The sequence below is a fragment of the Homalodisca vitripennis genome, chromosome 3 (assembly GCF_021130785.1).
Source record: "Homalodisca vitripennis isolate AUS2020 chromosome 3, UT_GWSS_2.1, whole genome shotgun sequence".
Classification (NCBI taxonomy): domain Eukaryota; kingdom Metazoa; phylum Arthropoda; class Insecta; order Hemiptera; family Cicadellidae; genus Homalodisca; species Homalodisca vitripennis.
This window is the reverse complement of record NC_060209.1, coordinates 94,577,609-94,649,697: the sequence shown is the minus strand read 5'-3', so window position 1 is coordinate 94,649,697 and position 72,089 is coordinate 94,577,609.

Here is a 72,089-nt window from a genome sequence, read left to right as displayed (position 1 = left end):
TATGACACGTGGTTTTGTGTACTCTAGTCATGTTTCATTGAAAAGGAATATAACTGTCGGTATTGATTAGCTCATCACGATTCAGCTGTATTCATAACATCATTGGAAGAGCAAAGTAAAGCCAGAATCCACAATTTTTATCTAGACAATATGCATGCTAAATATAAGGGTAATGTATATATCTAATTACATATCTCTTTGTCTTTACATTTTTTGAAATTATGCTAAATAATGGCCACACCTCAAAATCAATAACGGACTTAAAATATTGCTCACTTTGGATTTCTGTTTCGTGTATTACTTTAGCTGCTATTTACGCTGTATGAAGCACACGTTTGAACCGTTATGTTTTTCTGTTCCTGTCATGAATAAATAATTTGTGATGTCAATTAGAAGACGTGGAAAGTAATAAAATATCTGAGAGTGCGATGGACGACACGTCTGCCGATAAGTCAGATGGCGCCAAACCTTCATGCATATTGATTACATTACATGCATATAAATGAATATGTATGCATATATTTACTTATATAATATATGGTGATGCATAAATTATCTATATGACTGCGCAATGGTCACATCAGTGTATTATATATTTGATGAAATATACACCAGATAATCTTACTAGGGGTTTACACTTAAGAGTTATTACAAATGTATGTAACTTTATTTCACAATTCAGAAATTTTTAACAACTAAAACTATACCAAAAATATAAGGAATACGAACTAACATCTAGATATTTATAAAGGTTTGGTAACTATAATTTAAATTTAAATTTGCGGATTCGACAGTATATAAGGCTGACACTTAGGCTAATTATTATTTATGTTAATGTACGATAGTTTTCGGCATGGGAATGATATTGCTCGTATATTACACCTCGTCTAACACATTTTGTTTAGGAATAATACATATATTGATTTAGTTCTAAAAAGTTTCTTGAAGATGTTCTATATATTGTAACTAATAGGAAAATTTCGGATTATAATTAGAATTTAAACTGTATTGGATTCTTTTTTATGTAATTTATTTCTCTTCATAGTCTATTCAACAGGGAAACACGCACTGTAGTCAAGAAATGTTTAAGCTAGAAATACATTACTTAGCTAGAATTACTTATCCTCAAGATTGTTGTATTATATAAACATAGTAAAAAATGCTTAGATTATGTCTTATGATATTTTTGGTAAAACTTGTTGAGCCAATTTATTTAAAAATTGGGTTTTTATGTATATTGCTTTTGGTACACATGACATATATAACTGTAGATCGGGCAATATTTTATACTGCCAAATAATTGCGTGATTACCTAGACATCGAAATGAAATTATAAAATCAAGCCATTGTCTAGACACATGATTTCTAAGAGATAATTATTTAAGTTTATACAATCAATGAACCATTTACAATCAATTTAAAATAACATTTTCGTCTACTAAGCTTGATCATTATTTCCATTCATGGTTTAAAAACAATGTCATCAGGGTGATTGCAATAAAAATACTTCTGTGAAATATATATTGGTTAGGGTGTAAAGGCTCTAACTAGAATCAATTATGTGTAACACAGGCTAATATATTCAACTTCCTTGATATAACTGTTGAATTTTGTTTTCGGTTTATTCGTTACTTTGTATATTTGAACATATTTTTCAGTTCGTGAATTATTTGTAAATATTCACTTCAATAACTTAAAATACATAATCCTAGGCTAGATAGATATTAGGTTCTTAAAACTCTTTTCTACCTCTGAGATACAAAAAATATGGATTTCAGGAGAATTACATGTTACTCAAACTGAAGTGTTAAAGAACTCTTTCACTGGACTTAAGTTGTTGCTGCTTTTCGATGTTTATATGTTACCATCCCCGGAACCTAAGATAAGAGCAGACCCCTTATATTTTCGAATATTTGTAGTCTGGTTGAGAAAGTCTTACTCCAAAGTCAATACAAAAATAATAATTTTAAACCAAACAATATAATCATATATTCAAAGAATATAAACTTTCTCATTGCTAACAATATTACTACGATGGTTTTGAGTACACATTAGTTTGAATTCATTTTTATTCAAGTTGGTAATCAGTACAGATATTATTGATTAAATACATTTTTAACTCTTAGTTGTTACATAAATGGTTATTATATAATTTTAAGAAACATACACCAGTACTATTTTATCTCTATCATAAAAAATATTTATTACCGTACAAATTGACGATTTGAATGTGGACTACAAAATAATGGATCAATTAATTCGAGTTTAGCTATTATTTATATTGTGGGATATATAAATAAATATCCCAGAATATGTATAAAAATATAAGTGAGAAATATAATTGTTTAACAAAGAAGCTAAGTAGTTTGTATCGCCCAATTCTAAGTGGAGTATTGCCAAGTGTTAGGCTTTTAAAGGCACTGTTTATGACAAATGGTTTTCTTTTATTCTCGTTTCTGAGGACGACAAATACAGAGATGTGTGTGAGAGCCCAGCTGTTGGTATTGGCACCGATATTGATGGTGAATGGCCTTACTCTGTATCGCAGATGCTTTATTTTTTACCTACACACATATTTGAAATTAAAAAATAACACATATTTAGAAACAAAAACTTTCTTTAATACTGAGCCCACAAAAACAAATAATTTTATTGTATATTTTGTTACAGAATCAAACTAACTGTTACAAATAAAATTCACTTTACAGTTGAATAGGTGAATAAGCGTTTAAGATAAAATACCAGGGTATATACTAGTATACTAATACGTTTAGCTAAATCACCAACTGTGTTATTAAACAGAATAGTCCAGACCACATCCCTTAACATTTGCGTTACTCACCACCATATTACTGTGACGCTTAAAAAAATACATAAGCCTTCTTATACTCTAAGTAATTGGCATATCGCTGCACAAAGTAAGGCACCAACACACTTATATATCTCACGGAATTTACGAGCACATAAAATCCCTTATTAGGAAGAGTATTCAATAAGGAACAATTACAAATAACTCTGTTTTCTTGTTGATAAATGTAAATTTCATTTTAATAATTTCTTGCAAATAATTTATTAGACATCATCAATTAAATGTTAAACAATATCTTATTTATACGGTTTGTTTTATTTACTTACTGTTTTAATGACTTGGATCATCCAAGATAAACTTTTGTCTCAAAAGTTTCTTTTATTAAATTAAAATTGCCTGTACACCTGTATGCTGTTTCATATTTTCTTAAGTTTTATTTTACTTTCAGATTGTAATATATTTTTTAAGGATTTCTAATTTATTTTCATCATTGAGCTTCGACAATATTCTGAACGATAAATTTTAAGAAAGGGCAGTTCACAACCTGACTTATTTTGATGGGTTGACCTATGGCAGTTGATATTTCTACCACTACTGTCACAAAATTATTGAAAGAGTTTTGTAATAAATTATCCTGAATTTATTATGATTATTGCCTTTGCCTCCTGCTGTTTTTGATATACTCAAGTGCTCCAAGTTTAGCTTTTTTCATCATAATGTATTTGTCTCATGAAACTCTAATTTTATTATTATTATATTATTATTTTATTATCTATTATTTATATATTTATAGGGTTTCCACAAAAAATATATAGAAAGCACGAGAATATACAAACCAACAAAGTAGGTCTTATTACTTTCATATGAGTCATTTTATGCTCAAACCATTTGTTTTCCAGTTATCACACAAACAGTAATAAATAAAAACATAATACTACTTTCATACTTTTGTCAGTGGCTTGTCGTACTTCCTTGTGAATAATGTTGTAGCCAAGGTTGTACGTTAGCATAAATTGGCCCATTGACTAATTTAAGTAATGCGAAGCGAAAAGATTGTACTTACGAGGGTCGTTAAATAAATCCTCAGACGATCCTAGAGATAGCACTTGTAGGATACACAATAAATTGTATGTAAGCAGCATTATTAACCAGACAGATGTAAAAATTGCTATAAAACATTTGTATTTGAAATGATTCACTCCAAAAAGATCTGAGTTGGATGTGGTTTATGGTATTTATGCTCTTGTGTTATTAACCGTTTACAATTAGGTAAATGAGTTTAAACATGGCCGTTCATTTACAAATGATGAACATCGATCGGGACGACCAGTGGACGTGTCTACTCACGAAACAATTTTTCGGGACAGACAATTTTATAGAACAATTTTTTATGAGAAAAGCATTTTAAATGAGCGACAAATTAAAGTACGTGAAATAGACAGATAGATATATCACACGTTGCATTCACTTCAATTTTGCATATTTTGCAAATTTGTTAGTCAAAAACATTTCGAGATGGATGCTCGTTTGCTAACCGAGGATAATAGGAACAATAATGTGTTCGATGGCCAAAATGGCTGAATTAATGTTCAAAATGTTGCAAAATCCAACATATTCACCATATTTGGTGCCCAGTGACTTTACCTGTTTCCGAATTTGAAAAACATGGCTTGCAGACAATGCCTAACTTAAAACAAGAAGGTTATTGAGCAAATTAATGCTTCTTTTGAAGAACTTCCGAAATATATTTTTGGACAGCTTAAAACATTTGGAAAAATTTATAAAGCTTAAAGGAAATTATGTTAAAAAAAAACAACATTTGCCAAACAACCTAGTTTCTCTATCTTTTGGTAAGGATTTATTGAACAACCCTTGTAGATGCATTTCATAGCTAAGTATGATCTTAGTTATTAAAAATTACAATTAACTAAGTAAAATATTAGTATAAAGGATAGCTAAATAGAAGACAATTTCGTAACTACATAACAGTAGCAATTACTATCTTAAAGAATATTTACGTAAAAATATTATCTCAAAATGACGGATTGAGTTACATTTAGTTGATTTTCACTCGCTTTTCGAGTAAAAGAGTAAAAGTTTAATAAATTTATTTATTTATCTTAAAAAACTGATTTATATTTTTAATTGTATAAAGTAATAAATAAATAAATCCAACTGCAAGATCATTTTGAAGTTCCTTGGAATAAGATATATTTGTGTTGGAACGTAACTTAAAGTTGAAAATATGACCGAATCCTGGAACTGAGATGTATCTAAGATATGTGAAAATTGTGTACAATTTAAGGAAATCTTGTAATATTTGACTGCACAATACTATATACAGGGGTGTTATAGTACGAACAGCTACTGAAAAGGATTACCTGATTTTAAGGCAGTTTTTAAATAAATTTCCTCGTTCACATTGGAATCGAGCAAAATTACTGGTCTGAATCTTTTAACGGTAAATCAAGCAGATTGCAGGGATATTCAGCAACCTCAATCGTAACATGTGATATGTACATCCGAGTACTGTGATGGGAAAAGCCTTCTGTTCTCGCATCTGTCAACCAACGGTTAGGTGGTTAGTATTGTGTTGTTAATAAACAAGCAAGTACATTTGTCTCGGCTTTTGTTTTTGAAACAAACAATGAAGTGTTTGCATAATTTTTCCAATGAGTTTCTCATAATATGCTCAAGTATAACTCTATTACTCTAGCCTATTATTGTTTGACTGATTGAAATAGTTTGGAAATAATACTTTGCCGGATAGCTGGAAAATGTTTTATCATTAATCCTCGTTGGGATTTTAGATTTTATAATTGTAGATGTTACTTAGTTCTATTTTAGTATTCAGAAAACCTGCCGTTTTTTGACGTTTTCAACGTTTATCTTGAAAGTCGAAAATTCATTTATAGAGGATATTTTCTGTATTGAATTGTTATGATTGATCAAATTTCTATATTCTGACTATATTTAATTCGTATAATTTTTGTCACATTTTATCTAGAACTCTTTCATATACCTGGGTTCTTAAAAAATGAAGAATGTATAGAAATGCTGTAGTGCAAAGAAAATTTGCTTTATAAATACGGCCATGAGAACATCCGGTCTGCAAGAAAATAAAATAATATTTGGAGAATATATTAAAAGTAAATTAAAAGTGGAAAAAGGTAAACTGAATGCAGGAAGATTGCAATATTATAATTACTATGAAATAAATAAACGTGCTTTAAGAACAGACACAGGGAAATATTCACTTCTGCATAAAAGATTTTATTTCTCTTAATATATAATAATATGTTAAAACAAACATACAACCTATTACCATTCTACATTATTGAAATAATAAGCAAGTAAGTAAATTTTGCTAAAATATGTTATTAATGTATAATATACAGAGCACGCTGTTATGTCATACAACACCGTCATGTAGGATTTTATCACTACAAAGTCCTCACTTTTTGAATGCTATCAAAAGTAAATAAGTAGCTAAAGTTGAGAAGATATTAAACAACAATGTTGTATATATTGGCTGATAAAAATTTGTTTATCTCAATTGCTGAGGACACATCTGTCCTGTACACTGCTGCATGTGATGCAGATATCCTCCAGAATAACTTTAAATTTGAGAGTTTAACTTTAAGTTTTACCCAACCCAAAATTACAAATAACACTTGCTTCTGTATATTACTAGAAAGCTTAGCATTTGTTTCTGTATTTTATCTTCAAAGTCCTTACATAATATATGAAACTTACATAACATTAACTCAGTAGTTATTTAGAATAAATTACCACGGCAGGTGTGCTTGTAATGGCCGCAATTCAATAGTGGGACAGTTGAAACGAATGACTTTAAAAACCTCATTTAAAACTCATTAATTTACTCAAAAAAACATTAAAATTATTGACATTACTTTTTCAAATTTGGTTTTGAAAGATCGTATTTTGCATACCACGATATAAAGAAGAGTGCAAAACGCTTGTTGATGGTGCAAGTACCGGTATTGTGCTACCGCAAAAATTTGTCAATTCCTGATTAAAAAACCATAACTTAGATGAATATATATTTATCTCTAAAACATGTTATTAAATCCACATTACAGGGTTATCTTTATATTAGAATAATGAATGGTAAACTTCTTAGTTTTAGTTTCAGCCCTGTTTTAAAATGTTTTTATTCAAGCGTAAAGAATGTTCAAAATCAATTGACAGGTATTTGGTTCTCCTATTAGTTATTGTGGTTATTGAAACACATATATGACATATTTGGTCATGTACAAAATATTAAATCGTAAAATGTAAGGACTATATGGTGTGGAGGTAATACGCTTAAGACTCTTTTGTCGTGGAATGATGAAACGTCGGCTTTACTAGCAGATGAAATATTTGATTTATAGGTTGTTACTTAGAGGTTTCACAATCAAGATCGAATTATGCATTCTTATTTTCCTACTCAAACGTTGGGTTAGATTATTCCTAACAAAAAGTAATTGAATTACAATATAGTTTAATAACAAAATTACATGTTAATTATCAATTGCAAAATAGTTTTATGTCTTAAAATTCCGTTTAGGATCGATATACCCTAATTTTCAGTACCAATATGTCCCATCGCTTATATCGATAGCACAGTGCACAGTCTTGAGTCGGCTAGTGGCATAATTTTTAAATGTCCATTATCTAAATTTTCTACAGTACTTCAGGTATTTAAATAAAATCACCAATCGTCATTGTTGGTTAATATAAACGTCACTAGATCTAGTTAACATTTTTGGTTTTAATTTTTTAAGTAGTGGTTTTTAGTACTCGGTTTATAACTGTCATGTATCTAAAAACAGGTTTTGTTTCTATATTTTTTTCAGAAAATATTATGAATAAAATAAATCTTTGCCAGATATTACCTATGAATTAGTTTTCAACTGTTTTGGGTACTAACAAAAGAATAAAGTATTTAAATTCAAATGATGTACATTAGATCTACCAAAAGACTTAAGATAAGTTTCGTTTTATTACTATCAACACAATTATTCCAATATTATGTCTATTTTAATTTATAATATTTATTTCCATAAATCTCAAATGAAGAAAAATACTGGTTTAAAAATCAAGAAACTTTAACAAAAATGAGAAGGTAAGAAAGTATAATACACAATACATAAGCAAAATTAACTCACAACAAAATCATAAGCACAACACTAAGTTTTCGTTATAACCCAGTAGCCTCAAGGGCCGCTCGTATCTGGTGTAGGGACATTCATACAGACATTTAATATAAGAGCATGGTCGTGAAGGTGGGAAACGTAGGCAATTTGCAAATGCAAATGACAGTTTTTATTTTTATCTTTAGGGCTTTGTAGTTCTACCTTCACCTGGTAAAATAATACATCTTTACTTTATTTTACAAATTAAATACATGTTAAAATTAGTTTGACAGGTATTTGTCCTTCCAATCATACATTAGTTTACTTTCTCAAACAAATATGTATCAGAAACTGTAAAATAAAACAATAATGTCATCTTTAAAAAATAAGGGATCACTGGTGTACTTATAATAGTAATAAGCTCGCCCTACAAGTGAGAGACCCGAGTTTGAGTTTTAGGGAAACAAGTAATTTTTACAATTCAATGTTTTTTTAAAATTAAATGAAACTATCGTCTTTTATACAAATGTAATAAACGGTAAAATTTGTTTGACATGTATTTGGCCTTCCGATTTATATACTAGTTTAGTTTCTCAAACACATATGTGACAGATGGTCATGTACAATATAATTGAATCGTAAAAAGTATGCGTTCTTTAGATTGGTGCTTAAATGCTCCCTCGGCAAGTGAGACATCCGGTTTAGAGTCGTGACGACGCAAGTACTTTTTGTGATTTAATGTTTATTCAAAATTATATTATGCTTCTGTCGCTTACGCATATTTAATAAATGCAAAATTTCATTTGACAGGTATTTGTCTTCCGATAGTATGATAGTTTGCTTATTCAAACACACACGTGACAGAAACGGTAAAGTAAAAAACAATTGAATCGTGAAAAGTAAAGGCTATGTGGTGCAGTGGTAAATATGGTGTACCGACAAGTAAAAGACCCGGATTCGATTTCCGGCGGAGAAAGTACTTTTGCGATTCAGTGTTTATTGAATATTATATAAATAATAATAATAAATTATGTTTCAAGAATAGCTTATTATTTTTCAGATTTTAAACTGCTGTACTGTAAGGCTCGTAATGCTATCAATTTGGCAGTACGATTAGCGATAAAGATGTATTTTTCAGAGAACCTAAACATAAACAACTCTAAGAAGTTTTGGGCTACGTTGCGAGCTACTGGCATTCTGAGCGTAAATGAAGAAAAACCCTATCTATTTTCATCATAAGAGCTGAATGACTATTTTTCCACCATGGGCTATGGAGGAACATAAGCATGGATAAACTTAATTTTTATAACACAAATATGCACGCAAGTATTAATTCTCCTTTCGCCTTTAAGTCTGTATCTGAGCAAAAGGTAATAGAGCTTATGAATAGCCTTACAAGTACTCCTTTTGGTATAGATGGAATATCTATTGCTATGGTGAAAGGCATAAACCCTTTTTGTGTTGCAGCAATCACGCATCTAATCAATGTGTCTCTGAATACTGGAAGGTTTCCTTCCCTATGGAAGAAGAGTGTAGTGATTCCTCTTCCAAAGACTAACAATCTTACTTCGATTTGTCAGTTTCGATCAATATCTATCCTTCCGGTAATTTCTAAAATACTAGAGAGGGTTGGGTCGGAACAGATGGTCAGCTACTTGGAATCTAACGAGTTACTGCCTGAAGCACAATCTGGTTTTAGACGGGGATTCAGCACCTGCTCCGCGCTTGTTAATTTTCCTGATGATCTGCTTTCTGCAAAGGATAAGGGATTTCAGAACTTGGTTACTGCTTTGGACTTTTCACAAGCATTCGACTCGGTTAACTTCGAGTTGTTGTTAGCAAAGCTTAGATTTTGTCATTTTGATGACAATGCAGTAAATTGGTTCTCGTCTTATTTATTGGGGAGAACTCAGCGAACAAAGGTTAGTGATCGGCTGCCTCCCGTACTACCCAGATCTTTTGGTGTCCCTCAGGGTAGTTGTCTGTGGCCAATACTCTTTCTTGTATACACTGAAGATTTAAAATATCAGTTGGAGTTCTGTTCTCTTCACGCTTATGCAGATGATTCACAAATGTTGGTGTCTTACAACAAATTAGGGATGGCTGAGGCTGTGCGAAACATAAATTCGGACCTGGAGAGGGTGAAGTCATGGTCGGACGATCATGAGCTTCTGCTTAACTCGGAAAATTGTTCTGTTTTGCAGGTCAACGGGTCATCTTTGAATTGTCAATCACGTGTTGATTACATTAGTCAGTTCATCACTTTAGATCGCAAACCTTTGGTTATGCACAGTGTTCTAAAACTCCTTGGTGTCACTTTGGATTCCAATCTTGATTTTACGAGTCATGTAAAATCTATATGTGATAACGTCGTGATCAAGTTAAAGAAGTTATATAGATGTATAACAATACTGCCAGTGTCTGCTAAGTTGGAAATTGTTCACTCAACAAATTTTCCTACTATATAGGCTACTATGCTCTTTTATCTTTCGCTCGTTGCCTTACTCGTGAAAATGTAATAGTTTTCACTAGATTGCAAAACAGAGCCCTGAGATTTGTCTATGGTCTCAAAACATTTTATCACATTAGTGAATTTAGGTTAAGTTTAAGGTGTTATCAAATAAAGATTGATGTGACTTGCAAACTGTTCACCTTATTTACAAAGTTATTCAGACTGGCAAGTCCGAATATCTCAGGAAAAAGCTTATTTTCAGTCATGAAATAAATACCGCAGTACTCGACAGGTCGGTCTACTTCATTTGCCCAAGGTCCGTATAGAAATCGGAAATAAAGCTTTTAGGTACTTTGGACCAGAAATATACAATACCTTGCCCCCTGTTTTGAAGAGCCATAGTTACCGTTCGTTTAATAACTATGTTAAAAAGATTTTCATGTAATTTTATAAAGTTTTAGATTTCAATGATTATTTATTTGTATGCTATGACAAGAGTTGTCCTGTAAATCATAGTCCGTAACTTCGAAGAACGATTTCTGAATAAAGACGTTATTTATTTGTATTTATTTATTTAACTTTTTAATAACTTAAAAAAACCCTTATATTTGTATTATTATATCTATTCAGTATAATCTATATTGAGACAATTGTTGAGAGCAGCATGTGATTAAACCTATTTAATGCTTAAAAACCAACCTTATAATGACTTTTATTTTAATTATAGCTTAAAACGTGTCTTTGCTTCAACCATTTTTAATATATAAAAATGTTACAATGATACGATATATTATTTTGACTTCAGGGCCTATATTTTAACATGTGTTCTATTACTACCAATATATCAATCACTCAAAATTGTACATTAACAATTTGATCTAGAAAACTATTGTATTAGATTATTCTACAATGCACTTACTAACGTGATATAAAAGATTATTAAACAGTTTAACCCTCAGCCCTAAAGATTTATCATGGCTAGTAATATGCCTCAAATATTTTAAGCATTTCTTGACCAAATTGAAATTGACTTTATTTATTTGTTGTTTATTATTATTTAGTTGTTATTTTCCAAAACATTTCTGCATCAAGCAATATCTGCAATCAACAGAAATATTTTATTGCATACATTAGAGTAGGATAATAATATAGAGTAAAAATAAACATTTTACCAAAGGAAATCCTTATTGGAGCTTGAACTATTTCTAACGAAGGGTGAAGTAAATGATATTGACTTTACAGATAACTACTAGCATACCTGATCACGTTGAAAAGGTATCGTCTGTACATATACATGAGTATTGTGTGTAAATGGTCAGATTTCTTAGGCATATTTAATGTTAGTAATGGCTGTTAACTGAATTCATCTTCTTCACAATCCATTTCATCTTGTTACAGTGGGTATTAAATTTGACTTTCAAACATTCCAAAGAAAAATACTTGCAACTATTTCCATCTTACTGCTCAGACTCCAAGCTATTTCTACAAACAATTTCATCAGGAATCTTCTCCTCAATATGTAATGTCCGTTGGCAATCTTCAGATTACAGAAGGGTATATGGTCAAAACTATTTTCTTTTAAAATACTGCTGACATTATATTTATAAAATGTTTACTATTTTACATTACTTTAAAACCTTAAGATAATGAAAATAAAGTATTGCAGATATAATAAATGCCTGATAGTATAAAGCAGAGACAAAATACCCAAAAACTGATGGTTAGGAGTATATTTACTCTAACTCATTTAGAGCGGGATAGAAATCTCTAATGAGTACTTTTGACACCAAAGATATTGGGGTCAAGTATATCCTGGATCAATAGTCCAGTTGCGTTAATTATAAATTATGTTTTTTCAATACTTCAGGTATTCAGTTTATTGCCATTGGCCATTAAATAATACTATTCACTAATTAATACAGAAGTTGACATAATTTGAAACAAGGTCCCATAGCAAACTTTACGCATAGAAAGTATCACCGAAGCTGAGAAAATCCACAAATCGAATATACAGTAGCATATCAAGTACGAAGTAAAACAGCTTAAACTGTTCAACCGGAAATAACGAACTGTAGTGACTGTTAACGCAAGTTCGACACTGAAGCTTAGGCTACGTTTTCGTTGAAACTCAAGCTCACCTTGGAATTTCTTCTGATAATATAAAAGCCAATATTTTGATTTTGTAAATTTAATTTTAGATGTATTATTGGCAAATATTTCTGAAAATGTTTATGGGTTTGAAATAATTAATAATAGACCATTTTCCCGTTCTACAACTCAGCTATCAATATTAATTGTCTGGAACTCATCTTAAAGATATTGTAAACGAATTGCATAGACATATTTTACATACGAATTTTCTGTTAGTTTTGTTCCCAGTCACTGCAATTTTCTGTATGAGGAATTAATTATGGAGCTGTATTTTGTAAGAATCTTTCCCATTATATCTAATAGTAGGTAAATCCACTCGTCAGTTGAACGCATATGTTTTAGGTTCAGCTCTACTTCACATTCCACCTAGTGCAGCGTCTAAAGTCTAACGTTGTTACAGAAGAAACGACTCCTAGAATCTGGAATCAAAATCTAACTGAAGAGATCCAATACAGTCGGCGACAAAGGAATTCCAAACGAACTCTTTAAATCTTTTCGACATCACACACCTAGACTACAAACAAATTTTTTTTCCAAATGAACCGTATTTCTCATTGCCTCTTAGGTGCTAAATTGAGTGCACTACAATGTTTCCGACAAAATCACAAATAACGATGGAACAAGCTAGTTTTCTGGAGCAAAAACCACCCACGACAGCTTGACTGACTTGATAGTTTTGAAAGTGTTATGAGACGAGATTTTCAGACAGGGTGAAAATGTTTTGTAATGTATGTAAATTTCAACTCGTATATAGCAATATTTTATTTCAAATATGCCATATAATTTCTTGCACCTTTATGAAACTAATTTACATTTTATTAATTAGCATTTAAATTCTGTTTTTCAAATTGTAACTATTGTGTTGAACCAACCATGGATTATCCACAAACCTTAGAGTCCAACTTCTTTGCTCATCTTTGAATAATAATTACTTAAGTAAATAAAGTAATTCTGAACATAAAACAGCCCATCCGTTTCGCATGTAATAAACAGATGGGATAGGATTGATTCAAAGGGTGATGAATCAAAGTGCTGATAAGCTTCAGCTTTGCTTGGTTGTTTACTGATAACACTTGGTGGGTAGGATTGGATCGGTAATGTAATCGAGGTGAACAGCTATGTATAGCTCCATTTAGGTCTCAATTCTACTGATGTTGAATAGATTTTTATTTCAGATCATTGTGTACTTTGAAATAACATAATCAACAAATAAAACTAATTGTTAGTTAAACATAAAAAGTACTATAAATATTACAAGTTCATATTTTAACAGGAATATTTCAATACGATAAAGTAATAACATGTTTACTACATTTTTCATCCTGGTTGTGAGCTTGTTCCACATTTAAAGGAAAACCTGTAAAAAATTTCTTCAGTCTGGATACACAGTATTTAATTATTTAATTTAAGTCTCGCTATCCTCACTATATCTCGGAAAGAAACTGACCAAGAGACCTCAAATTACACATGAAGCTTTATTTCTTTATAAGTAACATTGAGTTGTATTATGGTACATATCACTCCATGGCTGCTGAGCATTAAAAAATACTTGTATCTTGATTTTATAAATAAATAAGATAACAACGAGAGTGTCATAGGGTTGCCATAGGTAAAAGAAAGCTTGATCATTTTGATAGTTCATTAGGCTTTTAGGTATATGACTTATTTATTCACAAAAAAATCTCTAAATCATTACATATAGCACAACGGAGGCTATATATCAATAACATTCACGAATGGTTTCTTCATGGCCCATTAATTTCGAAATACACTTCCATTTTTATTTCCGATTTCTTGAACTATATTATTTCTGTAATTTATAAAAGATATAGAAATGTATTATGTCCAACACGTTTATGATTACATTTTTAAATACTGTACTACAATATATAATTCTTTAATGTAGTAGATTCAACGATTGGGCAGATTTAAAATATAACTATTTATTATTTTATTTAACCAAAAACTATTCATTAATTTCAATGTTGAAATATAAAACTAGGAAGCGTATTTTACACAACAGTGCATACTTATATAATCAGGTATTCCAAATGATATTTCCTCCCGAAACACATTAAAATGTACATACATTTGAAACTTTGCAGCTCGTTTCTCAAAATTCTCGTTGGCAACAGCTGTGGTGGGAATTTATTGGAAGTAACCATACCGTATTTACATAAGTAAATAAAATTTTGTTTTTATGATTGATTAAACAGGCATCCGGATTACCATACTAAATCTGTATTTTACCCATAGATCTTCTGAATAATTTATGATTGTACATATAAATAACCATTAATTTATTCATTGCGTCAATAATAGGTTCTATTTTTTCACATTTTATGTGTGTCGTGTATATTTATGGCTATTGATGTTTATTTTACCATTAGTTTTTTTTGTACATAGTTTATTTAACCTTAATTTCCCGATAGAGGAAATGTGTGAATATTCGTATATACAGGTCTGAGATATCAAAAATGTGTTTGATAACAGTTTTGAAATTTATAGTAAAATGTAGATAGTAACTTTGATTTTGATATCTGCATTACACCATTGAAGAAGCACTGCATTTTTGATATTTGCTCAAGCATACGATTAATTCTTTTTTTTAGTAAAGCTTTTAATTTTATTATCTGATTATTTCATTACTCTGTGTTCACTTATGGTTGCTAAACGACTGGCAGATCGCTGCTATACATAAGGCAGCAATAGACTCGATAACTTGAAACCGAACCGAAAGGTGTGTTTCTGATAGACTGTCAGGCTGCGATGATTGCACTCTGAAACAGCAAGTACTCCGACGGCAGGAAATAAAACGCTGCCAATGAGAATTTTCAACTTATTACATAAGTGGCTGGACCTTACACCTTTAGTGGATTCCAAGTAATGCTGGCGTGGAATGGAACGATAAGGCCGATTTTTCGCGAAAAACCACCACGCGCGCAGTCTTACACTTCTGCCAAGACCTCGATCAGTCAAACGGTAAATACCTGAACAAGGAGACGTGACAGGCAAGCCATCACAGGAAAGAACTGGACAAATTGATATATTCGCCCGTACCCCGGGAGCCCATCTGCACCGCATCGGGGTAAATGCAGGCGCGGCTCGTACGCTAACTCCACGGACGAAGAGGACGGCTACAGAGAGATCGCCCGCATCTACCGGTCAGTGCGCCAACAAATGCCTAGCCTGCCAAGGGTGGCTTTGACTAAGAAGAACAGATTTAATCATTTCAATCTACATTATAACACAAAAATATTTTTATTTAAAATGCCTTATTTTTCCCGAAACATTTTATGATATTTGAATAATTTTACTATTTTTTATAATTTTACTATTCAAGCAGAAACGAATCAATTATATTTATAATTGATTCAGACATTCTGTTGTAAATGCTGAATCTAACTGGACTTTTATATAGTAAATAAATAATGGGGGAATATAAGTCCTAACTGAAAGCTGTGTTTGTAATTGACACGACTAATTTTTATGAACGTATTTAGTAAAAGATAAGTTTGATTTAATAGCAAACTGATGTTAACTACTACGTTCACACCTATAGCTATGTAATATAATGGTGCATAAATAGAATGGGAAGTCGTTCCATCGGCACGTAATATAACTCCAAGTATGATAATGACATCCAATATGCTGTCTTTCGTACGTGAGAGACTTCAAAGATCTCCTGTTCATTCCTAAAATATACTCAGAAAAAGGTTTCTGTAAGGCTAAAAATTATATGTTTAATATAATGTACAACATACTATGATAATTTTCCTCATTTGTGATAGTAAACGCTATTTTATTAGCTGAATTAGTGTAGACTATTACTCGTGGGGCTGGTCATAATTATCTTCCTGTCTGTCTATCTGTATGTTTGTCCAAACAATATATTGATGCTTAACTCACCAGAGACTGTAAAGTTTAGATGAAGTATTATACAAAAATTACTATCTCTGAGTTCGATAATGGTGAAAGTTACCTCATGAGTTTTAACTGAGTTCGGCAAAAATTTTTACATTGCTGTTATGAGTGACAATGATGGCAACGAGAAAATAATACAATAAAATCATTCGAAAACAATCCGAGTGAAATCATGTGAGATACATGTAGCTTATTCACGGAGCAAAAAGATAAAAATAATAAGGTGAAAGTCCAAGTTGAACGTTAGTCCCAAGATCTGATTATAGTGCCCTGTTGCGTTATAGTAAATTTATACCTCACCAGAACTTTTTTATTAACTCAAGAATATGATACCTAACTTAATTAAAACAATATGCGAGTATCATTTGCCAAGATATCAATGTTAAAATATTATGGAAAGTTAACAATTTTCATGAAAATCCACGTAGACCACAATGAGTTCTATGATGGAGCAACCATGTTAAACCATGAGGTTGTCAGAGCGTCCTTGAACTCTATTACTTGTAGGCTGACACAATTTCGTTTTAGTCCATCGGAGAATGTAAATATCTATTTATTAAATACCCTTCTTTCTATCTAAGAGTAGAACTTGTTGAGGGTGAAAAAGTTACAACTTGACATTTTGTATCCATTCTTAACGAAACTTTTTACGCGACACGTGGTGTAGCGTCCTCCTATCTTGTTTTTATAATATGAAGATGTGATATTCTTTGGCTTGTAACTACTGAATGATATACAAATAAACGTTCTCAAAGTAATATTACTAACACGAGTTACTTTATAATGTTACCTTAGAATTGTTTAACTTATAATTCTAATTTTGTACCTAGCCGATTGAAAATATTACACTGTATGCATTTGCTTCAAATATTTCAAAAAGTATTTCCAGTTTATTATGGTTACTACAATAATTTTATTATTATTATGAATAGTGAAACTCATAGACACGCGCACTATCTGCTGTTTTATAAAGCAAATTGTTAATAGTGTTATTTAACTAGTCACATCACATTTAAACTATCAGAGAACAAGAGATAACATCTGTTGTAAAGTGATTTACCATTCTAAATGTATGAGAACCGAACCATAATTATACTCACGCCACTGAGCTTGGCCAGTAGGGATGCTTGTCTCGTAAAGAAACGATCGTTGTCACTAATAATCTACTTGATCTACCATTTATCTGTACTTTCACTTGATTTAAATTTTTGCGCGTTCTGAACAGATCTTTTAATCTTTTATAAATGATTTGAATTATATTGTTATCCTGTGGTTTACCCTTTGATGAGTCTCGTTGAATTGTTTCTCACGAATTTAGACGACATATTAAACCATCAGTGTGAAAACTTTAAATCCTCCCTCACCCCTTCCCCCTTAGGCCCTGTCTTATTCTACGTTCTTAATACAAAAATTATATTAGTAAGTGACTTCTTTGCATGCTCCATACAATTTCTCCTATGTTACTACAAGAGTTATAAAATAAATTTTCTTCAAAAGAAACTATAATTTCAACTAAAATTTAGTTCCTGAAAAATATTAATACTCTCGTTTTGGGACTGTCCATTTGTACTTATCTTTTTTTCTATTTTTAAATAGTCTTTTTACGTCTACATTCTATTTCCTAAAATAGAGTGCTCGTGCAAATAAGTATCTAATTTGACTTTATTTGCACTATGTGTATAAAGGTATATATGGTCCACAATGGTGTGTATATAACGGTGGCCATAATTGAGGGTTCTGTTTGACTTGGATAGAGAGCAGATATGCTGCAAACAGCTTTATGCATATTATTGAGGATTCCAGAGTTATGTTCAATAGCCATTCTATAATAACTTTGTATGTTGTCTATAACACGGTCGGTAAGTCCACACTTGTCTTTCATAGAATATCGGAAAGTGGTTTTTCGCCGTATTTACCATTCGATTAAAAAAAAGTTTCCACCCTTTTTCCTACACATCAGATACATTCCAGTTAATTGACTTCGATACTTCCATATGATATACAGTCACAAACAAAATAATAAGGATTTTAAATACAGATATGTGCAATACTATATTACAAACTCATGGCACACAACAAATTTAAAATGACATGACACTTATATAATATACAGTCTATTAAATAAAAAGAACTATGTTTTAATAAGTTGCGGCTTTTTGTTTACATCTAGAGCTTTTACAATATTTTATTTGAATAACTTATATTTCCAAACTGTTAAATAAAAACGTAATGTTAAAAAAATACTCTTAATTATTATATATAACCGAAAAACTGTAAGTAGTTATGAATATTACTTTGGTAGTAACAATACTTCTTATATCTATATTTTCTGCAAAACTCTGTTGACCATAGCGTAACAAAATATCCTGAAAAGACAAGTTAAAGTTTTAGTAAAAATAAACTTTTAACTACACTTTTAAGCAAATATTAAGCATGCAGTGTTTCATCAGTACTGTAATGTAGACATTAAAGAAAAAGTTAATATACATTTTTATTACCTTTCACTATAAACTTAAAAACTGTTATAAATCTATTTTAGTTGTCTTTTGATAGAAGTAGGCTTCTTAGGCTTGTTTATATTTTCTTGATCTGAAATCAAGGCGAAGTCAACTATAAACAAAATTTACTAATACCAGAGAAAATTACAATACCAATAAATATACACTTTAAGGCTGATACTCTAGTTTGTACCACCAACATTAATTCATCGTATACGGAAGTATAACTAATTCAAACAGAAGGTATACACGAAATTGTGTTGAAACTTTGAATACTGTAAGGTGGATTACAAAGCAATACACCACATACTAAATGCAGTTTTAACGATACTACATCGTTCAAGGACATTGCGTCCACTTTATTGTATTATATCACTATGAAAGTTCAGAACTTTAACTTTGTGGTTGCTTCACATTGATCTAAAATAGGTCCAGTTTTAATGAAATCTTTAGAACTATTCAATCAAATGCAGAGGAGTGGCGGTCGAAGCCGCGGATGAGTTCTATTATTTTGTTTGTAGAGGTTTTAATTAAAAATTGGGATAGTTAAACGAGATATTATACACACTAGAGTTGCAGTTAAATGAATTTCTTGAGAGACTAAGCCTATCTAAGATAATTACAGTTTAGGTTAGGCAGACGGCCATTAAAATCTTGATATTTGTAAGCAGGCGTATAGCGCGCACACGCAGGCGCCTACAGCAAAAAGTCTTTCACCTTAGAATGCAAACCAACTCTAACGAAAAAATGTATTCACATAGTTTTATACTCATTTATTACCTGTATCGCAAGCAAAAACATTTTTTAAACAATCCTCAATAAGTTTTAGTTGAGTAACTTTCAGTTTTTACATAGATTTATAAAAAAATACTGAATTATGAAAATATTTAATTCTAAGATGTACGGATTTACCGCATTCCGCATAACCACGTCGCTTACATATTTGAAGTTTTTACATATTTCCAGAATAAAATATAGGTAAATAAACATACAATGTCCTATGATTTATTTATTGCTGTAACTACCTTGATCGGTTTAACATTACCATCTGGGGATAGGGACGAATTTACACTTTGATGTAATGAAGGTAAGCTTCAATATTGCCTCAGCATGTTCCGTCCAATACACAAGTCTCATAAAGACTCCACATGTTCATAAAACTCGTTGATTATACTATAAATCTCAGTACGCAAACTTCAGTATACTGTCCTCCAAGCAACTTGTACGAGACAAAACGAATTCAATGACAATGTTTCGACCTGTCTTACGTCACTGTAAACACAATAAACCCGCGGCTCTTGTCTTCCACTTCAAACTTCGAACTCCGATAATAAAGGCTCGCAACGATCTCTCGAAATCCATCCAGCACTCCCATTCCTCTTTAAACTTTAGTAATAAGAAAAGTAATAGGCGGGTTTTACATGTATATTAAACACATGTATATGTATGAACGACACATATATGAATATCATTCACAAGCACAATTGAAAATTGTTTATCAATCCTCAATTACAGATATGTATGAATATACGCCATATAAAATTATTTTTATAGACAATATTGACTATACACTTTTTAAAATAACATATCATGTACTAAATTTACGCAGTAGTATTAAAAGTATCAATTTTAAACAAACACCAGTTTGGGTATTTTGAGAAATTAATGATTTCGAGGCATTATTCAATCAATTTATGAAGCTAACCTTGACGAACGTTTTGTGAAAGCTTTTAAGAACTTGAAATATGGTAATTACTGTGCTTATATGGGATATTACTATTTTACACATTGCAAATAATACATAAACAAATACAGTTTTGTTCTTAACAGCTATACGCTTACTTTTAACACTCGAAGCTTCAGCGAATTTTTATGAGTGAGTTTCTGCAAGACCAATTGTAATTAGCTTGACTATCAAGAAAAACTTTGAAACAAATATATATATATATATTTATTCTCACACACTTTTTAGTAAAACCCAAAAAACATCCCAAGTTATAAAGTGTATATGTTCACAGTATCTACAGACAATTATTTACACCTGAAGATCTTTAAGCTATTTTTCTTATGCTTGAGATATCACGTTTGATTGTTGGATTTGATTTACTACTCAATTTTAATTACCAAGAGAGTAGGTGAGTTTATGCATGTTATATTTCAACAGTTTATTTCAGAGGAAAATGAATATGAAATCAAATGAAAAAATGAAATAAAAATTCTTTATATATACAGGCAAAGTAAGGGCCCTTTCTTACACTTAACCTGTGACAAAGAAAACTAAAAAAAATATAAAATAATGAGAATGGATTTAATTATTTGAAAGTTTTGCTGCCTTTACATGCAAATTACATTCTTTCAAACAGATTTATTTTCACATAATTTGAAATAATCTCTTTTGTGTCATAGAAATGCCTATTGTAATACTACTTAACTAGCAAATATTGTTGATAGAAGTTTGAACCATAATAAACAAAAATCACAGATGAAATGATTAGTGCATGGTTTAACTAATTACCCAGACAGTGGATTATAGTCGGGTGTATTGGAAATCCATAAAACGTACATCTAGGCTTATAGTTTTACAGTTTTTTATTTTTAAATTACGAATATTAAATATTAGTTGAAAATATATACGGCTTGTTAAAAATATTTCTAAAATTTAAATTTAAATTTGGCTGAGCGTTAACTTTGTTTATAACTCAAGGGGCTGAAAATGGAATTTATGTCTGTCTATCTGAATGTCGATTTCTTATAAACGAATTGAATTGTATCGATACCTATGATTGATTTGAAATTATGTACGTAGCTTCGTTTCTATATAAGGGATACTGAGTTTGATGAAATTGTATGGCATGCCAGATGATTTTACTAAGGTTTAACAAAATTTTACAATAATCTTACAGGTAACCATTATGGAAACGAGAAAATAGCAGAATAAATATATCTGTAAAAAACAGAGTACACCCATAAGAAATTTTAACAGGTGACCTATTATATTAACACATGTACCCTAACTATCCCTACGCTTGAAAATCATTGTATGGTGACCCTATGTGTAGTCTTTTATTTTTAAACTGAGAAGAAACTCAATGTAATTTTTAAAAAAATTGAATTTATCACATGGAAAAATATGTTTAGAGACAAATTTTAATCTTAGACACGAAATTTTCCATGCAAATTTATTTCTACCTAGACAATAATGGGTCTAATAATGGTGCATGTTCAACCATGGACTTTCGGTGAGCTTGGTTGAAGCCAGTCACTATGGAGGCTCACTCAAAATCTCTTTTGTTGGCCGAGGGATGTAAACATGTTTTTTCCGTTGTATTGCTTTTCATTCTATCTCGCAATATGTGTATGAGCTAGGGACTTGTAAGGTTTGCATCGAACCTATGCAAATTCTGTTACGCAACACGTTGTATGGCGTATTCCTACATTGTATTATCTGTTCTGATGGCTTGCTTACTATTTTTGTGTAAACACAAAAATAAGAATAATATAACATAATTTAGAATTTATACTGTTAATCCGCTACTGTACAAAGGTTTAATGCACTGAGGATAGAGCAGAACACCAGATGAGATATTTCAACACGTCAGGTGAGAGGCCAGATACAACCCACGCTCAGTTGTACACTACGTGCCGGGACTGTGAACACCGGGTATTGTGGGGTAACTAATGGTGCTGATTTATGCTTTTCATCCGTGAACCCTGTTAATTCTCTTTAACTAAACCACTACACATCTTTTCATAAACCTTTACATCATCCAAGTTTTTGTATACTTTGTTTTTTTTTAATTGGTTAGTTTCATATATTTTACAAGCTTAAATGATTTAAAGCTAGTTTTTATTTTTACAGTTTGGTATATTATAAATTAATAAACTTTGCTTAGTTTTCTTCTTCGCAGCAACCTATAATAAATACTGTGTGTGTGTGTGTGTGTGTGTGTGTGTGTGTGTGTGTGTGTGTGTTTTCACGTGAGATCTTGAAATTTAACAAAGTTACAAAGTTACAGAATATAGTTTTTTGCATTTTCATGTATATTTATTTGTTTGTATAATCTGTTATTATTTCGATATTAAAAATAAACTGCAGATTCGCGATAACTACATGATTTTCATAATTAATGATGTTTTAAGACGTATTAAGATTTTATTGAAACCAAATCTATTAAAAATTGCTGAACAGTTTTGAGATCCTTATTGTTGTATTGGTGATGGCGATAGGATATCCCCTAATGCCACTCTTTGCCAAAATATTTATACAAGAATTCCAGGAAAAAACCCGGATTCTCTCTTTTGAAACCAAGTAAAACTTTAAAAGCTGCCTAGGGCTGAATAATTTAACACTTTTCTTGCTGTACATGTATAATGAGTGTATGGCAATATTAGGAATGGTTAAAAAAGCTATTAAAAATGACTGAACAGTTAGTTAATTTGTCAATAGCTATGAAATATGATAATTTTAGGAAACCTTGTTGTTATTGTGTATTGGTGATAACAACGGGATCTCCCCTAATACCCGTGTTTTTTTCCTATACCTTTATAGAAGAATTGAAAAAATCCGATGGTGTAACAACGTTATAGTTGCTATCATTTAAATAAATGAATATTAATATAATATACTATTTAATTAAATATTTAAATGTTTTAGGGGTAGCTTATTATATAAGTTTGAAGTATTTAATATATTTGTACTATTTATATTAAATTACTACGTATCGAGTATAAATGGGTGTAATAACATTTGTGCAAGACCTGTACGTACTCGTACAAAATATTGTTTTATTACCTTGTGTCATTTAAAAATAAAATTAATCAATAGTTAATATTTAAACATATTTAATAAGTTCGTTTTATAATAAGTTGTATGTAATGAGTAGAAAATGTTTCTTCTATTTCTCAAAAAATTATAAAATACCATGCTGTATATACTTTATAAAGCAAATTCGGACAAAGTCGGAGATTCTTTAGAGATAACTGATTAACTAACCACAGGATCATGTTGCAAACTGTGATAATGAACGAGTAGAGGTAAAGAAGAACAAGCCTTTAATCGAAAACCTGTATCTAGCGGGTAACACAGGTATCTGTCTTTACGGCAGATATATTAAACAAATTTATAGAAATCAATGGCTCATCTCTTATCATGTACAATGGTAAAGTAAAGTAAATTTATCAAGTTCGGCAAAATGTTATATAACCATGAACATCCGATTATAACACCATCGTCTAGGTGGCTAACGGGCGATTGTCCTTCCGAGACACTGCTTGTGTTTTGTTACATAAAAAAGTTTAGTTAGATAGTCCTTTTTAATATTTAATCGTATATATATATATATATATATATATATATATATATATACAATTAAATAAACAATACAAATAGACACAAATACATTTAATATTTAATTGTATTGTATTTTAGAATGAAATAGATATATATATATATATATAATATATATATATATATACATAATATTTTATTCTGTATATATATACACGAGTATAATACAAAATTTAGCAATTAAATTCTCATTTAGAATGGTTTGATAAAACGCTGTACATAAAAATTTTTATATATGTTTTAGAGGCTGCCTGAAAAACTATTAAAAAATTAGGCATAAATTTTGCTTAAAATTACTAAATAACATTACGAAAATTGTCAATATTTATGTTCCTTGTAAAAGATAAAAATTTTGTCCAAATTTGAATGATTGCCATTTTGAAACGTTTTACTTTTCAAGAGTGGGTAAAAGATTCACCCAAATATATTAAGAAATACGATAGTTATCTTATTCAAAATTATTCACATTGTTGTAACCTAATAAAAATGTGTGCGCCCACTTTATAATAATAAAAATGTCTTGATTACTAAAACATACCAAAGAATACAACTTTAAAAAAAACGTTGTTATTTATTCTTTAAATAAAATGTAATGGAATATTGCGTGTCCTTGACCAAATCTGCTTTAAAAAATAATTGATATCCTTCAAGTGCATACATTTTTATAAAAGCAATTTTGGGTGTTGTTTCGGAATACAAATACCCCTATCATTAATGGTGCTGGCTGAGTTTGCAAGTTACCCATGTCTCCGAACGACAGTTACAGGCTTTGCACGTGTATGTGCACTTCTGGTTGAGTAAGTTATATTTACGACAATTTTGAGTTAGCGTCGTTACCAAGGGGAAATATGTCAAAAATTGCTTACTTACAGGTATGATCATTGTAATTTACTGCGTTCTTAATATTTTTTTGTATATAGTTGATTTTGCCTTGTTTTCAGTTATAGTGAAAGTTACTTCGTAAATTTGTTATATATGCTCTACGTTACCAACCAAGTACTTTAAACTTAACATTTGCTAAAATGCACAGTTAAAAGTGTATTTTAATAAACACTTAACTTTATTATTTAAATATTTTGTTACCTTGTGCTCAAAATTGGTTGCGGATAACGTTGAAATAAATAAGTGTGAGTATCAAGCTTATTCTGTGCTTTCACACAATAAATATAAACAAATTGAAAATAGTAGTTATTCTACAGCAAATAATTTTTGTTATAATCAAATGTTTTAATATTGATTAGTCAATGTAAATATATTAACATAGCAATTTCAATAAACGGTATCAAAATTAACAACCATAATAATAAGGACACTTTACACCCAATAAGAAGGCCAATAACTAACAGCTGTGCTCTCCCTCAGTTTCATAACTGGAAGTTATTCTACCTCCTATAAACGGGACAAAAGTAGAATCACTTGTCATTCATAACGTCCTGAATATCCCTTTAATACTCGTGAAGAGGCCGTGGTGGATTATTGCACAGTAACAGTGCCTCAGCGTTAGTCCCTTTATAGTCTATGCTTTTCTTCCGGATATCCTTCTCCCTATTCACATATTGGGGCATATTTATTCCCACGCACGTCTTTAGACATAACCAAGTAATGTATAATTCTTAAAGACTAATAGACACAGAAATAAACTGTTGCCTATTACAAAAACTGTCTAATTCGAATGTAACAAATAGGTATTTCTCATTTCATTATATTGTGTTTACTATTTCTTCAATAAAAATTTATATAAATACAAGATAGTATAAAACTAGAACAAAATCAAGAATTATGGTTTATTACAAAAAATAATTGCAAAGTATAATATAGTCGTGTGTTTTTGTTTTACTTGCTCCAATTTAGGATTTTATGAAAATATCCCAATTTTTGTTATATTGGACCTGACGATAAAAGCAGTTATTTGGATGTGATGTGTAAATTCATTCATGCTTCGTTCCACCACACATACTACAGTTCACTGTACCACACGGCATGTATTTGTATTGGCACCGACCGATCTATGTTATACAATATATTATAGGGAGAAGTAATAGCTGATGTGAGAGTAATTTCCGGCTTTGCCACATTCACATCACACGCACCGCGTACTCCAGTTTGATAGTGTTCTATCTTCACTTGTTATTGTGTTACCTACAGATAATGATTATTTATCTATGTGCATAAATGCTTTTCTTACCAGGAAAGATCGCGACGAATGGGCCGTAGTTTTTCACGCAATCAACGCATTGCAGTATTTTCAAGATGTCTAGGACTATTTTCTGGAGTCCGCAAACTTGTTAAACTGTGATGGATACCAAATAGTTCATCGTCTCTCTTTTGGAAGGTAGATTATTTTTTACTATTTAAAAAACGATTCTTTTTAAAGTCTAACTTTTGAGTCATTAGGGTCATGTCAGCATCAGTGTGATCATGTATAGAGTGATATAAAGCTTAATATATTTACATGTTTTTTTTGCTATCTATTGGTTAACATTATTTTATGACCTATAATATAATCTTATTTATTTGCTAAATTACACTGTATAGATAGACTCGCCTTCAGCTTGTTGGGGGCTACGCCCCAGGCCCCCAATGTGGGTGATTAAAATTCGGGGACAGGAGGAATTGCTAAATTGCACTGTATAGGTAGACTCGCCTTCAGCTTGTTGGGGGCTACGCCCCAGGCCCCCAATGTGGGTGATTAAAATTCGGGGACAGGAGGAATTGCTAAATTACACTGTATAGGTAGACTCGCCTTCAGCTTGTTGGGGGCTACGCCCCAGGCCCCCAATGTGGGTGATTAAAATTCGGGGACAGGAGGAATTGCTAAATTGCACTGTATAGGTAGACTCGCCTTCAGCTTGTTGGGGGCTACGCCCCAGGCCCCCAATGTGGGTGATTAAAATTCGGGGACAGGAGGAATTGCTAAATTGCACTGTATAGGTAGACTCGCCTTCAGCTTGTTGGGGGCTACGCCCCAGGCCCCCAATGTGGGTGATTAAAATTCGGGGACAGGAGGAATTGCTAAATTGCACTGTATAGGTAGACTCGCCTTCAGCTTGTTGGGGGCTACGCCCCAGGCCCCCAATGTGGGTGATTAAAATTCGGGGACAGGAGGAATTGCTAAATTGCACTGTATAGGTAGACTCACTTGTGTTACAGGTAAATGTTTGATATTTTCATGTAACATAATGCTATGATGAATAGTCCTACATTTCTAGCTCGGATAGTTAACTACCTACTGCTGTTACGTGTTTGGTAGTTTCTCCAATTCTATACGACCATTATAATATGTCCATTTAAAATATAATATGCCATATACAATGTATATACGTTTCACACATGTTTTTAGATGTTATATAATTTACTTGTACAAGTTAATAATGCAAATTAGGTTTTTTATATGGTAAAAAACGTAATTTTCTAAACAAAACAAAACAATTTAAAATATACATTGAAATTTTAAGCGTTTATTGTTATAAACTACAAGAAATCATTGTCGCCTGTTAATAATGTCCTTATAAAGAAGAAGGAATCTACGTTTCACATGAGTTGGTGGTACAATCCCTTTTCACATGCACAGCCATGACAACAGCTCAGGTAAGTCTCATGTTATTGTTAGACATAAACATTTTATTGGATACATAAAAGCAAGACGTGATCTTTTAAAAAATGTGAGATGAAGCTAGAAGAAAATCTTAAATTAAATCTGAATTTAAGACTTCGTAGTTAACATCAGTACAGTATTGCATTCTTTTAATATAAATCTATGAAAATAAACTGACATATAACTATAAACTTAAATTGTATTGATTTAATATTTAATATATTTGGATGTCAATCAATAATAACACAATCGTTGAGCACAAAATGCACCAACATTGTGTCATGATTTTCAGTTGGGTTCATGAATTTCATCAATATTAAAATTACTAATATGATATATTTTAGCCCAATTTTAGCTCAGAAACCTTAAAAGTATAAAATAAGTTATAAAATATTCAAAATGTTGCTATTAAATGTTTTTATTTGGAATGCAGGTTCTGTTATTCCTGTGTGTCATGAATATATATGTTAGCTAAACTAAATAATGTTGTTTCACTTTTAATTGTATTGAAATTACAATTGTATGATTGACTTAAAATCTAATTTGCATATATATTTTTACGTAGTTTGTAAATATACGGTATTACTTAGTTAAAGAATTTACAACCTTAAGATCTTGATATATCGTGACCATCATATAATGTATTTTGATTGTTTTCAGTGTATTTATAAACCTTAAATGTTGGAAAAATGCCAGTCATATGTATTTTTTTATAGTATTATTGTTATTTTGACCAACTACTGTTTTTCGAAATACAAATATATTTTATTTTTATAGATAATATGATTTGTTGACTATGAACTAGTTTATTGTATTGGCAACTTGTTAAACTCGAATTACATAGTTGTACGTTATTTGGAATATTCTGATATTCCTAAACGTTTTTCGATTAATGTTACGATTAATTTTATCATATTACACTAACACTCCTAGACATCACTTCTCTGGCCTAACAACATTACTGTTATATGTCAAGATTTTTAATTGTTAAGAAGGTATTCTAAGAATCTTTACGTTCTGCTAGGTAGGAATAGGTTTTCATAAAATATTTGACTTCAGGTAAAATAACACTTTTATATCATTCATGCCCTTCTGGTTTTATTTTGATAGTCTGTGAAAATATACTAAAAAACATTTAGTGTCATTAAAAAATTAAAGAGGAAATTAAAAATAGCTTGGAGTATGCATTTAAAATTATATTCAAAAAGATTTTATATTATATTCTGATATTGTTGCTTTGTATTATATTAATTACTCTAAGGGGTATTTCAAAACAAAAATTAATATTATTTTAGTTAGTCCGTTGTTGCGTATATATGGAAAAACAAACAAACCACCGCAGCAATTTGTGACATTATCTTCACCTTCGCTTATCTAAAAATTCATAAAATGTTTTGTATTCCTTTTATACTAACTTGAAGAAACTGAACTAACGTTTTATAAGCAATTTCCTTCAAATTTAGAAAAAGAGTTTAAAATAAAGTTATCATGTTAAAAGACAAACTGAAATACAAGTAATTTTATTATTTCAAAGATTTATAGTTACTACTAAATATTTAGCCTGTGAATTAAATAAAAGGAATCCTAGTTTGAAATCAAAATATCAGAACTGCAATAATCCCTAGTCTTTGTAGGCTGCAGTTTGACAAAAAATTATATATGATTCAAGAGCTAATCGTTATATTTAATGCCATCTCTCTTTTGATAGTAATAACTTTTATTTACACACACATTGTATATTGTTGTACTATCAAGTATGCTTGTTATTCATATTATCTTACCCATGTAAAAATGTTTTATGTACATTTACTATGTATACGTAATGAGCATAGGACAAACCTATAACCAAATATATTTGAATCCTACAATCTACCTTCTATATACGCAACATTAATATACGTTATTAAACAACATATTTTCACTTTGGTGTGGCATATTAAGTTCATAGAAAATAATGACGTTTTAAAAACTATGGAATATTATAAAAACAATTTAAAATGTATATAATAATACTTGATACATGAATCAATGACCTTTTAGAGCACAGCAGAGAAACTAATTTCTGAATTCAACGCTATTTTGATCAAATGTGGCAATTTTAAATGTACGTTTTTAAACTAAAAAGTTTCAATTGGTGGGTAAGTTTTAACAATTGAAACGTATACTTTTGATTTCAAAATAGTTTTATTGAGTTATCTTCTAACAATTAACATAAATTATATAAGGACAAAGTATTATTTTAAGCGTTGAGTATCTTTTTGTTTCTCCAAAAATTGTACATGGTAAAGCAAAAATATGAAAAATCGTTTCCGAAAAACAGAGTACATGTGGAATGTTCATTTTGTTACAGAATATGTTGGCTGTTTATGAAGATTAAAGTTATTAAACATTAAGGGTTTTCAGTGCCATTGCTGACAATTTCATAAATATCTTTACAATTTTATAAAATATTTAGTCGCATGCTTTAATATTCACTTTTATCTGATATTTAATGATGAGACTGCTCATAAGTGCTCAGGTGTGAACTGAACAGGGCTAACGACTTAGTACAACAGCCATGATTAATTACAAAACTTCCATCTTTCATGGTTCCTACAATTTGTTATAAACACCATGTCTCCCTATCTATTGTTTTCATACGTACCATAAATCTTTTCAGATATTTTTATGGTTTCTCTTTTCAAATTAAAATGAAATAAAATATAACAAAATTTTAACGAAAATCTGTTTATTAGTTAAGAATAAGCTTCTATACATTACATAATCCAGGAAATTAGAACTGGAAAACACAAGTTTCTTATAATAGTCTAAAGTGTATTTAATTTTTTTTTCGGTACTATTAAATATTATTTAAAATATTTTATAGTTCCAAATTAATATAAACTTTTTTAATGTATCACTTAATCGTTTATGTACTATCTCATATCAATGAAAGTGCACATTATCAGAGACATGTAATATGAATCATATTGCTTTATAAGCACTAATAACAAAATGTCAGCACTTAATAAGACTGATCTGAATCTGATCTGAATAACGTTTGATCTGAATAATTAAATCTAAATATTACAAGGCAAGCGTAATTCTGGTTTGCAACCACTCTTGAATTGAGTATATTTCAAACATATATACAGTCCTTATGTTATTGAATTAATTGTTTAACCCAGTATTTATAATATTAATTTCAGATACTAAATTTAATCATAAAATACATATTAATATGTCTGTGTACTCAATGGACCTAGGCCGAAAAACTCTCATTATCAGAGACATATGAGAAATATCAGGCTGAATGTCTCATCTTGAAGATATCACATTTTCTACTGAAGAAACCCAGAAGAATACACAAGTTTTTTATCAGACGTTGAAGACGAGGAAAAGGATTGTGTTTACATATACTGAGTTGTTTACTGCCCTTGTGAAACATATTGGTGGTGGCGAAGATTACGTGTCCGCAGATTCTTGAGCAGCTTAAAAGCATTATTGATGGAACATATCAAATTTTCATTAACATGCTGAGTTCATTAATTTTCCTTCGTATATGAAGCGTTGTCAACATCAACAGAAGTTGACCAATATAATAAAGAAAGAAGTTCTAGATGTTTTGAAGCCTATGAGTCTTGTCCAATATAATAAGTCTCCAAAACCATTTTGAATATATAACTCAGATGCTTAAGAGAAATTAAGTCAGAAGTATAACACTCAGATTCTTGATCTTAAGGGTTATTCATTAAGACTACATTAATAAAGAATAGGACCTATAACCTCATATTAGAAATTGTAATAAAGTATGTATATCTTTTTGCGATTTCAATGTTTATTGAAATTAAATTAGGCTATTGCCACTTATACAAATTTAATGAATGCAAATAGATGTAATTTGACAGGTATTTGGTCTTCCGATCATATGTTAGTTTGGTTATTTAAACACATATGTGAAAGAAACGGCCAAATACAAAATAATTGAATCGTAAAAAGTGAGGGCTTTGTGGTGTAATGGTAGCACATTCACCCGGCAAGTGAGAGATCCGGGTTCGACTCCCGGCGGAGCAAGTACTTTTTGCGATTCAATGTTTATTGAAATTATATATATATATATATATTACTTGTTCTGTCACACCAAGTTAAAAGAATAGTAATCATAAATAAAAGTTTATCAAACTAGATCCATATTAAAAATGGACAGTTGGCACCGTCCAAGAAGCCATAAAATTACCTATAGTTTTATTTATATTTATAGTTGTTTTGAATTACAAGTGGTATTAGTTTAAGTGGTATCAGTTTAAAATGTTCAGGGAAAGTATCACAGATGTAATCGAGCAACTGATCATCGCCATCTAGGTCTATTGTCTGTTAGGAGCCAGTGATCCAATTAAACTTAGACAATAGATCCGTAATCGAGTTAATCTATCTGGGTAGGACACTCTTAATTAATTGTTGCAGAATGATTATATATATATTTATAAAACCCATAGAGTTATTTAATAATACCGTTTTTTCACTGGTAAAATAATCATTTACTGTATGTTGTATATTAATAGAGTTAATTTCAACACAACTTTTATTTTAAACGTTTGAGGAAATTTGTTTAATATATAAATTGTATTCAGGTTAGTACTTTATATTATTTCTACCTTCATGGAGAGTAATTATTTATTTTTTGAACAAAAATTAAACGTTATGATGTTACGGTTATAATTCAATTGCTATTAATTACTTCTAGAATGCTACTGAGGCTATGGAAAAATGAATGCTATTTACGATAGATACTAATTACAGTTACACACCTAAATGGACCGATTAGTTATATTGTATTTATTATTATTTACCTTCTTAATAAAATTTGCCCTTGGTATCTCCCTATTTAGGGTGGCTATGTTACGGTTTCTTCCTTTAAAACACAAATAGTTATTGTATCAGAGCTGGCCAGTATTTATTAATAATATTAACAGCAAAGTCTGAAAGTAGGAAATTACTGGCCATGGTATTGGCTGAACTTTACCGAAACCTATCAGTTACGAGGACGGACAAATGTAATTGTTGTCCGTCTGTCTGCAAGATCTCTCCAAAAATGACCTACAAACATGCAATTTTTCAAGAAACTTCAATTTTATATGAGAAATACTGAGTTAAAAATAGAAATCCTGTGATAGTGCATGTCAATATATAGTATTTTGCCGAGAGTTGACGAATAATTAATACACTGGTCTTATGGGTAACAATGATGGTGGCGAGAAAATTGGAGAGTAAATAACTTTTATTACAAAAGTGCTGTATCGAAACTTATGCTTTAAGTTTAAAAAGCAAAAGAATATGACTCAGGGTTTAAAAGGCTTTCCCCGGGGTCATAAAATATATCGATGATACTCTCTTTCTGGTCAAGAGCAGGAACCATGTGTGACACTAAAGAATTCATAATATCGTAGGTCGATTTACCTTTTATGAAATCTTACTGTCTGTCATATATGATGTTTTGTGAGATAAGGAAATCAAATAGTCTATTTTAGATAGAACTAAAAAGTTTTACTTAATTTCGGAATTTTGAAATTGGGCGGAAATTTGTTTTGGCCCTTTCTTACACATCAGCAAAAATTTAGATTACTTCAACAATGTAGGGATGCTCCTTGAGAAATTGACCTATTATAATGTTTTGCGTAAGTAATGATAACCAAATGCAACATCAGTTAAATAACACTTTGAGAAATATAATACACTTCACCTGTTAAGCTTGCTTTTATGTTTGTAAGGGCAGAATTTATTTCCACCTCATAAATAGGAGCTAGAAAGAAATTTGCATTTGGAAGAGGCAGAAGAAGTTAACCTATGCCTATGCCCACAAACTTTAGAAAGCTAAGATTTTCCAATTGTATAAAGATGTTGTTAAATTCCCAAGTCAGGCGAATTCAAAACAATAACGTTCTATATAACCTCATCTATACTGTTTGTAGAAGATACGCAAGCACTAAAAAGTACGTATATATTGATATGTGAGATTAGTCTACCAACGTTTATATCTGATAAAATATGGTCATTTGCGTTTTAAGTTTGAGGAAAGAGATCAGAGAGCGGTAGTCTCCACTCTTTTTCGGTATACCTTTTTGAAATAGCAAGGAAAATCACCCTGTAAGAAGTACAGATCTTACCTAGCCCTCAATATCTCCAAACATCCACTGAAGTATCATTTTTTTAAACTTTTTCTTATAACACGAACTCGGTTAAGTTTCTCCATCAAATGTCCAACACATTTTTATCTTTCAGGAAATCCTTAATTTAAAGATATGATAAAAACACATTCCTGAGCCTCATAATCAGAAACAAAGTTGGGCATCTCTTGGACCGAGCAAGTCACGAGATTCATATTAATATATATGTTTTGAGTGTGAAACTCACTTAAGAAAATCGAGCCTGTGAAACACTTTAATTCCTTAGCTTCATAGCTTTTCAATAAATCAATAATCAGCTTAGGTTATTATGAATTTGACCATAATTAATAATAACATCTCTACATACTCCAAATTTATTTCATTTTTTACAAAAATTTCATAAGCTCCTCAAGATGGTCAAAGAGATATTCAAATCTTCATAGGGTTATCTATTAAGTGCAACAACTATAATATTTAGTTTATTCGAGTGTATATCTGCAGCTCAAACTTGAATTATTTATGTATATAATTAGTATCCTTGAGTAAAAATATAATGCAAATTTCTTTTTACCACAACTGATATCCCCCTCTAATAAAAACATGCATCGCTGCAACTTAGTAGTCCAGGACACTGAGGCTGAAATCACCCCTTCCTCTAAGCCAAGTGTTCAGTACATACCATATCAAGGTTTTGGAAATTCAGATATAATTCAAGCTGGCGAAGTTTGTTTTTTTATATGTTTAGATGGAAAATACTATCATACCCTTATTTCATAGAAATGATTTTCTTTACAAATAATTAGAGATACAAGAGGCAGGAAATGTGCCACTAATTGTAGAAGTCACCTAGTCATATTGTCTTCTTCCCTTTGTACGTTATAAAGAGGAGGCCATCAGATTTAAAATGTTTAATATTTAAACAGCAACTAAAAACCACATAGAGAAAACAGTAAAAATGAGAAATATGTATCAGGCAACTGGTATAAAAGTTGTTTCCTATGTTTTATATTACGAACAACTAAAATGTATAAAAGTTATATATTAATACTATTTTAATCCTAGCCAAAACTATTATATAAGTAAGGTGTAGCCAGAATAAAATTTAAAATTATGTATTATCTGTATTATCACTCATTTTTAACATTCCTCATCCTTATGATTTTGCATCCAAACGCTTCATATATTTCGTCATTTTTATTTTGTAATATATTCACAAATTCGGTAGCAATATTTAGACAAATTTGTTTGTAGAAAAACAAATAACGGACAACCGTTAGTATTCTGCCCATTTATAAAATTTCTTGTTACAAACCCCAGTCGAGTGTGGAGTGCTCTAAAGATAGAAGTAGGAAAATTAATGAATACTGAAAAATCCATAAGCAATTAAATTATACACATATGGGAATAATAATGAATAAGCATTCAACACGATGGTTTGATGTCTATCTTGACATTAATTGATACGGTCATTATAAAAAACGATACCCGTATTGTTAAAAAATATTTTAAATTGGGACAACTTTACAATATTTGTATTAGTACTTGTATTGTATTAGTACTACTGTACTAATACAATTGCTAGTTGTGCTATTTACTATTCAAAAGTGGAAATTAAAAGTGCAATAATTGTTTATTAAAGTTTCATATGTTATTGTTGATAATCATATTTCTCATTTACAGACGTTACTATGAGATGTAGCAAACCACGACGCTGTTTTATTGCGGTGTTACAAATTGCACGTCATATAGTAATGGTAAGGATAGGAATGAGAGGAAAATGTCTGTAATACGGATAACTTTACGATTAATATTTTATTTACGCCATTTTACTACCATCAGTTTAGCTCTTACAAAAACTTACACAAGAATTCACGATTTATATTACTTATACTTGTTCACATTATGCAACAGTAACAGCAGTAGTTGCTCAACTCTACTTGCCAGTGTAAACCCAACAGTATAACAAGGATGTCGTAAGAAACCGTTGACTACAGTACGTGCGTTACACTTATCTCTTACTTGAGGTAAGCACAGCAATGGCGTTTACACTCGCGAATAAAGTTATAAGATAACTTGTACAACTGCTGTTCCATAATGTGAAAAGAGATCAAGAATTTGTTTCGCAAGTACTGTCGTAAGTATTTGAGACAGCTGCGTCAATATTTGTTTTGTGAGTCTATTTAAAATCTATACCCACGTCAGTAACAGCTCGAAAATGTTAAGTATTGAAATTCTACTACTGTACTACTGATACTGCTTCACATTTCTCGAGTATAACTGCCCGAGACAAATATTGAGTCACAAAAAGTACATAATCCATATATAATAATGCCATGACTAACTGACTAACTAATTCATCAACGCCCAGCAAAAACCATGAGAGTAGGTAATTTTTCAGCTTATTAGACATATACATCCTAAAAAAGTAACGTTATATAAACGCAACCAGCATTTCATACCAATACTGCTATGTTTAATTACACCTAACCTCTGACTTAATTCCTTCTTAGTTTTTAATAAAAACCAAATTAAACTGTCTTTTCATGAATCATTCACATTTTAAGCATACTTATACGTTTGAAAAAGATAAAGTATTCGTGTTGTAAGCTTTTCATTATAAAAAATAACACCTACTTATATAGTGAAAAATACATAAATTTGATAAATATTCTGACACGACATTTTGTTAATTTGGAAACCCAGTGAAACAGATCTATACACTAACCCCTACTAAAGCAATAGCTTTTAATGTTTGCAGTAAACATTCTAACCAGATGGACAGCTAGATAATCAATAATGGCGAATAAATTTGGGCCTTTTCAAAATGCAATATGCCAAAATGACATTTGGTGCCTAAGTCGCCTTTGCTGAGGTTGAGTGTAATTAAAGTATTTAGCTCATTTAAATTTTGGGGTATAATGCAGATAAAACAGTCAGAGAGACAGACAATCATACGGAAAGGAAATATTTAGATCCGCAGGAGGCAAAAGAAAAACTATGCGAAACTAAGAGCCTACTAAATGGTTGACATTCCTCGGAAAAAAATTGTGTCACTCTATTGATTAATGCCAGTATAATTAGCTGCAATAGGATTCAATTGAACTCAGCCAGATCCCATGAGTGGATATGCACCATCATAGAATTCATTCTGGTTTATGCAGAAATGAACTTTCATTCAAAATTTAAAATCTGCAGATAAAAATATTTCACGAAATATACATCTTACTGTGATCTTACTGTGTGTGTAAGTTAAAATATTTAAAGATTATACTATTAGACTTGTTTAAAACGTTTTCATTTTGTGGTTTTCTTATTCCAATTATGATTGCTTGTGATTGATTTAAACTGTTCGCTAATGCTCAGCCAAATCCCTGTTGGTGACATAAAAAAACATCCAAATTGGCGTTGCCTGCAAAGAACTTCATGCTAATTTTCAAGTCAGTAAGTCATTCCGTTTTTGATATATCGTGTGGACAGAAAGACCCTCAATATGGTGATTGATTTTCGCCAATGCTAAGGCAATTACCAATATATTTTCAAAGCCTAGTGCAATGTAATTATATATTTCCTTTTGTTTTTATTATATTTTATTATCTTTATTCATGATGTTTCTAAATTTACAGACATTTAAAATGAGATTATCTTTATTAAAACCGTTTTATTTACTCCAACCAATTATTTCAATATTTACTCCTGTATTTCTTTAATTCGTTTAAAAGTGAATATTCAATCTAAATAATATACAACGCCATTTTTATAGTTATATTATTTTGAGGTTAAAATTAAAATCTGGATCCACGAGTCCTCATATCAACGCTGAACCAATCTGCTAACTAAATAAATAATGAAATTGTTTTTTAGTACTTATAAAACTTTAAAATAATTAAAACCTTAAAAATAAACATACCCCGTTAGATTAACATTTCACATATTATTATCTGGTTGTAATTATAAGTTAATATTAAATGTGTAAAATTTATAATGTTGAATAATACATATTTCAGTTTATATCTAACAAATTATTTTTTTAATAATAAACTTTAACACGTAAAATTATTTTAAAACGATATTACATCTTTCAAAAGTAGTTTTGTAAATTAATTTTGTTCTATATTAAAAATTTAGCAATTACGTTGATTAAGTAGTTGTACAATTATAAGTACCTTCAAAAGATATTTTGATTTTAATTTAATGAACATCATTATCATACGCAAAAGGAATATTTACAATCCCGACAGGTCAACTTTTATTACCAATGTAGTGAATGAATCTGCAACCCCGCAATCCGATGAATCTGTTATTATTAACTCTGTAATTATTCACGTGATACCTGGATTATACCCTCCAAGAGTTGTCAATTACACTTAAAGCAACTTGATTAAACTGTACAAACAGTGATTATTTGGTAATATATTCTACAGTACCTGTCATTAATAACTTCAGTAGAGAAATCATTGGTTCCATAAGTAATCTATTTTAAAATGTACATGCCAGGCTAGATGAGATTCCTATATGAATACTTTGTCAGATATAAAAATGTATGCCCTATAGAATATAACAATTATAGGACTTCATTTTTTAACTTAACGAAAACACAGATTATAATACCAAACAACCTTTAATATCACTATTTATTTCCAATAACTGTTAATTTTGAGATGTTATTTTTTTATTTAATTTAAAATGATCATTATGACGTGAAAATTAAAATTGAAAATCAAGGTGGATTTCATGTGTGGTTGTCAACTCCAAATTTAAAAATAATAATAAAACTATTATTTTGAAGGTTAATTTGTACATTAAATAGTGAATGAGGAGTATTTAATATAGGCATGGTAATATACTCGCATTGCTTGTGAATATAGAGAAACTGTATTAATTTAACACCTTTACAGATTTTCATAAATGTTCTAATCATCATTCTATTTTATAAAAAATTGTTTCTTGTTGTTTGTTTGTGTAAGTTATATACTACTAAATGTTAATATAATGCTTGTAGATTGAAGTACTTGTATTGATTCTACACTATCGTATACGATTACACGCAAATGATCTGTAAGTGTGAACAAACCTGCAGGAGGATAGCTGTTGTAAAATATCTAGCGACTATAAAGTCCATTTCCTTTCAAACTATGGCGTTATCTTATTTATAACCATTGGTTTTCGAGTCTTTAAATAACTACTACGTTAAAACCTTAGAAGATATTATAATTTAAATACAAAACCTATTTTTAATTATTCAAAATTTGCAATAAATGTTTTGTCCATGTCAACTAATAATTGAAATAACGATGTCATTACAGAAATGAGACGGCCCTATGTTAAAACTTTTAATTTGTTGGAAACAGTTAGCAAACTTTATACGGCATTTAAGTACTATATTAGTACCAAGTTTAGTTTGTATGGCAATTCTCGTGCTTTGGATTCCGCGAATAAGAGATATGACAAACTTTCAATGAGAAAACTATACCCGATGCTCGAGTATATCATATTCGTGGAACTTATTACTTGCAAATAAAGTTAAACTTCTCTTAATTTTGAAAATAAAGGACTTCTTCAAAACAAAATTAATCTAAAATACGAACTTTTAATAAACTCGAACAAAAGTTTCTTAAACTCAAAATTTCCTTCCTCTGCTGTGGTTCAGATTTATAGACGACATGTTTTTTGTCTGGAATCATATACAGGTCAGGAATCATAGAGAAACTTCATCATTTCCTTGATAGTTTAAATAATTTTTCATGTCTTAATTTTAATTGGAGCATTAATCACAAAATCGTCACTTTTTGGGATGTCGAAGTTTTTCTAGAAAATCATATTTTAAAAACCAAAACACATGTTATAATAACATGATTTACCTACATTACAGTAGCTTCTATCCAAATCATGTCAAAAAGTCCATACCAAAAAGTCTTTCCATTAGAGCCATATCCTTTGTACAAACGCTTCAGATTTCAAAATTTACAAAAACATACTTACTAAGCTCTTTCTAATAGGGGATACCCTAAAATACTTTCGAACCGGCAGCTTAGACAACATAAAAAGGTTACTTATATTCCAAATCACTTCCAAAATTATCCTAAATTTACAACAAAATTTTCTCCTAGTTTTCACAAATTCAATAGTTATGAAAATTTGCTATTACATTTTAATAAACTCGCCTATTAACTGAGAAAATATTACCCAGGCCACCTAGAATGGTATTTAAGAGTCCTCAAAATTTGAAGAATATGCTTGTAAGGCCCAGAATTCATGTAGGAGCGTCACTAAGACAACTTATCCAATAGCTCTCCAACAATTCAATTTACCAGCCAACCTTTAGGTTTTGTCCAAAGAAATACAAACCTCAAATTATTTACGGGTAAGAATGACCGGTCACCGTTTTTTTATTAATCACAAAGATGAAAAAATCCAATATCCTTACACGTTATTCACAATAGCTTTGAGGATTGTAAAAAACTCAAAGCTATAAGCAAAATTAAACCTTATGAAAATAGCTCTCGAAATGATTTGAAACTAAGGAGTAATGAATTTCTCACACCAACTTATATTAAAATCGAAACAACTATATGGATTGACATTTTTTAAATTATTGTTTCCCACTTGAATTCTTAGATTCTGATCTACAAATTTAGCAACGTTAAAAATTATATTATGTTGATATTTTTTTAATTAACAACTAATAAAAACTCGTTTAAATGTAAAAATTGTTATTTGCAAGTAGAAATTTTACTATCAGGTGTTTCTTATTTTGCTTAATTATTTTATTCAGCATATGTTTATACAGTGTACTTGATAAAGTTGTATTTATAACGAAATATTGTGCAGGTAATTAATTGTTGTTTTCTTTTTAAAACTATTCTAAGATCTATATATATATCTATATATATATATATATATATAATATATATATATATATATATATAATATATATATATATATATATATATATATATATATATATATATGTATATATAAACGACCGTTACTTAAAAACTCCTAACCAATTTAAACATCACATTTAAGAGAAAAACACACTTTTTCGTACCTTAATAAGTTTCCATGTGAGCTTAATTTTTTTCCTTTGCATATATCAAAGCGGTATTTGATTTCTTACCAAGTTTTATGTAACGTGTGTGTTGTGACACTTGCGATTGCTTTCAAAATGCGCCTACGCAGATAAGCATAATCGTGAATATTTACAGCATAAACAATGTTTTTTACGTAATTCCACAAAAAAAGGTTCTAACGGGTCAAATCTGGACCCCTAGGAAGCAAGGAATTGGACACACCCTTGCCTATCCAACCAATAAATGTAAATTGTAAATTTTACAATCCTGTTGTGTGTATCCGGCACCCCCTGAACGCTTGCATCAAAATTATTATATGATCTCGATGGGACTGCCGATTTGGTATGTTTAATTAAAGACAGAGTCGATTGCCGATCTTTAACACACTTACTGGGTCACGAAACTGGTTAAATCAGTAAAGAATTACTTTGTCATCTGGTGAGTTATGACCTCGATACGAAACTCGAAACCAATTTTGTACTCTAATAATCGTTTTAAATTCTGCGTACCACACAACACACTTCGCATTCTGTTCCGCCGTAAACATGGCACTCTCGACTGGCACCAGGCGTGTCAGTCAAAACAGCGTATAGATTACTGAGAGATGCTCATAATTGATCCTTTTAGAATCTTAGAAAACCTTCAAATAAAAATTGTATTTAATTATTAGTTTTTAATATGCCTTTGATATTAATAAAATATAGATATTTTTCTTAATTCATAATATTTACTATGTAAAAACATTTTAAATAATAAAAAATATTAGTTTAAAGTGAAGGTTGTATAACTAAATACATTTCCTGTGACTATCAATAAATCAATATTTAACACGTAGTAGTCAAAACTATTAATTTAAAGTTTAAAACATAAACAATTTTTAGACTCCTGAACTGATCTCACATATAACAAATTAAATAGTTTATTCCTCCAACCATAAGTGTACTATAACTAGTGGCGCCCTTTAGCGTTTTTTCTTGGGCAACCTTAAATATTCCCTAGAATATAGTTATTAATTTAAAAAAATCCTTTTCAATGAGCAATATCTATAATTATGTCAGAAATATCCTTTCATTATCATGCAATAAAGTAAAATAAGTGACCACCATACGTGCTTAAGGTGCCAAATAAATCCTTGTTTGAGTTTTAAAAGTTTCTAAAAAAAAGTAATTGGTAAGGGATTTTGAGAAAAATACATGCATACCTAAAGTCGATGATGTTTAGTAGAAATGTTATCATCTTCATTGTATAACTTAAACTGTATATCGAGATCGGAAATTCATGATAACGAACAAATTGATATTATTCTTATAGCCTACCTGTATGTAAGGGATTAGTTGTTCTTAAGCATATTTAATGTTGGTAATGCCTCTTAGTCTAGGTCAGACTCACGGACATTCCATTCATCTCATAGCACCGGATTTTCAATTTGATTTCAAACGTCCATATTGTAGTTGTAAGCATTGTAAAGAAGTACTATCTCTGAAACCTATTCCATCTCACTACACAGGTTCCAAGATATTGAATTTCAACAAAAAATTAGTTCGGGTATCTTCTGCTGAACTTTGAAAATCTGTAGGAAAAAAAGTCGAGATAAGAGTAGGATATTTAGTGAAACATTTATTAAAATAATCGCTGTGATAATATTTATCAATTTTTTTTATATTTTGGGTCAAATTTAAAGGTCAATGTAATGAAGGTAACGTTTTAGAAACGTAAAAATTGACTGACAATATAAAATTTAAAAAGGCTGAAATTATGTTGCGTAAAATTATAATTATTGTAGAAAAGTACATAAATACATAAAGAGTATTTTTGCACTCCACAGAGAAAATAGGAAAGTATATCATAGATAGATACTCTACCCGAAGTGTTTGTAAATTATGTTTGTTCAAACTTCATAAATTTAATTTATTTTCATTAATTTACTATAGTAAAAAAGTACAATAGCTTATAAAATTATTTAAAATTGGATAATTAGCAATCTACAGAGTATCAGCTGAGAAAATCCAAAAACTCAATGTAGTATCTCAAGCGCGAAGTAAAACAGCTTACGTAAATTGTTCGACCGTAAATAACGAACTGTAGTTACTGTGAACGTAAGCTTTGGTTTTCGTTTGAACATAAGCAAACTTTCAAAATTATTCTTACACCATTAAATCCAATATGTTGAATTAAGAATATGTTTTTGTGGTACTCTTTTTGACGAATATTTCTGGATACTCAATGTTTATGTGCTTGAAAAATAAAATACCATGCTTTAGTTATTTGCACATCTTGAGTATCAACATTATATGTCGGAAAATCATTACTGTCTTAAAAATCTTTATACGAATTACATTCAAACAATACACACACATCTGTCATTAATTTTGTTTTCAGTATATGAGATTTGAATATTAATAATTATTAAAAGCGCTTTATTTTTAGTAATTTCTGACAATAGTAACTAGTAGGATTTAATTAGTAAATCGGTTTTATTGTGATGTAAATTAATTGGCAATTTATATCTTGTTGAACGAAAACACCAAAAGAGTGTAGTATAAATTTGCAACTGAACAATTAATTTTTATACAACGCTTTCTACCAATCCTTAAATATGGATGATTAAGAAATGATCTTATCAGTTCAACATGTACAAATTTATTAAAAATCAAATTTCAAAGTTATTTATTATTAAATCAATGCAAATTCTTGGTAAGAAAAACTTATTTTGTAACAAATAATAGGCGAAAGTAAAATGTAAGGCTTGTATAATTAACGCAAAATCTAAAGTTCTCGTTAACAGGATAGTTTCATTGCGAATGCTTTTATTTACTTGTTTAAACAAAATACTATGAGTTAGACCTTACATTCAGAGTTACAATATTTGTACTTTTAGGACCAATATGATTCTAAGCACTTTATGTAATGTTTGTTATTAAAGATTAAATATCTGAAAGGATAACAGGATTTCGGACATTTGCCATCTTTATATGTTAAACAGGCATTAGACAACGTTTCGTGTATTGAAATCAATCCTCTTCGTCACGGAGGGGTTGGGTTATTAATATATTAACATGTAACAATATTTATCCTCATTAACATTAATAACCTCCCCCCTCAACCTAGCGATGAGGATTAATTCCAATCCTTGAAATGTTGTGTTATACCTTATGAAACATAATATATCTCTATATTATGCATCCTCTATAGATGCAAATACTCGAGATCCTGTGATTCTATATAGTTTCAAGTGAATATCATTTGAATATGAAATAAAGTTATTACGTTATGTATGACACTACTGTATTTTCTACTATACTATTTTAATGTTAACAAACACGATTATTTCGAAAAATGTGAAACACATTAAATGATATGTATGGTTTTTAATAGCCTCAAACATAAAATAGAGTTAAAATAAATTTGAGATTAACGCAAATTTTCCAGGTATTTATTTACTGAACACCATAGAACCTTAGCGGAACACAATTTTCGTGTTCTTGGCGTCACCTGTTGCTCTATGGATTTTGCTGAGGTTTATAGAGACCAAGATATATACTAAATTATACCTCAGTATATACATTTTATAACATGAAAATGTTTGTGACTTTTTAAAATATAACACTCATTTTACATTTTAAATGATCTACCCTGTTAATTCATGTATATCTTAGTAATTAAATTCTATTTATAGATTTTCATAAAAAATAATACAAGTATTAGTTAAAAGGTATTGTTTTTGACATTTTTGCCCTTCATTTTACAATAGTCTTGCTAATATTAATTTATTATTTTTGTGATTTAAATTCACTAGATTTAACATTTAGTAGCCTATCAACCAATTTTACATATCCTTTACAATATTTACAATATTCATCCTTTACAATATCCACATTATAAAGACAACTATCGACAACACACATTAAATCATTTTCAGTAAATAATACAACAGATATCACTTTGAGTATTCGCGAGAAGAAACCACCTATGCAAACTTGATCAGTTTGATACCTTCGTCATATCATGTAACACTGTTTCAAGGGGAGACTTTAAAGACAAGTTAAAAATATTTGTTAGAAACTGCAAATGTCAATATAACAATATTTACTTTGAAATGGCGTATAAAAGTGCTTGAACATTTGATAAATTCATTATTTGGCATTAATTAACTTTATATTAAAAATTATCAATCCTGTATTCAACCAGGCAAGGATTATCATACAGTGCAAGCACGTTGCCCATGTTGTAAATAATTAATTTAGAAAATTGAGTAATAAACTTCTCCTGTACATAAAGCAGCTCTAAAGTTTCACACGTAATAAACTAATGGGACTTGAGTTTATTGAGACACAGAGTGATCAAGCAAAGAGCTGATAAGCTTTAGCTTTACGTGATTGTTTACTGATAACACATCATGGGTGGGAGTCGTTTAGCAACATACAAAAGGTGAACATTACAGTAATACTCCAACTACAGAACGTATACTACTCAAAAGACGACTGTTGATTTAGATAGCATTTTTAGTTTACCTGCACTGTTCAATTAAAAGGAATTTAATTACCTATTAAAACTATTTGTTTGTAATTAAAAGAATATCTTGTTAAGGGGAAATATTAAATATTTGTATTTAACATGAAATATATTATTTCAATTACGAAACGGATTGTTAACTTTAATATTTAATTGAGGTTTTCTGTTTGTCACACATCTATGGGAAACGTGGTCATTAATTTGATCAGTATTTAAAAAAATAGTTTTTCATATCTATGCTGATATAGGGATACGTTTGTTTATAAGCTGTTGATATTAAAATAATGTGTTCGTAACACAACGAAAACATACTCCTCACTAAAAATTACATTATAATGAAAAAGGAGACTTTATAAAAGTTAATATAGGGGATTATAAGAAAATTGAAAGTTGTTACATAATTTTATTTTAATACAAGTCCAAAGAATGCGTGTATATGGAAACCTTCAATTGTTTAACTAATTTTATACGATTTTTAGGAATATTGTGAAAATGTAATACCTCTTTCAAGTACACACGTTATGAAATGTACTTCACTGACGCTCAGACTGGAAATACTTATTTTGTCAGTCTGTCCTTTTGTCAGTCTGTGAGCACGATAGCTTGAAAAATATACTAACCAATGAATCTTAAATTTACATTATAGCTTAACTTTTATATAAACAACATCGTAACGATGGTGTATGTCAATCCATGGAATTTGGCTGAACGTTAGTTAATAAACATTTTATCATAAGACTTATGGATGACCATGATGACAATACATTGCTCAGTAATTAAGTTTGTAAGCAAATTTGAGTACAATCACATGAATTTCAACACGTAGTTTGATGAAATGACCTTAAACTATTAATGCAACCTCAGTTAAGCCTGTTACACAATACGTAGTATGGCGCGTTATAATAATGATCAGTAGGCGTAACCTCCCTTTGACGAAGCATAGGCCAACACTAGTTATTTCATTTTAAATCTTTTCAATATAACTTTTTAGATAAGTTTGACTGTTAAAAACCTTTCACAAAGTACTTAAATGTTTATTAAATTTAAATAAGAACATTACATATACGACAAAACATGCATCAATGTTGTAGGATTTACGATCTGCACTTCTTTCGATTCTGTTATCTGATACTAAGCTTCATAGACTGTAATTAGAAAATGCTTGTTCATTTTAACATTTCATCCAGCAAGGATGCCGTTAAGCATCTATTGTGTTTTGATCACAAACGATTTCTACTCTAGCGGTGGTTGACCTGTCATAGCATAGTTATGGCTGCATATATTTAATTCCTTAATATTGACGAGTATATAAATTAATATTTGTTTCTGCAGTATTTTATATTGTATTTAATTTTAATTGCCTGCTTGAATGTTTTTTTCCGTTTTTATTTCCAGGAACGGAAAGGTTAGTGTTATTGTTAGTATTTGTATACTACAATATTACAAAGAACATATTATAACACAACTAAAGTTTTACTCAAAATGTTTTCAATTTTAATTATATATTTGATATTTGTCTTGTAATTTCTAACGAAACAAGCGAAATGTAGAAATGACTTTGTAAAACAAGTTTTGGACTACGGTGTACAACACTACAATATATGATGCTTAAATTGAGTAGATTCAAAGACAGTACATTTTGAAATATAACTATTTATTTCTTATCCAAGCGAAAAATATTCATAAATTAATCTCTTTATGACTCTGATCTATGAAACAGCACCAACCGTGCATACATGGTATTAAAATTTATACAAAATACATTAGTTCCGTACCTTATTAATAATTACATAAATTTGAAATTTTCCATCTCATGTCTCAAGACTTGTATGGGCGTCAGCTATGATTGACGATCTACTGACTTGTGTATTAGCTATACAGTATTTGCACTTTGTAGTTTACTCTTATTGTTTGTAATTTGTACCCTTACTATACCAACTTACTTAGTAAGTTGTACTATGCCACTAAAACAATGTATTTAATATTTTAGTTAAACCGTACTAGAAGTTGACTGGCAAAACTTCAAAAACTTGTTTAAGTTAATTAGAGATTAAATAATAATTATTAAGTAGATACAAATAAAACTGTCATACTGTAATACAGTAGTTCAAAAAGTATTCATGAAAAACCTCGACATTTTAAGTCTTTTCATCACTCGCGTTTCATGATGCAATTCTTTCCTTATTAATGCAATTCCTTTGAAACTGCAGTCACAAACAGTGTAGTACTTTCTTTGTGTGAATAGAAAAATCCGTCCTGCATTTCAAGTTTTTATTACAACCTTTAGAACTTTATTCGTTATCGTTTACACTTAAAACTGATAGGTTTTGACATTGTTTAGCAAACAATGAGAAAACAACATTACTGTTAACTTATACAAATATATTAGTAGAAGCATATACTAAATTATATTTTTCAATAGCCATAAATATAAAAATATAATTTCAAATATGAAAAATAAATCTTAAAAATTAAATTTTTTATTTAGGTAATAAAAAGGTTTTCATACGAAAAGATATGTTTCTTAACCTAATTTGTTGAATAATAAGCCCATATAATTATCTTTTAATTAGTTGAATAATCGTCAAAAAGTGATTTTTTTATTAAATTTGCTGTCATGTAAATAATAAAAAACTATATTTTTAAAGAATAATGACAACAATACGTGTCTCCTGGGTGTGGGTCGTAGTTTTGATTGTACTATTTTAAAAGGCATTTTAAAATTAAACGGCTCTTTACAATGAAATAAAATTAGGGAACACGATTTATAAACACAATACTAATAATTACAATTGTAGCTAGTTTTAGTTCGACGTATTTCATAAGTTTATAAAAGCCAACATTCCAAAACAAGAATAACTTAAATCATTTTAGTAACTCATATATGCCCTTAATTCTATTACTGAGGTGGCAGGGAAATTTATACAGTTTCTGGCGATTCGTCCCGTGTTCTTGGTATTGGGGTTATTCAGGTTAAAAGTAGTATAAAACATTTTATTGTAATTGAAATGCTGTTTTTAAACTTTGTTTATAAACGTATATTGAAAACTATAATATTGTGTCTATAGTATATTCATCGACGTAATTTTTCTGAATAGTTTATTCAGGTGAATCTTGTTGATCGTATTAAAAAATAACTGTCAGTTTTCAATAAAAGTTCTATTTGTTCAGATTAAATTTTAATAATTGAAATAGGTTTTATAATCTCTTTATACGGTATAAGAGAAGTTGTGCATTCAAGCTCGAATGCCTAAAATAAAAATTGTTGTAAATTATGTTCTTTCTAAATTTAATTATAATTCGTTTCTATTATATGTTGACATTTCCGTTGGTATTTTGTATCCAAGTAAAAACGAAACCGCCTGTAGAGGTCCAATGGTATATGGATGAAACATTTGACATAATGAACAACAAATGCAACTGGAAAAGTAAAATCAAAGTATATTTGTATATCAATAGCTGTGAAAGTCCAATTAAAGTTAACAGTTTAATGAAACTTATTAATGAAATAACAAAATAATAAGATGATCTTGTAAAATATAATTATAATTTTAAATCCGTTTGTAAATAAAACTTATAATTGGAAACATTGTCGGTTAGCAATGCAAAGAATAACTTCTGAAGAAATATCAATGATTGACTTTACATCCTATGCAGTCGTAGTATTTGAATGTATTTCCCCATATGTTCAATTTAGGAATACTACTTTTACAAAGATATTTAGGCCCGTTAATTTAGTCCGTTGAAGAAATATGAACTGAACTATAGACTGAATTTTAGACGTAATCAGGACTAATGTTAATGGTGTTTGATATAAATGTAAACATTTAAATGTATATAAATATTAATTTAAACAAACTCTCCAACAATAAAAGTTTTTTATTTTTGTTAGGCCTTTCGTACTCAATGGGTACATCTTCGGACTCACACAACTGAATAAAAGTAATAATAACAATAGTAACATAAACAATTTTGTACTAAATTAAAACATATGTCATTAAAAATACAAAGAGGTAATATTCTATGACAGCACAGTATGTTATATGCATATATAAAAAATAAAGTTTATATTTAGTTAAATCAAATAAAGTAACGGTGAATTTTGAAAAGCCCAGGTTCGTTGTTTACCAGATTATTTTGGTTCTTTTTTATAAAAATTTTTTCATATGCATCAAGGAATTTTTTATTTTGTACTTCTAAAATAAAAGTTTGATTCAAGTAAATATAAACTTTATTTTTTTATATATACATAAACATAAACGTGTGTGTGTGTGTATGTGTAAATTTACACACATATAAATGGCAATAACCAAATTTAATTTCAATAAACAGGGAATCACAAAAACTGGCAGATCCGGGTTCGAGTCCCGGCGGAGCAAGTACTTTTTGTGATTCAATGTTTATTGATTTTTTATATACAATTTCTATGAATATAAAAAACACATTTCTAATAAGTATTATGTGTAGTAATTATTATTATAAATTTCGTTAATATTTTGATTATATTTGTCCAGTCAGTGCCTGTAAGTATTATTAATAAAGTATTTAAATGTCTTGATTGGGAGCATTTATTTCTAAAACAAAACTTCAAGGAAATAAGAAAATAATGAGAGAATATAAATTAAAGCTCTAAGCTATGATCGTAATACACATAATTTTTAATTGTGTAACAGGCCACCTGTTGTTATATACATATCAAATTAAAGTTTTAGTTAATGATGCATAAAGATAATGTGAGGTCTTGCGTCGGCACGTCCTACAACTCCAGGTATGCTAATGGCATCCAATAAGCTCTTTTTCGTACGTGAGAGAATTCGATAATCATCTGTTCATTCCTAAAATATACTCTGATGGAGTTTTCTGCAAGTATTTCAATTATAATTTAACATAGCAACAACAATAATAATATAACAATTTAATGTAACAGTGCTTTTATTATGGTGACAATAAAATAATATATTATTCATACGACATGAAAGTATGGCGATTCCTGGTTTATAATATATAACATTAATGTCAAAAGTACTTGTAATATACTTGAATATTCCTAATATCGAGTATTAGGAATAAATTAGTAAATATATATTAGAGGAATGATATGAGATAGGTAAAATACAATAACTTCCAGTTCAAGTTATTTTATTTTATGGTGTTATTTTAAGACTGCCTGATTAAACAAAAACCTACTGTATTAATTGCATTCAGTATCATATAGTATTTTTAAATATACAGTGTAGGAGTACGCCACTCCACGGGTCGCGTAACAAGCGCTGTAGAGGTTGCATTCATTTTCGAGATGTTCTGCAGACTAATAGACATACAGACAATCATACATGAAAACTTTTCACTTTTCCAACACAGAAATAAACTTGTTTCAGTTTATTGAGCTTCAATGACGCTAGATCAAATTCCATGGTTTGAAATATAAATTAGTGAGTTATTTCATTTGGAAAACTGCAAAACATTTCTTGTGTACCCTGCTCCGTCTCTTTAAATTTTAGAATGTTGGAGACCCTGGCCGGTCCTTGAAACATATTTTTAATAATTCCTCTTTTTTCAATCTCCCCTCTAGGGGACAGCTTTTACATATTTCCTGACACAAACCATGGATTACTTGATTTTTTTTTTGATTTTTTGGAATAAGAGGAGCTTAGTTTAATATAATTTTAAATCCTAAATCTTACGGTTTTGTTCTGAGAAAAATTATTATTTTATATAGCTACAAAAATACACATTATAAACTTATGAAGGTGACTTATAACGTATTTCACATGAAAAATATTCACCAAACTAGATAGTGTCTCGCATACCCCGTAGGCCAGTGACCTCTGGATTAACTGTTAATTTCCAACCTGGAGTCAATGTTGGTTAGTACTTATAACATTAGAAAGTATTAGGCGATCATAGGTATGTCTTCAATAGTTTTTTCATATTGAAACTGTATCTCGGGAAATTCATCTCACGTGCATACATGTTTTATTACCCGTTCAGTCCTCTATTGACAAATGTAAAGCAACTTTGTAAATGTCTGAGATTGAAATAATAGGTTGGTTAATCCTCTTTCTATAACGGCCTATAGAGTCTTTCGTAATCATAAAACCCTTCGTTAATTTAAATCCGAGTTGGAATTAGAGCTTATAATGTTATACCTCTTATCTGGAGAGAAGTCAAGAAAACAATTTTTCATCATAAGGAAATACGTGATTAGTTGCATGTTTACGAAAAATGTTATTAAGAAAAGCCCTAATGTTATTCAAGGATATTATAACACTTTAATTTTATCCTGTATATAATTTTAAATTATGTTTTTCTCAAATCTGTATAAATATATACTTTTTGTATAACTGTAGGTACTGGAATAGAGTGCTAAATTTGGAAAAACAAGGAAACAAGGAGATACATTGATTATAGGTTGAGAGAAAATCCACTATATCCTTAACCTGGGCCAATTTAGCCATAATACCCTGGAAATTGTTATATACCAGCCTAAGAAAGTCTAGATTACCGTAGAGGCCCGGTATGTTGAAACAGCATGTTGAACTTTTCCTGATAACCTAGTATGTCAGCTATAACTCTTACTATAACTATAACTATATTCTATAACTGTTAGTAAGTATATACTTACCTTTAATAGAATATCGGAAATGGCTTTCCACCATTCGATTTCCTTAAACGAGTTCCAATCCGTTGATCTCCACGTCATACATATTCCAGCTGTTTAACTTCAATATTTTTATGGGGTTTACTGTGATGAATACTAAATAACTAAACATTTTTTCACTGAGGTACTATAGTAAAACTTACTGTGGACCCATCATTTACAATGGAAACATATAATACAGTTGTAAATGTTTTACAATCACTGAACACTTTTTGCGACTTAAAGTTTACGTTGGAGATATCTGATTCAATTGTAAGTGTTCTGGATATATATATTTTATTGAAATTCAGAAGTTGAAAAAGAAAATCAATATAAAAATCACTAACACATTTCAATACCTACAGTATGAGAGTTGCCATCCGTCTCATTTAAAAAAAGCCATTCTAAAGGTTTAGCAAAAAGGCCCTAAATTTATGTAGTGAAAAATATCACTTAGAACAATATATTGATAATTTATTATCAACGTTTTATAACAGAGTTTATCCTCGCAAACAACACTGAACTTAAACACTTAAACAACAAACTGAACACTAAATTACTATCAATTGGAACAAATAAAACTAAATTTGACAATAATTATACAAAGTTTTTATAAAATACCACACAGGAATTTATAAAATTAACAATATTCTTTGAGTAGTATACAGTTTATTGGATACATCTGCTTCAACTAACAACATTTTCTTATACATTCCAAAAATAAGATTTAGAAAACTACCAGTTCTGAAAGATATTTTAGTACACCCAAATTACTTAAGCCCAAAAACAAGAAAACGTGACAATTGGATCACACCCTATTAGCAATAAACGCAGGTGTTTAATATACAACATGTGCTCTTCTTCAAAAACATTCTACACAAAAATCGTACAGTATACTTGAAGACTTAACATTTGAATAAACAAATTTTGTTTATCAAATTCAGTGTAAGTTATACCGTAAAGATTACTTCGGTTGAACAATAATTCTGTAAGAACAAGGATGGCAGAGCACAGGTATGCATATACACATAAAAACAGAACAACCTGTAGTGGCACATGGCTTAAACCATAATTAAAATTTTGAAGAAACACATTCGGTGAAACCAATTAGAAAGATATTACAAATTTCCATTACAAAAGTATTAGAACCATGGAACAAGCCATTTAGCTCGTTACCAAATCTAAATTTCCAAATGGATACACAAAATTGATTTATAAAATCAAATCATATGTTTACCGGTCTACATAAGTTAAGTCATTCTTTTTTAATTTTCGTTGTTTATGTTTATTATATTCTTATAGCCCTATTTATCATATTTAATTTAATGAATACGGTTTAAGCCAAAATATAGAAAATGTTTAATAATATCTTCCTATTTCTTATTAAAGATATATATATATATATATATATATATATATATATATATATATATATATATATGATATGTAATTTATAGATACATATTAAACAATACCGGCCATACATACACTAACCCAAAAACAATCTTGAAATTTTGCACATAAGCAAAAAAGTTCGCTTATTATCCACTTTAGAACATTTTGAAATTTAAAAAAGTGCCAAAATTAATCATAATATATTATTAAATGACAAAGATTATCTAACAAAACTTGTATTATTTGATAGACTTTTAAACAATATACATTGATCACACATAAAATTAAATACAACAAATTTAGCCACCAAGGTAGTGAAAAGACACATGACAAATTGGTTTTAATTATTTATTTTCATAATTAACTTAACCTTAGTTAGTACCTGAAGATGAAATCGTAGATTTAGACATGTACATCGTAAGAAAAATAAAAGTTAAAAGTGTTAAAAGGTTTATTCATATTGTGTTATACATATTTACAAAACACCTTTCGAGGCTACATCTCTAACATAAAATACATATTAAACATTTTCTTGTTTAAATATAGCACAACGTTCATTAAAAAATAATAATCATTGGTAAAATTTAATACCAACTTCTTACTTTCATCTAGGTAGATGACTTTCAAAGCCATTAAGATCAAGTTTAATAAGCTGTGAAGTGAATAAAAATTTCCAAACGTTAAAAATAAAAGTGCGATCGCATTTCAAAAAAATATTAGACTATTTAGAATGTATACTTTTTGAAAGTTCTAATAGCTTACAACAAATAACATTTAAAATAATATTTTATTGTTTATTCTACAATTCATATATTTAAAAGATTTCAAACGTTACGAAAGCTACAACAAGAAGTTAACGGCGGTATCTCACACACACACACACACACACACACACACACACACACACACACACACACACACACACACACACACACACACACACACACACACACACACACACACACACACACACACACACACACACACACACACACACACACACACACACACACACACACACACACACACACACACACACACACACACCACACACACACACACACACACACACACACACACACACACACACACACACACACACACACACACACACACACACACACACACACACACACACACACACACACACACGCACGCACGCACGCACGCACGCACCTATACCTCTCGGAGATTCACTTTTATTCTTCCAACATATTACACTCAATCCAAAGAAATATTTCATTGATTCTAAGTTTTAAGAGCACATCGGAGCACTGTCGTACTCCAAACTTGGATGATTCCAAACGAAATCGATGACAATGGTCGCCCTGCCTTACGTCACTGTAAACACAATAATCCCGCAGCTCTTGTCAGCCACTTCAAACATTGCCGAACTCCGGTAATAAAGGCTCGTTATGAACTTTCTGAATCGGTCAAGCATTCCAATTCCTCTTTAAACATTATTAATGTGATAAGTAAGAGGTGAATCTTATATGTTAAGTTAAATACCTTCCAGTACAGAGTTGTTGATTTGAAAACATATATTGTTAATTAGAAGTTAGATCTGGACGACCTCAGTATTAGAATTGTGTAAAAGTATTTAATGATTAATTCTTTAATATAACACTATTCGCAAAATTAAAAAACCACAAAGTCAAAATATTTTGAGTTAATTATTTTAATCATCCAATCTATAAGCTTATGACGCTGATATTCAATAAAACTTCCTGTTAAACTAGAGTCATAGGAGTTTTATCATCTGAATATAAACATTTCTCTCTTGTAAACAAACTTACGTTTTAAGTTAATACGTATAAATTAAATACAGAGTAAAATTTTGGAAACTCTTAAATTTGACTAATTGCAATTAGAAGGCACATAACCATTTTGATAAGATAACATTTTATACATAAATCTAGTCTTGTTTGCATATTGTTATGAAAATAAAATATTTTAAAGTAATCTTTAAATAAGGTCTGTAATCTCGCGGCTTTAGCCATTCTGACATTCAGTAGGATTCCAGCAAAACCAATGGTAATATGCATAACAAATAAAAATGTTCTGTGAGACGGACTTTTCATCCTCATACAATTTAAACCAAACCTCACAATTACACACGTTTCAAATTAAGTCCGGATACACTTGGTATATAATCAAAACGGATTGGGATATCGATCTGCAACCTTTTCACCATACGTATTTAAATACTTTTCTGGGTTTTTGAACGATAAAAATATTTCCCTCCAATTTAAAAGAGGGTACTTGCGGGGGGGGGTCACGTAAAATTTTCAAATTACAATCCCTATCTTGATACATATAATTTTAATTGTATAGTTCAAAGAAACGCAATGACATGAATAAAACATATCTACGACGTTCTTACCACATTTTATGGGCAAATAACCCATATATATATATATATATATATATATATATATATATATATATATATATATATATATATATATATATGCATATATACATATAAAATATATATATATTAGGAGCCTTTAGCTGATACAATATATGTATATAAAATTGTGGTCAAATACCTAAAAACACCGTCCAAAAACTAAGATATACTTTTAATAATATAGATACTTTGGATCACAGCTTACGATCTACACAGTATGTAAAACACCGCAAACATATTTTACCTTTTATGTATATGAAGAAGGGATTAGGAACCACTGATGAAAACATAACAGTACAAAAATAAAAATTCTAAATAATTTGGTTATTGATTTACCTACTATGAATAATAACATTTAAAACCACAGTTTCATAAATATGTTTCAAAATTTAACTCTTAACATCTGTACTGTTCTGTAAACATAATCTGAAATCGAAAATTTTTAATACTGAAAAGTACCACAACTATTCCAAATGTATTATTAAATGAAAAGTATGTTTTAATAACAAATGTATTTGATAGATTTTTATACAATAAATAATTGACCACATGTAAAAATTATTTAACAATTTTTCTACAAAGATTGTTTAAAAATATACGTCAATTTGGTTTAATTTATTATTTGTTTATTTATTTTCCATAACCTTCATTACCTGAAGATGAGTTCTTTGAATACAAAGAGTATATCATAGGAATAAAAACTACATCATTATTAAAAGGTGTATTTTTTCTTACTTAAATTAAACACTCTTCGAGGCTACATTGATAATATGTCAAACTGTTGACACACTATGATAAATAGGTGTGATATAGTAAGGATAGAAGATAACACCAGATGAGATATATCAGCACGTCAGGTGAGAGGCCAGATACAACCCAGGCTCAGTTGTACACTACGTGCCGGGACTGTGAACACTGGGTATTGTGGGGTAACTAATGGTACTGATTTCTGCCTTTCATCCGTGAACCCTGTTAATTCTCTTTAACTAATCAAGAATAGATCCTTCGTAAACCTTTACTCCACCATTGCTTTTTCTTTTTGATTAAGATTTTATAGTCCCAAATAATTAATATATTTTAATATGTAGAACACAATATGTATAAACCACAATATGTATGAGGACTGAGATCACGTCTGAACATTTTGTGCACTAAATCGTTTCATCTGATTAAAGAAATAGAATATGTATATAATCATAAACCTTTTAACACTTTTTAAACTTAAACTTTTATTTTCATACTATGTACATTTCGAAATCTGGGATTTCATCTTCAGGTACTAATATATATATATATATATATATATATATATATATATATATATATATATGTTACATACCTGTGGACTTACATAGATGTAAAATCTAATTGTACATACATTAAACGTTCAAAGTTAGTTATGAAAATAAATAATTAAATCCAAATTGTCATGTGTTTTATCACTACTTTGGTGGCTAAATTTGTTGTATTTAATTTTATGTGTGATCAATGTATATTGTTTAAAAGTCTATCGAATAGTAGATTTTTGATAGGAAATCTTTGTCATTTAATAATATATTATGATTAGTTTTGGCACTTTTGTAAATTTCAAAATTATTATAAGTGATCCTTCATTACGTTTATGAAACTTTGAAAATATTTCGTTACACAAATATTATGACGTGTTAATATTTTTATTTTAACAAAAACTATTGTAATGATTGAAGTGATTGGTTGTTGGATACCTTAGTGTGTATTAGTGGTAAAATCAAGTCTCTTCTATTACACATTTATGCCATTATTTCTATGGGAGAAATTTAGAAATAACCTCGAGTTCCAGTAATTTAAACCAACTATCTGAAGGAGATAAGTAGATGACACAGTCGTTTTCCTCATAAAAACATGTACTAAATAGTAGGTTTCCTTAACGAAAAGCTTCTTACCTACATTCGCCCATCAAGGATTAGTTGTAAAGCTTCGCTCTTTAATGTGTATTTATTAAGATATAGGGACATCCTAAATGGAACAATTTCTAAAAATATAACCCTCTAGGGTCAATATTTAATCTTTAACTCAAACTATACAAACGAAAAAATCGAGTAAATCTTACAAAACGTTGGCAGGTTTTTCTATTCATTTTATTTAACACGTACGTGGGGTTTAACATAGAAATAATAATTCTAGAATAAAAATATGCAACAACACGTTAAATATCTACACGTGAGAAAATGTATACCTTTTATGCCACTATGAGACACAAATTAAATAAACTTATTGAAGTTCAAACTGAATTTTCAATAAAAAATAACTTTAATATACGAGTGTTAGAAAATCACTCTCATCAATCAAAAACGAGAGTGGATACATGCTAAATAAGAAACTATTAATTTATGTTCAAATTTTATGCCTATACGTAAACTTATAACGCTAGAATATTTACACCAAGAGAATAAATTCCAATAATCAAACCCCAATGTTATATTTTCTTACATTAACGATTATAAATCTCTGAAAATATGTTATTCTTTAAAATAATCCATCGTAATTAATACAATTTAACATATAATTTCATACATGTCACCATAGAGTTTAACACTTGCTCTGTAATCGACCATCGATATAAGATTTTCGATAATGGCCCTAGTAATGGTAAGGATCTGATAAGTATAATAGAAAGAGCTTTGGGAATGCTGATGTAATCACGCGACAATAACAAACTTCAGGATTATTCAAACAATTTTTTTTGTTTAACTGAACTTTTTAATGTTTGCTTCTGTTCAGTTATATAAACTTATGGGTAGCTATTCATTATATAGCGAAGGAAATAATGTCTAAGCAACAAAAACTCGCAACTCGCACATTTATAATAAATTCATTATGATTCATATACAGAATGAATACTATAAAAGTTACTGATAACAGTAAATGTCAAATTTTACAAATTCAGTGGCTAGTACTGTAGCATATGTGATAAAATAACATATTGTAAACCAATTTTATTGAAAGTAAAACTAAGTTAGGCCATATAATGCAGTTAAATTAATGACTGTAAGGTATCTATAGTTCTAAATTACCTCTCTTTTTCACTTCATTAACCAATAAAACAAATTTGTTAAATTTTTCAACTATCTCTATATTTTTATTGATAGTTTGTTTCAAATTTTTTCAAACATATGTTATTTTTTTCACAATTTTGTTACCACTAATTCGAACTTGAGTAAATTTTTAAGACGATTGTAATATTTAAAAATGTAACGTTTATCAAACTTGTATGCAATGTGTTTTTGTTTACACGAAACTTTTTCAACAAAGGGGCATACAAGGATTTACCTAGTAAACTTTTCGACAAAGTATAAAATAATACTGTCTTTGTCTTTGAAAATACAACTTAACCTATATCATTCTAGACAGGATAGATTGTTTCACAGGAGGATAAATCAAATAATAACACGTACATACGTCAATATCTAGATACAGCTTTTAATGTTTTGTAAATTTGTATCTTGTGTTTCCATCTTGACTGCATCCATCCACTTCTTAGTACATTTTAATATTGTTGTAGAATAAAAACTCAAAACTCGAATCTTCTTTGCGAAGCTTTGGTAAAGGATTAATAATTTGTAATACTTTTTAGAAACATTTGGTCATGTATCACTTAATTTTACTCTTGATTTAAAAACCATAATATCAAAGAAATAATGTGAAGTGCATAGATTTTGCGGTTTCAAAATTGAAATATAACTAATATTACAACTACAATACTATTTAAAATCTATAATTAAAATAATGAGTACTTAAGTTTAATTTAATAAACACATTTATACTATGATTTCAAACATAAAAATGTAATGCATGTGTACATTATTAGTATATTAATTTTCAACACCCACGTAGAAATTGTTCATGATTTCTCCATGAATGATTTTTCAACAGCGTTTTTGCTGACTATTAAAAGCTCAGCAGATAAACAATTTAACATATTAATCGTTCTTTATTTACAAAGTTATGCTACTTAAATATATAATCAATCAATATGTAATATTTGTAGTATTGTATACTTGTGTTTAACAATAATCTGTATGCAAATAACAAAAAGTTAATTTTATTGTTGAAAAGATCATCATATGGTATAAAACCCATTCAAAGTTACATATTATTCTCTTTGTACTTGACAATGTAAATTAAAATAACATTGGTGATTTGACAAATATAATTACAATGTTATGAACTTAACTCTGAGACCATGTTGCAAACTGTGATGAGAGAACAGGAGCGGTAAGAACGGGCTTTAATCTCAAAGGCGAGCGACGCCGCGCCGGTATCTGTCTTTACGGAGATATATTGATCTAATTTAGAGAAATCGAAGGCTCATCTGTTCTCGTGTCAAGTGGTGTGTGGTCAGCAGTATAAAATTTATCAGTTTCATCAGAATGATATGCTCGATATTGCCTTAAAGGTCCATAACACCTTCTTGTAACACCATCGTCTGGATAGCTGACATGCGATTCTTCTTCCAAAACGCTGTTTAAGTATGTTGTGACGCAAAAAATATTAGTTTAATAGAGCACCGTGTTTCAAAGATTTAACTGTGATTTTTATATGGATTTTAATAATCCATATTATAGTTCCTCTGCACAGTTTGTCACCAGTTTCTTCACTATTAGAACTATATTAAAGAAAATCCCAAAGTATACCTGATAACCAAGTATATAAAACTTATTTGGGCTTTAAATAAGACAAGCGTGTTTTACGTGTTTTGTAGGATTAAATAAATATAGTAAGACAATATTTGATTACAAAAATGTCGTTAAAAAAACATTTAACCCTTTTAAAACTTTTGGTAATTCACGATCGTGTGCACCTTAATATCTGGTCAGTCTCCTCAAAAATTAAGCTAAAGAACGGATTTCTCGTATAAAACGTATTCTCAATAACTCTTTTGGGCTTATTTTACTGTTGTTATCCATTTTAAAATATAATCATTTTATTCAATATTAAGTAAGGCCGTCTTAAAGAAAACACCTGTGTCCAGTATTTAAGTTATATTTAAGTTGTATATATATATATATATATATATATATATATATATATATATATATATATTATATAAGTCAATATTTAAGTTATACTATGTAATATATATATATATATATATATATAAGTAGATATGAATATGGCGGTTCTAGCGCACTTTTGGGACAGACAGAAAATCAAGGGAAAAAATACTGTTTTAAAGGACAATAAACGAATCTGTAAAATCAAAAGCAGTAAGGCTGTTCTAGACCACTTTTGGGGACAGACAGAAAAATCAATGTAAATACTGTCCATTGAACCATAAAGAAATCTAATAAAATCTAACAGGAAAAGCACGAATGTTAAATTAACCGAATCTTTAGCTGTTTTACTGTTCAATGTTTGCTTCTACATTTTATAAGCTGTTTTTTAATGAAAAAAAATCAAAAAATCTTAATAAAAAATCTTTATTCTACAAAGTTAATTGTAACACAGTCTTTATCTTTTATAGTCTTCTTTCCAGTAACAATCAAGTGTAATTTTTCATTTTTGTTTAATTCTTTAATCTTTTTTTCATCCAAAACAGTCAAAAATCTGTTCGGCAAGTGTACTTTACAATCTTCCAACTCGGCAATTATTGTAAACCCGAATTTATCTTTCATTTTTTCCAAATTCAAGATTCTATGTTTCTTCCTTTCTTCCAATTCATTTAACTTCTTATACTCTTTAAACTTACATTCTACAATATCATTTAACTCCTTCTAGAACTCCATTTAAATAGAAAAAATTTAAAGACGGAAAAAAATGAAATTTGCTAACAATCACTCGAGAAGTCGGGGAGAATGTGAGTAAAAACCGCATTCTTTTCAAGAGGTTCTTCGTTTAATTTCTCCAAATGTACTATAAAATCATCGAGGATTTCTGGTTCAAAATCATAAACAAATTCAACATCCAGATAATAAAAAAATACAGGTAATATCTTTTCATAATAAACGTGTGTATTTAAACCAACAAACCTAATGTATTCTTTGAAAAGGAAAATAATTTTGTCAATGGTTCCAAGAGATAAGTAAAAAATTTTTATTCTGTTTTCTAAATTTCTGTAACAAATTTTGTTTGCTTCTTGTCTCCATATTGCAATTTTGTAAGCAGATTATTCAAATGTGTTAGTTTATTTCGAAATTTCCTAGGTTTAGGTCTTTCGTACAAAATTAAATTACAAATCTCTACAAACTAAATATTTTTTATCAATAATTTCTCCTCTATTATAACACTTGTAACAGTTGGCATTATACTCTTCCATTTAAACAGAAAGATTTTTTGTTTAAATGGAGATTATGGAACTAACTCTGCCGAGATATAAATTTTTCAGCGCAAATGTTTGTGTTTACATTTCTACATCAGAGATAAAATAGAAATAATTTCATTCTATTGTACAAACTATTTAGGATATTTTGTCTATGATTACAAAGATTATTCCGAAGAAATCGAGATTTTTCATCAGCGAAAGAGTATATTTTTGAGAGTTTTAGAAGGAATGAAAGAGAATAATATGAATTTAGCAAATTATTTTTCTTAAATAAAAAATCATATTCTACTAAATAGTCATCAAAACAACACATGAAACTCTCCAAAATCACTTCAGTTTTCTAGCATTTAAAGAACTTACCACAGGAAATAGTTATAAAGATTCTTTGAATTACCTAAATATGTTAAACAAATGTTGATATTTTCCTTAAGTGAAAACGAATCCTTAAATGAAAACGAATTCAGAGAACTTTTAAGTACTAAAAAGTGTTCAATGCAATTTATTACAGACAACTTAGATAGTATAAAATATGTTAAATGTAATAGGAGATTTTAAATTAAATAATAGAAAAATATAGAAAAAATATTCCGATTTTTACAAAATAAACTAAAACACCAACAATCTGACATTTTTCATCGCTTTTATGCTAAATTTCATTGCTTATTTGTTGAAATGTTGAGAAGACAATATCCATACTGGACAAGAAATATGCATACAGCTAGTTTTTTAACAAGTCTTTGTAAACAACAAGATTTATCAAAGGAATTTATAAGAGATCACGCTTTTGTTGTAGATTGGGATAAATTATATGGAAAAAAACATTTACGAAACAGATATATTGTGTGTGTTGTGGTTCTGACGAAGAAAAGAGACACGTTTGCTATTCAGCAATTCATTACGATATAATGAAAGACATACAAAATGAATGATTGTGTCTTTGGTTGTAGTGTTGTTAGTGTGCGTGTTTGCGCTATGGGGAATCACATCACATTCAACTTCTACGGTGTCTATTGTTTAGAGACTTGGCCCTGCATGCTACTGTCCAACCAAGTTAATGGCTAGGAGCTGTAATTCGGGTCTTAGACTCTGGAATTTTTTTTGTTCCCAAATCTCATTTTTTCTTTGGTAACTACTGTGTAGAAGTTGATGGAGAGATACAATTAGGGAATTTGTGTCGGGTGTTTTGTAAGTGTAATGTTGTATTAATGAACGATTGTGAATGAATTGTAATGAACGAATTAAGGAAGAAGAAGGAATTAAGGAATGAAGTGGAAAGGTGAGGAAGCAAATGGCGCGCCAACCACAGTTGTCATTACTCGGCTTGTTCTATAGTCATTACACTATGGCCACTCGTGTAAAGGACTTGTCCCCAACCACTGAACGACAACCATGTCTTCCTCAATAAAAAAGCGCGCCTGAAGCTCTGGGATTTGAACCCAGAACCTCAGGCTTTGAAGGCAAGCGTCTTACCAAACTGAGCTACGGAGAGTCTCGAAAAGTTATAAGCTATATCTCTGCTATATAAGTTGTTCAATTAGGAGTGCTAGTTTACAAATTTATTAATAATTTTATATTTCAAAAACCACTCAACCGATTTTAATGAAATTTGGTACACATATAGTAAATACTTAACTCTTTCGACTTAACTTATCCATAAGGGTGAAAATCATCCCCTATTTCTTAATATTCATAAAAAAATAAAAAAAATTATCAGAAAAATCTGAAACTTCAAAAACAAGCGAGTTCAACTTAAAATTTCATGAAAAATAACAAAAATTTTCAAAAACTACCCCCAATCATCCCCTTATCTTAAAACTCTTATATCTCGAGAACTATTGGAGCTTTTTTGCTGAAATTTGGTATATATAGGATCAGTAAATATTAAAGTATTTTTAAAATCATAACTTCCGGTCCAACCCTTAAAGATGACCTTGAATAGTTTTTTTGTTATTATCATCCCCATTTTTTAAGATATTCTTTTGAAATTAAAAATGAATACTTATATCAATGTCTTTAACAATTCTGTAAAGTTTTAAAATTATCCGATGAATAATAGTGAAAATAACGTGATTTTTACTGAATTTCTCTAATATCGTTCTTAATCACATCATAGGCTAAAAATTTCTCAGAGACAACAACAAACATAACAAATCGCGTTTGTAACAGCTTTTTGAAAATCCATATTGATAATTATATCGTTCTTTGAACCAGAAAATATTTGTCAAACTCTTTGTTGTATCAATGACATAAATAGGTCTATTCGCTAAAAATTCTTTAGGATTGTAATACATTTCCTTATTATTACAGTAAACTTTCTTAAAATCTTGATACATCTGATACATGATTCTGAAAAAGACCTCCGGAAATGTTTAAATTTTGTAATTCATCTGGATAATAAGAAACCGTTCATTTTTCTCTGATATTTTTTACATCCAAACTATCAAACTTTGAAGGATTTCTTTCTTGATTATTCTGTCTATCTGTTTGAAAACCTATAATAACGAACTTGGGATTGAAGATATTTCTATAAATGTTTGTAATATCGAACGAATAAGTTGTTCCGAAAATACCTTTTTGTTCAATACATTGCCAATCTAGAAAATTAAACATAATGTTTTGACTTTTTGTAATTTCATCAATCAATCTAATTTTACTCGTGGTTTTATAATCAATCATTGGAACTCTAATAAAAAAATCTGTAATTGTTATTTTTCCATCAACAGGCATAACATTTCCAGTTGCAGTCTTCAGAATCACATCATCGTCTTCTGCTCTTATAAAACTTAGATTAAAATCCTCCTTTATAGATCGGAATAGTAACATTTTTCAAAAAATTCCTAATCCAAAAATGAGATAAATTTCCAGCTGCTTCAAAAACACCAAATTTAAAATCTGATTCAAAGCCATTAGAAGTTTGAGAAATAAACATCACTTTTTGAATACGAAATAGTTCCTTTAATTGTGCTTAATTGGCCACAGTTTTTTCGACTTCTTCTATCAATTTATTGTGTTTTCTTACTTCAATCTTAGAAAATAAAAACGGTTATATAAATTATCGATTAATCTAACATTATCAGTTCCAAGATATGCTTGACCATCTTGTTTTGTTTAAAGTTCCAGAAATATAAAACTGGAAGTTAGACGAGCAAAAGTTATCTCCAAAATCAATATTAAACTCAGTTCTTTTATTCGGTTCATTCAAATGTTGTTTACTAATTGGATAGAAATTTTAAACTCCGCCCTTTCAATATCACTAGCATATTTTCTGTAGTCCGCCATTTAATAAGAGAAATTTTAAAACATCGTGTAGTGTATCATTTTTTCATCGATCTAATGTACGTTTTTATAAGAAAAGATATAAATTTTAGTAAAATAATTAAAAAGATTAGAGTCATTTTTAATGATCTACTTCGTCATATTCAGGATTCTCTTCCTTAAATTTTGCGATCTCGGTCACATATTTCAATAAAAATCTGCACAGGGATAGTAACCGCTATCTATAATATTGTTCCAATCAACTGTATCTTTATTTTCATCCAAAAAACTTTATACTCAAGTGTTGATAGAGACAAAGAACAGACATATGATCTTTTAATTGATAATGTATATTTTCTTGAATGAACTCTGATGATAAAGTTTGATATTTTAGCAATGTTATACCAATTCAATTTGTTTACGTATAATCTCATCATATCTTCGGATAATTCATATTTTTGAGAAATGTCATCCAATGTTCTTTTTTCAAATCTCTTTCGTGTTGCATGATAAAAAGATCGAAAGCACTGTAATGTCCCGCCATCTCTATTTATTAAGAAAAAAATTTCAAAATCAAGTTTTTTATAAATTGGCTCTTTTTTGAGTTACATTCAGCACATTTTCCAGAAATTCTCTTAACTCCGTTAATGTTTTGCATAGTATTTTATATCGTTTGTGGCAGTTTTCTCTTTGCACCTCACACAGTATATGAGCGCCATTTATATAAGGAAAATTAGTCATCGTAACCACCTACTCCATTAAATCTGTTGTCGATGTTTTCAAAAGTTTTATCGACATCTTCTTTAAATTTATTAAAGTTTTCTTCTAGTTTATTTACATTTATCGAGATATAAAGAGTATTGATCATCTATTCTTTTAAGTAATTCATTATTATGTGTTACATTCTCATTGAAAACGTGTACCTAAATTTTCAAAAAAGTTTATTTTCTCATTGAAAATGTGTATCAAAATCTTCCAGAATTTTGTTAATTACTTCACCAACTAATACATTAAACACTATTTTTATATGTATTAAAGTTTTCTTCTAGTTTATTTACTTTATCAAGTAATTCACCAACATCGTCTACTGATCTTCTATTTCTGGCTTCTAACTTGTCATAGACTTCTGTTGTAAAATCTTTAACATGCTGTTTATGATTCTCATAATTTTGTTTTAGTTCATTAAACATTTTAATAGGATCTTCTAATTGAATCATTACAACAACATCAAATGGATTAATTCCTTTACTAACACCGCTAATTCTTTTTCCTTTAAAATCTAAGGCATTTTTAACATTCGGATCATGTAAAATCAACAATATCGATGTTTTCTGATAATTTTAGAGGTTTCAAAAATTTGTTCTTTAACAACAACATCATGTTTGTCAATACCAGGTCGAACACCGACAATTCTTTTCTTATTAGCCAAACTAACATAATTATTTTCAACTTTGATCGCTTCAGTAATTTCATCAGCTTTTTCGATATGAGACATTTAAATTGGTAAATAATTTTTTTACACCATCATCAACTTCTTTTTCCAATGTTTTTATTTTATCAGCAACTTCATTTGAACTCATGAAATTTGCAAGTTTGTTATCATATTCTGCTTTAAAAAATCTTCAATCTCGACAGCAAAACATATCTGAATCTGGAAGGTTTTGTAATAAAATTTTCTAACTTGTTATCAAACTCATTTCTCAAACTATCAAAATTCAAACTATTATCTACATTTTGAATAATTTGTGTTTCCAAATACGTCAAAAATATTTTTTGTGAAATCCATATTTATTAAGCAATAATTTGTTAACAAGTTATTTTAAAATCTTTACCAGTACTCAGTTCATTCAAAACAAAAACACATAAATGACCACAAATTGGGGGATCTTTATAGTCTTGAATCTGAGAATCATTGTAGTAGTAGACGCTTGATTTTTTTTCAAATATTTAATCAATTCTCTCGGTGGTTTGTCCTCAATTCTTCCATACGAATCAAAATAATATGCATTCTTATCATTTTTATAATAACAAATCCAATGTGTTCCACTTCCCATAATCGAGTCTAAATTCACAATTCCACATTCAAATTTCTTAACTTTTTTCAGGTAATGTATCTCTCATGAAGATTCTTCTAAATGTTTAATATTTTTGCAGATTTCTTCCAATTCCCCGAATGTTAAAGGTTTAAATTTTTTTTTTCAATGTTTGATTTCACGTAATTCAAAGTTTTTTCATCTAATCCAGATCCTGTAACATCTTCCAACTCTTTATCTAACCAATTTAAAATGTTTTCGAACAATAGGAATCACATCTTTTTTAACGATTGGAGCAGCTTTACGAACATAAGGAACAACATTTTTAACAACTGGAATATTTTCTCCAAAATCTAATAAATCTTTCAAAAAGTCCACCATTTTTAAGTTCTTTCAACTGATTATAAGAAAATTCTATTCTGGTTCCTTTATTGTTTTTCTTATGTTTTTCGAGTTTTTATTGTATTGTCTATTTGTTAAAAATATCTTATCTTCGCCATTTTTTAGTTGATCTATTTTAAATTGAATACTAACGGGTATTTTTTTTCTTAAAAGCGGATTTTATTTTTTCTTTCTGATTTTTGCTGAAATTTACATTCACCTCCATTTATATAGTTAAAATTTCAAGTTCTCTTCGATTCCCATTCCTAGTTTTCTCTTCAAAAAACATTGCTCCAGCTGTTGGAAGCGCAACAAATCTTTCACCTAAACTAGCATCTTTTGATAAAAAATCTATCCATTGCCTTATCTTGCAAAACTTTATCTGCGATATGTCTGGAATTTGTGTCTCTATGTTTTGCATAAAAAATATCGTGTTCCATAGCAGCTTGATCTAATTTATTTATACCAGGATCTCCTCTTTTAGTCTTTTTTCGAGTTTTGTGCCAGGCCCCAGATACTGATAAGTTGGTACGTGTAATTCAAAAGGTAAATTGTTGATAAAATCATTCAAAAGTCCACTACCTTCAATCATAGATGAACTTATTGCCGGCAAAACTCGTTTTAAATATTTAATTCCATCAGGTTTTTCAAATCATTTTCATCAAGTTTGTTCGAAATAAAATCTTTAATCGCTTTCTTTTTCGTTCAAAAAATTGTTGTTTCCAGCCTTTTCTTGAGCATAAATATAATTATTAATTCCATCGAGTTTTGTCAAATCGTCGATATATCTGTACTCAATCTTATTATCATTGTATTTTCTCACACCTGATCCTTCGATTCGTTTTTCCCAAATTGGTTTAATCAAATTGAGATATTTTTTACCTTTACTTGACTTTGGTTTCTTAGTTGATGGATCATTATTTTTGTAAATTGAATCAGATTTCCATAAAATTTCAGTATACTTTTTCAAGTCTTCTTCAGAATATAAACCGTCTTTTGGAACATCAGTGCCTGTTAATAATCTCCATAAACCTTGAGTTCCTTCATATGTTTTTTCATTAATAATGATATCATTATGCTCAAAATTCACGGGCAAATTTCCAATCATAAAACTTTTCTTTTTTCTGTCCCAATACAACCAAATTTATCATCCTTTGCTCTAGGAAGAAATTTTTTACCAATTTCACCAATTATTATATCCGTTGTTCCAGGACTTATTGGTTCAACTATGGTAGAGTCTTCAATGATTCGAGGTCTAAATGGTGTTGAAGATGGTAATTTTGGCAATTCAAACTCAGATTCTGGAATTGAAATATCAGCAAATTTGTCGTACAACTGGAACCAAATTCATCAAATTTTGATTATCGCTTAAAAACATTTTCAATTTTGCCCTCAACATTTTTTATTGCAGATGTTACAGGTTGATTAATTTTTTGAATAAATTCTTGTTCTTTTTCATCAATTCGAATCTGTTCTTTAAAATTCTTTGATTAATTTCTTTTCTATTTGATCAAGTTTTTTTCGCTTCTTCAGAAGTTACGTTCGCCATTTATTTAGGAAAATTTTGAAACGTGGAACGTAAAAACGTGAACGGGAACGTAAAAACGTGAACGTGGAACGTGAAACACGAACGTGAAACACGAACGTGAAAACGTAAACACGAACGTGAAAACACGAACGTGAAACACGAACGTGAAACACGAACGTGAAACGTAAACACGAACGTAAAAAACATGAACGTTGGAAACATGAACGTGAACGTGGAACGTGAACGTGGAACGTGAACGTGGAACGTAAAAACGAGAACACGAAACGTAAACGTGAACGTAAAAACATGAAAACAACTAGATTATCACACGTTTTATATTGGAAAATTTATTCAAATATTTACCATTTTTAGGCTTCAAAGTTAGATTAATAGTTAAAAATCCGTAGTCTTCCTTCCAAATTTTATCACACAATTCATTAAAGTGGTTAAAAACTCATATCAGATCCCACATAATTGTTGTAAATCTTTCTCGAGTAGTGATCGTCTTGCTTAAAAACACACAACATATTCAGGTTATTTCTTATAACTTGTTTATCAACCTTTGAAAAGCATTGAGAAGATAGATACAAGATATGTTTTTGTGACGGGACCATTACGAAATATTCCTTAATAACGTCTTGATTTTCTAAAATACAATCATCAAAAAACGATTAACGAATTGGGTTTACATTCGCTTAACGGAACTATGTCCTCGGAAGCATTATAAAAATATGATATTTTCTTACTTAAGTTCTTCTCAATATTTTCAAATCTTTCTTGTAATTTTTTATAGGCCGTCTTGTTCTAAAGATTTACTAAAAACATACAAATTGGAATAAGGAATCAACCTATTGTAGATAAAATTCAATAATAAAGTTGTTTTTCCACATCCACTTGAACCAACAATTAACAATCTGATTGGTTGATCTTTTCATATTTTCTTCAAACGTTTTGAAGTTTTATCTGATCTTTTTGCTTTAAAAATTTCTCCATTCAAATAGAAGATTTTCATCTTGAAGGCAACGCTTGCGAAAAATGAAGCTGTTCAAGTTGACTTCAGAAAGCTCTAAATTAGTTTTAAACTTGGAAACATTCCTATACACTTAGAGGAAGAATCAAATTATTTTATCGGTTTTAAGCGGTTTTTATTCTGACAATTTTGTAATAAATATTAGTGAAAGTTCTCCTTATTGTATAGGATTTAGTGAGAAGAAACATAACAAAATATTATGGTTTAAACAAAGGATATTATACTTTCGATCAAATTAAAAATTCCCTTAAAAATTATCTGACAACATTCAAACAATCAGATAAATCTTTAAACTTTGACGAAAACAAGTTTGAAATGCAAAAAAAAATTATCTCTCTAATAAAAATTCAAATAAAATCACCAGTAAGAATAATGTTTTCAGCAATTATAGTAGATTTATTAGGGTTTGTTCAAGAAACTATTGAGCCAAATCAGGTATATTTAGGAAATAAAACGCCAAAATTTAGACCGTTCGATGTAATTGAAAGTACATTGTAATCTCGTTGAACCTAGTTTTTGAAAATCATACCGAAACATTTACACAAAGAATCTGAAATTTTGTACACTTTTTTCCCAAATGTTGCTTATGGATCAAAAATTAGTGAAAAACCGAATGAAATAGACTATATTCCAATTAGAAAAAATATTTAAAGAATTCAAAAAATCGTTCTAACTATACAAGACTCTGAGGGAAATTTATTAAATAATGAGGAGTAAAAAACAACAATATATTTAAGATTGTCGAAAGAATGATTGAATCAAGGGGGGAACGAATCGTTCTTACCTTCAAACTTTCAAAAACGAGTTGATAATGATGATAAATACCAATACTTTTATCTAAAAGATAAGGTAGCCCTCGAGGGCCGCCTCACAAATATTCACAAAAAAATACGAATAAAGACAATGTTAAGAAAAATACAAAAAAAGCTTTGAAAACATAGATTCTGACAAGGGTTATTGAATCGCGACTCTTTCAAAATCTTCATCTGACCCTGTTTTTTATCAATGAATCTGGACTTTATTCTCGAAATAAAAAATTACTAGTTAAATTTTATTTCTATCTAAATGGAGTCAGTTGTAGACCTACTCAATAATCAACTAAAATTCAATAACAAACATATCTTTTACGATTGTTGACGAAAAACAATGTGATCTGGTTTAAGGCTAAAGACGTAGCAAAAATTCTAGAATATGAAAATACTATGCAAACGATCAGAATAAAACGTTGACGAAGATGATAAAAACTTCTATTTTTAATCTAAATATAAGGGGGGCTATAAATAGCCCCTACCTTCAAACTTCCAAAAATTAACACTGTTTTCGTTAATGAATCTGGACTTTATTCTTTAATTTTGAGATCGCATAAAACCAGAAGCGAAAATTGTTTAAAAATTGGGTTACGAAAGAAGTTTTACCGAGTATTAGAAAATATGGCGAGTACAAACTTGAAAACGAAAATAAGCAGTTAAAA